General features: G+C 43.5%; 1 protein-coding gene across 1 annotated transcript; it reads left to right on the top strand.

The window, feature by feature from the left end:
• Window positions 1-50,040: 50,040 nt before the first annotated feature.
• LOC306699492 (vascular endothelial growth factor A-A-like) lies at window positions 50,041-63,345 on the top strand (the record flags this gene model as incomplete). Its single annotated transcript, XM_079164124.1, has 7 exons — window positions 50,041-50,187; window positions 50,752-50,794; window positions 58,007-58,203; window positions 58,743-58,819; window positions 58,903-58,935; window positions 61,015-61,146; window positions 62,686-63,345. The coding sequence occupies 7 exons, from the start codon at window positions 50,041-50,043 to the stop codon at window positions 62,705-62,707; spliced, it is 651 nt and encodes a 216-aa protein (XP_079020250.1). The 3' UTR covers window positions 62,708-63,345.
• Between the last annotated feature and the right edge of the window lie 8,744 nt (window positions 63,346-72,089).

Genomic DNA, 72,089 nt, shown 5'->3' with positions numbered 1-72,089 from the left:
ATGTGGTTTTGCCAGTTCTCCGAGTACACCACCACATCATCAACGTACACGTTACAGTGGGGGACATCCCCCAAAACCAGTTGCATCAGATGCTGGAAAGTTGCAGGTGCATTCCTCATGCCAAATGCCATACAGGAACTGCATAAAATGGTCTGGTGTTACAAATGCTGAGATGTCAGAGGCTCTAGAGTTTAAAGGAACTTGTCAGTATCTTTTAAGCAGGTCTAGCTTAGTGATAAACTAAGCAGGACCAATGCTGTCAATACAGTCCTCCATGCGAGGCAACGGGAATGACTCTGGCACCATCACTGCATTAACTTTGCGGAAATCTGTGCAGAAACGTGGGATACCATCAAATTTAGGAGCCAACAAACACTGAGTGCTCCATGGGCTATGACTAGGCTTTGCTAACCCATTTTCCTCATCTTCTCCCTCTTCTCCACAGGACAACGATACGCATGCTGCTTGATTGGGGTTGCAGTACCCACATCAATGTCATGCTGCAACACACCCGTACATGTTGGCAGATTAGGGAAGGAGCAGAACAGCTCAAGCACCTCCCCTTGCTGACTTTCAGTCAGGTACGACAAATGCAACTTTACACTGGACAAAAACTCAGAGTTGGCCAGCCTGCCACACTGCTGACCATCAGAGGGCAGTGCCAGACCATTGTCACTAGTAGCCAGTACCGGCTGCTACACCAACAGCTGAGGGGCTACCGCATGAACCAGCGAGGAAGGACACTATGGACGATGCAGATTCAGAAGAGCAGGCAGACAATAGTGAGCCTGCCACAGGGCTATTTGATGAGGAAGCGCCACCTGTGAGAAGGTCAACTCGAGCAATGAGACCTATAGAAATGCTCACCTATAACCAACTTGGACAACCTTCATTTCAGCCCTTGAAGTTAGGAGCAAATCTTATGTTTGCCTGTGTTCCTTATCCCATGCCATTTTACCCAGCTGTTCCTGAATCCTGTTACTACCCTGCACCAGTGTGGATGTGTTGAACCTGTGGCAACGTGCGTGGTGACAGAGGAGTCATTCAGTTTTGAGGATACAAGAGACTGTGCTTTGACTGTTGGACTTTGTGGACTCTTGACCTGGGCATTGCTTGTGATGGTTTGGTTTCAGATGTCCGGAGACATCTCTTGAAGCAGGGGAGAGTGTAGTAGGTTGGAAATGCTACAGGTTTAATTTGTATTAAAACAGCCCCCCCCCCCCCCCCACACACACACACACACACACACTTTTTGTTAATAATTGAACTATTCTAACTCTTCAGACTTTATATCAAGGTAATCACGATCACGTCAGTAGATGGCGCTTTGTTTCTGCTGTGGATCCATTAGAGACGAACATAGCTACAGGCTCCGCTCATGCGCAGCTCAGAATAAAACTAGCTCTCGCCTGAGCGTGATGCTAACATCGATCCCGTCTCTGTATTAATCCACATTGAGATCAGTTGGCTACACAGTGCTTCCTAGCCTGTGTAACCTTTGCTGCCGGTCCAGATTTCCCCTAGGTCTGGTGCCGGTAACAATTGGGGGCTCGTCCGGGATCATCTAGCGTCCTTGCCTGGTGAAGTGGGTGCTGAGATAACGTGAACAGGTGTTCCAAAGCTTCAGGGAAGGCTGCAATATAGTGCGTCATCCAGAGAGCGGAGTCCACCGTTGTAACGTTATAATGGCCACTGTCACCCCGCAGCGGACGTTGGTCTTCCAGATCCAGAAGAGACTGTCCGACTTGAGTGCAAGTCAACTCCTGAGAGTTGCGAGTTCAATTGATGATGGTGGTGCAACTAGCAACATTGATGATCTGAGTGAACCAGAAATGTATGACCTGATTGTTGACTACATCAGAAGTGAGAAATTGTTAGTCCTGGAGGATGGAGGTATGTCCCAACTTCTTCTCCTCGAAGACATGCTGAGTGACCTGCTGGCCACAGACACCGAAGGGGTTGGAGCTCACCAGGCTGCGCCTTCTGAGAGAGGAGATATAGCAGTCGACCAACCGGGATGCCACACTACTCCTCATCCTGAATACAACCATCCAGACAGACATCCAACTTCACCAATCACAGACATTCCCACACATCCATTGCACCTGGACAGAGATGCATGTCCCAACCCATCTACAGAGAACAGAGACTTCTATACACAGCCAGCCAGGAGCCTCACTACTCCAGTATCGACCAAGTTGCTCACAGCAGGTGTTGGGCGTGCTCCCCATGGTAGGGTGAGTCTATCTTTCAGTATGGGAGAACAGGTACTGAAGTTTAATGATGTGGCTGCCCTGCTCCCACGCAGAGAGTTTAAGCTACATGGTGGACAAATCTCTGATGTTGGTTCTGACATGTCATACAACAGTCTGTGTAAACAAATAGATGGAGGTTTGCAAGAAGGTTTTACTGAGTCAGAGGTAATTCGAACTGTGATTAAGATCATAAAAGCTGGTTCGTTCAGAGATATGCTAACTAACAAAGATGACTTAACTGTTAATGAGCTAAAACGTTTTCTCCGTGCACACATTAGGGATAAAAATAGTACTGAGCTTTTTCAAGAGTTAAGTAACGCTAAACAGCAAGACAAAGAGAGCCCACAGCAGTTTTTGTACAAAACCATGGGTTTAAAGCAGCGAGTGTTATTTGAGTCACAACAGCCTGGTGCAGAGTTTAGCTATGACAAAAGGCTAGTTCAAGGTACCTTCCTCCACACACTTTACCTAGGGTTAAATGAGAAAAACAACCACGTTCGACATGATCTAAAACCCTTCCTCAAAGACTTACAGGTTAGTGATGACTTTCTCTTAGATCAAATCACTAAGTCTATTAGTGAGGAGGAAGAAAGACTAAAACGACTTGGCACAGTAGCTAAAACCCGACCAGTGACTATAAGCACAGTTCAGCTTGACAGTAGTGACTCAATTAAGCAAGCTAAAGTTGACATTGAGTTACAGGCTAATCGTGCTGCTATTACAGAACTGACGGCACAAGTGTCCTCACTGACCAAACATCTGGCCCAGATGGGTAAACCTACTGACAGTGCGACATCAAGGGATCCCTGCCCACCAGCAGTCCGTCCTCAGGCACCAACAACGGAGACCAGGGGCAGATGCAGTGACTGTGTACAACAAGGCAAAATGAGCTGTCCTCACTGCTTTGTTTGTGGCCAAGCTGGACATCGCGCCATAGGCTGTCTAAAAAAAAGGATGACGGGAAACGGGCTGAGGTCACTGGAGCGGGGCAGCCAGTGACTGTGACAGCTGAAGAGGTCCCAACACCAGCCAGGTCTGTAAAAGCAAAAACACAGTGTCAACCACCACCAAGAAAGTGTCTAGCACAGCTCATAGGAAAGCGATGTATGGTTTCATGCGCCATCAACGGAGTCCCTCTCCAAATCCTGCTCGACTCAGGGGCTCAAGTGACTGTGGTAGGGAGTGCATGGATGGAAAAAACACTTCCCAACGTCCAAATCCAGCCACTCCAATCCCTCCTTTTCGACCGGCCCTTGGAGATTTCGGCAGTTAATGGTACAGATGTTCCCTTTGATGGATGGGCAGACGTTGAACTCCAGGTCTGTAGTGAAAATTATGGACATGTCACCATACAAGTGCCAGTATTGATCAGCAAGAATGTTCTTAACTCTCCTCTTTTAGGCAGTAAAGTTATAGCTGAGATGATCAAAACAAACAAAGAACAGAGAGGTGAGGCTGATATTTCTGCGTTACTTAAAGAAGCATTAAGTGTCAGTGACAGTGCAGTGGAAGCCCTAGTTTCTACTCTCCAGATTTTGACCCCTTTGGAGACTGCTCCTGAGACCGAGTACAGTGTGAGGACAGGAAAGAGAGGAGTAACTATTCCTGCAGAGCAGATTTGTGAGGTGAGGTGTAGAGTCAGAGAATGGCCAAAGGGCGGGACAATGCTGTTTCAACCCAATCTATTGAGTCACTGTCCTGAAGGGTTAGAGCTGTTTCTGGCTTTAGTGGATGTTCCAAGTGGGTACACAAAAATAGTTAAAATCCCTATTCAGAACCCCACTAAACACGATATCTATCTCACAAAGAGAACAGTTATAGGCACGTTGGAGGAAGTTATAGAAGTGAAACCAGTTAACTGTTTTCCAGGTGGTTCAGAGCCAATGTCCCATCCCACGGTAAACACCTACTCAGCTCAGTTAAACACAAACCAGCAGAGAGAAACAAGTGATGAACATGAGATGAAGGGCATGTCAAAACAGAGCTGGCATCCACCTGTTGACGTGTCACACCTGAGGGAGGAAGAACAAAAGATAGTCAGAGACATGTTGTATGAAGAGTCAGATGTATTTGCCAGGGACGATTCTGACATTGGTTGCATCCCAAACTTGCAGCTGCAAATCCACCTAAATGACAAAACACCAGTCCAAACGTCCTACAATTCAGTCCCCAAGCCCTTGTACAAAGAGGTAAAAGAATATGTCCAGAACCTGCTTGACCACGGTTGGATCAGAAAATCCATCTCACCCTACTTGTCTCCATTGGTCTGCGTCAGAAAAAAAGACAAGAGTTTACGTCTGTGTGTGGACTTTCGAGGCTTGAACCGCAAAACTGTCCCTGACCGCCACCCTCTTCCACGCATCCAAGACCTGCTGGATAATCTCAGGGGATACTCGTGGTTCTCAATACTCGATCAAGGCAGTGCATACCACCAGGGCTTTGTCGATGAGAGTTCCAGACACCTGACTGCCTTTAGCACGCCTTGGGGGCTGTATGAGTGGATTCGACTTCCATTTGACCTTACCAATGCTCCAGCAGCATTTCAAAGATGCATGGAGGGAGTCCTTGATGGTCTAAGGGATGAGTGCTGCTCTCCATATTTAGATGATGTGCTCTGCTTCTCCAAGACCTTTCATGACCATGTTGACGACCTGAGGCGGGTTCTTGGCCGCCTTCGAGAACACGGTATTAAGTTACGCCCAAACAAATGTGAGCTTTTTAAAAGTCAGGTCAGATATCTAGGGCGCTTAGTGACCAGGGAAGGCATCCAGATAGACCCTCAAGACCTTGAGGCCATTCAGCACCTGAAGGATAGAAAGCCAAAGAATGTGGGAGAGGTCAGAGCGCTCTTAGGGTTTCTAGGTTATTATAGAACCTTCATACAGGACTTTTCTAGGATAGCCAGGCCACTGTTTCAGCTAATAGAGAGTCCTAGAGACTCTAACCACAAAACCAACCCAGCTAAATCAAACAAGACCAAGGCGAGAGACGTAAATAGTGGTCAGCTTTCATCTAAAGTACCTGTTCATCTAAAGCACCACAACACAGTGCTGTGGTGTCGCACCTTGTTGACATGCTAAGCAGTCCACCCATCCTGGCCTACCCAGACATTTATTTGCCATTCGTCCTTCACACTGACGCATCGAATGAAGGTCTGGGGGCATTGCTCTATCAACAGCAGGGAAACGAACTCTGTGTCGTCGCTTATGGTTCCAGGACACTCTCACCAGCTGAGAAGAACTACCATCTCCATTCTGGCAAGCTGGAGTTCCTGGCCTTAAAGTGGGCAATCTACGATAAATTTAGAGATTACCTCTATTATGCACCCACTTTCAGCGTATACACGGATAATAACCCCCTTACTTATGTTTTGAGTACGGCCAAGTTGAATGCAGTTGGACATCGTTGGGTGGGTGAGTTAGCTGACTTCCATTTCACCATCAGATATCGCCCAGGCAAGTTAAATGCAGATGCTGACACCCTGTCACGATATCCAGTACCACTTCACACTCACCTAAAAGAGTACACAGAAACAATGCCCCCAGATGTTGTCTCTGCCATCTGGCAGGGGGACAAAGCTATGAGGGACAGTGACGTGCCATGGGTGGCTGCACTACAGCTGCATCATGATGCAGATGACACAGTTTGTGAAGGCATTCCGGTTATCACTCCAGAAAGTGTGAGAGCAGCTCAGAAGGAGGATGCTCCCATCTGTGAGGTGATAAACCTAAAAAAAGAGGATGGAATCCTAATGAAAAAGACAAGAGACAAATGGGACGAGAGACACGCAGAATCGTACATGAATGGAACAGACTCACACTTGACATGGGAATACTGTACAGGCAGAGAGGACAACGGAAACAGTTGGTCCTCCCCAGTAAACTGAAGTTGACTGTGCTGAAACACCTGCATGATGATATGGGGCATTTTGGCACAGACAAAGTCATCCACCTGGCGAGAGAGAGGTTTTATTGGCCCTTCATGCAACGTGAAATTGAAGACTACGTCATTCGTCAGTGCCAGTGTGTTAAACAAAAGCGGCCAATCATTCCAGAGAGAGCACCTATGGGTTCAATAACAACCAGTGCCCCCTTTGAGCTCATCTCCATTGACTATCTCCATCTTGAACGAAGTAAAGGTGGCTATGAGTACATTTTAGTCCTGATAGATCACTTCACTCGCTTTGCACAAGCCTACCCGACCAAGAATAAGTCAGGCAGAACAGCAGCTGAGAAAATCTTCTATGACTTTATTCCACGCTTCGGTTACCCTGAAAAGCTACATCATGATCAGGGCCGGGAGTTCGAGAATAGTCTTTTCCAGAGACTCCAGCAGCTTGCAGGAATCGCCCACTCTCGAACCACCCCTTATCACCCGCAGGGCAATCCCGTTGAGCGTCTGAACAGGACACTTCTACAGATGCTCCGCACTCTGCAAGAGGAGAAAAAGGCAGAGTGGAAGGATCACTTACCCCACATAGTACATGCGTACAACTGTACAAGACATGAGGGAACAAGCTATTCACCGTTCTTTCTCCTGTATGGAAGAGCCCCACGGTTGCCTGTTGATTTGCTCTTTGACCTGAAACCTCAACAAGAGCCAACGTCCAGACAAGAGTATGCGCAGAAATGGGCTTCTCGCATGCAGGAGGCATACAAGATTGCCTCAGATAACAGTGGGAAGTGCTCTGCTAAGGGGAAGAAATACTATGCTCGGCATGTTAAAGGCGTGGTATTGCAGCCTGGAGATCGGGTGCTTGTCAGAAACCTGCCAGAGAGGGGTGGCCCAGGCAAACTTCGTGCTTATTGGGAAAAGAGAATTCATCGTGTGATCAAAAAGATTGGAGATGGACCTGTGTACAGAGTTCAGTCAGAAACTGGAGATCAAACCTTCCGTGTCCTGCATCGTAACCTGCTGCTCCCTGTAAATGATTTGCCCTTGGAACATGATGAGCAGAGACAGTGTGCACCCAAGAAAAAACAAAAACAGAGAGACAATCAGATTAAGAACAGTGACACCGTGGAGCAGGAGTCTGAACATTCTGATGATGAGGAACAATACACATATTGCCTCAGGACCATACCTGTGTATGAAAGAAAGAGAGTCAGACCCCCAAGGCCTGAAGCTAAACCTCCGAGTGAACTCAGTGCTGTAGCCTCAGAGTTCCAGCCAATGAGACAAGCGACAGAGACAACTCGAATACAGCAGCCACCTCAACCTAAGCTAGTTGCGGAGCCAGATTCAGTGCAGAACAGACCCCTCCCCACACACACACTTTTTGTTAATAATTGAACTATTCTAACTCTTCAGACTTTATATCAAGGTAATACACGATCACGTCAGTAGATGGCACTTTGGTGCTGCTGTGGATCCATTAGAGACGAACGTAGCTACAGGCTCCGCTCATGCGCAGCTCAGAATAAAACTAGCTCTGGCCTGAGCGTGATGCTAACATCGATCCCGTCTCTGTATTAATCCACAGGTATGCTAAACTTGTTTCTGTCTGTAACTTGGGTTGTGATCGAATGTAAATACAGTTAAATGTTTTGTAATGTTGTAACCTGATTAGAGATGTGTGATAAATGTAGATAGCTATATTTTGTAGTTAATTGTTCTGACGAACGTTGTAATGCTACCTAGCTAGTTCCGTCCGTGAACTTCAGTGTTACACCGTGGTTGTTACATGTTAGTAGGACTGGAGGTGGAATATATTTGTATTTGTTCACACCATGTCGAAGTAAATGGAGCTCAGAATAAAACTAGCTCTGGCCTGAGCGTGATGCTAACATCGATCCCGTCTCTCTATTAATCCACAGTGAGATCAGTTGGCTACACAGTGCTTCCTAGCCTGTGTAACCTTTGCTGCCGGTCCAGATTTCCCCTAGGTCTGGTGCCGGTAACATCAGTCAATGCTTCCACACAAATCCAAAGAAACCCGCTCGGGGGCAGCAGTCCCCACCATTTTTTCCCGCTCCCCGAGGGCAACTTCTCTGTAAAGATAAGGTTTGAGCATGTTCACATGGCACAACCTTGTCTTTCTTCTGCGCTCAGGGCAGAGCCAGCCACTGGTAACAGCACTAGCACTCTATCACCAGGCTTAAACTGTCGCTCAACAGCCGTCTTATCAAACCTCTTCTTCATGTTGTCCTGGGAGGAAGAAAGGGCTTCCCTCGCCAACCCGGTCGCACGCCGCAAACGCTCTCTACACACGGAAACAAACTGTACCACATCAGTCTTGGGTTTAGACCCACACATTAACTTCTCCTTCAACAGTGTCAACGGCCCACGCACTTCGTGACCAAACACAAGTTCAGCAGGACTGAACCTGAGGGATTCCTGTTTCGCATCCCGCACGGCAAAGAGCACATAAGGTACACCCTCATCCCAGTCCTTCTCTGTGTCGTAACAGTGTTTTTGTAGCATGGACTTCAGAGACTGGTGCCATCGTTAAAGCGCACCCTGTGACTCTGGATGGTAAGCGCTAGACACAGAGTGGGAAACACCCAATGACTGCAAGGTCTCTCTAAAGGCTTTGGATAGAAAATGTGTTCCCTAATCAGTGTCCCAGGCCTCACCTGCTGCCTTACCTGCCTGTGCGACCCACCTCCGCATTAACACACCATTCTCTAGCAGGAAAGAATGCTTCATTCTGTACCCACTGGTGCCTTCCCCCACCACGGCGAAACACCTTGCCAAGGCTGGATCACTTCCTTGGGTGCTGATGAGTGCCTCCCGGGTCAGCATCAATGCCACCGCCGGCTCAGTCGTGGAATTTGCTACCTCTTTAGGGTCTTTTGAGGGTTTGTTTACGGACCAACTAACAGGGGGAGATCCATCCTTGGACAAAACAGTAGTAAACAGTGAATCAGATAAGTCCACCTCCTGACCCTGTTTTCGGGTGTTGAGGCTGGAACTTCACGAGAGGAGGAAGGCTGCAAACGTTCGCCGCTGCTGACTTCCAGCAACGGAGTCTAATCAAAAACGAACTGGATCCAATTAAAAGTCAACAATAGTAATTTAATAAAAAGATAGCAGATACAACTGCAACCACGAAGGTAAACAATGCAAACTGATGCAATCAATTGCGACCTAATGTTTTACAAATGCAATCTGAAATACACCATGCATGGTAATGTTCTCGAGAACAGAGTCCACGTGCAATTTCACTCACAGATCCGACCTGGTCAGTTAGCTGAAAAACGAATATTGCCGAGAACTGAAGCTTTCTCTCTCAAACATTCTTTTTATGTTCTTTGATGGTCGGAAAGCGTCCGAAACCTGTCGCAAAACATAAAGGCCGTCATCCGGGGTCAGTGATTGGTTTCCGATTGATCTGACCCCTCCTTCATCGATCCGCTGCTCATCTCAGTGGCTGGGCTCCTTGTGACATCACCTCTGACATCACCTCTGTCCTGCGGCCGCATGGTCTTACCCAGGAGTCCTCTCCTGTTGTCTTACGGCAGTCTGCTTCTCATCAGTTGTCTCAGCTTCTCCTCCCCTGTCTCTGAAAAGCCTCGCCTTGAATTCCCTAACTTTCCCTGATGGCTATTCTTTACAGTGTTTAAATCCTCCAGTGATTATGCTTTCATGATTTCAATACATTCAATGTGTCAATATACTGTAACATATAATGTCCTTCATGTAAACATATTACAAACATATTATTCATTCTTCAGTAAATATTTTGTGACTCTTACATATTTTACATTTTATTATTGAGACACCTCTATTCACCACTAAGGGTGCTATAAATTCTACTACTAATACTTCTTAATACTGTAATTCTCCACACGGGCCTGGGCTCTAGTCAGAACACTAACCTTAAACACGTCGGGATAACTGCGCCAGATCGTCACACGCCAAGTTAGGAATGGGAACATCCACAACTTCAGGTGCAGGGAAAACCTTACCTCCCGCTAGATCATTCCCCATGATGAACTCCACCCCATCCACAGGAAAACATGAGCGGACGGCCACTGGGAAGAAACCACTTATTAACTTGGTATGCACATGTACTCGATGGAGAGGTGCGGGAACGAAACCCATTTCAATCCCTCGTATCACGGTACTCGCATCACAGGCAGACTCGTCACTAAAAGGCAGTGCACTGGCAAGAATAAAGGACTGCGAACCACCAGTGTCGCGTATCACCGTCACCGGGCGCTGATCCTCTGCCTCTCCTGTGAGGGACACCAATCCTTTTAAGATAAAGGGTTTAAAACACTCATCAGGTCCTCTTGGAGCGGCAACCTGGCCAACGGGAGTCACCGTCTTCACTAACCCCACTCCCTTGGGCTGCTGTTTGGAAGCTGCCCTGTTGCTTCCATCCCCAGGCTGCACAGTCTACGACCAAGTGACCAGGGTCATGACAGAAAAAACGCTGCTTCTCAGCTTTAGGACCCGGCCGAGAAACTTTTCTGCGTGACACATATGAGCCACCATTTTCCTGCGAATACTCCCCCTGCTGAGCATCTCGCCTCGAAAACACATTCTTATGAGTTAGAGCGAATTCATCTGCCAGCGTAGCAGCCTGCTGTGGCCACTTTTTGTTCGTTTAATTAAATACACTACCGTACGCTCAGGAACACAATTTTTTAATTCCTCCAACATCAGGAACTCACACACCGAGGCTAGGTCGTCAGCTTTACTGGCCTTACACCATCAGTCAAACAGCATCTTTTTATCCCGCGCAAAGTCGGTGAAAGACTGGTTGTAAGCCTTCTTAAGGTTCCAGAACCTATAAGCCTCTGGCACTAACTCATATGCTCGCAAAATGGCACCTTTGATCTTCTCATATACCAGGCTGTCTTCCACCAACAGGGACGAGCAAGCTTCCTGAGCTTTTCCAACCAGCTTACACTACAGTATGGCCCACACGTCTTCTGGCCAATGCAATGCAGCAGCGATGCGCTCAAACGCACCAAAGTATGATTCCACCTCAGACCCACGAAATACAGGGACCAAAGAAATATTTTTACTGATATCGAATGCAGCAGTAGAACCAGACGTTCCCTGTATATCTGCAGAGGTGCGAACAGAACCAGAATGCAGCTCTAACTCACGCATTCTAACAGCTGTATCCGCCTCCAATTTACGCAACCTGAACTCATACTCTCGCTCCCGCTCTTACTTTTCCAACTGGAGACGAGCGAGGCGCACTTTTAACCGAGCCTCAACCCTCGAACCAGGAGTTGATCCCGAAAATAACGGATCAAACTGGGGCAATGTGTGTGGCTTCGCCTCCGCCCTACTGCTCTGCGCAGCCGGAGTGAAATGCTGCTCGGTCGCCTCCCACCCTGGAGCATCAGCGCTCCCGTCACCCTGACATAGCTCACAAGCTACAAACAGCTGACATGTACACACAAGTACACTCACAAGTGACCAACGTGATATATGTTGATACCGGATGCCACACACAACCGGTACACAGTTTTTACTGCAGTCTCTGCAATATAAACAAACTTCCTCAGATCCTGCCTAACCAGACCTTTACCTACCTATCTTCTGGAGCGTGCCGGGCTCGAGGCGACTTGAAAGGCAAACATCAGCGGCCAAAACCCTGAAACGCCTACCTCCGCCAGGGACTGATCCCCACCCAGGATTACTCCGACAATAAATAAGGCAAAATAATTACAGAGTGCCCGAAGGAAAGACCGTTAAGCCCAGCTGGACACTCACCTGTCTATCCTGAGGAAGCTGCGGAATATTATGCTTAAAACAATCTAACAGACAACACTTACCACGAGACACTCGGCACCTTAAAAACACACGCTTAACAATCACCCAATCAGCTCTTTCAGATCCCGGACGAGCCCCGAACTGTTACGTTCCCCTTTTGGTGTCTAACGGATGTGGGGAGTGATGATGTTAAATTCCCAGGGAAAGAGAATCATGAGCAACTGATGATGGTTTAACGAAAGACATTTATTCACAGACAGATTAAATGTTCACAAGAAACAAACTGAAAACTACTTTCTTAGATTAAGAAAGCGAAACTAATTGACAATCTACAAACAACAGCCCACACGGCTGGAACAAAGGTGCTCCAATGGTGATCCACAGCTCCACACCGACACACACGCAGCTTCACTACTATGCGGTGCCCAAGGGGCCGTCCGTGTGGCGCTCCTTTCCTTTTAACCACGGCCTATTTAGGATCGAACGCAGCCGCGTTCAATCACCTGGCAGCTGGCATCCAGGAACTGGGCGGCACCCGAGAGGATACTGAGGGTAAGCAGAGGAAGAGCACAACATGACACGGCACGTAACATAATAAATGTTTTGTTTTTAATGATTTATTTTATTTTGTCATCAATATTTTTATTTTTATGTAAGACTATAGCCCAAAGTTCTTTACTTTAAGTGTTCTTGAAGTTCTTTAATTAATAAATGCAAAGTTATATTTGTCTCCTCCCCTTTTCTTTGCTAATCCGAAAAATGATCCAAACCGTGATTCGAACCGTTAGTTTTGTGATCCGTTGCACCCCTAGTGAACGTGGTCCATTGTCTCAACCCACATTGTGCATAGGTCCACGTGGTCACGTACGAAACTACCTCCCTAGTTCTTTTACCTCCACCATCTTGTTTGTAGGCCCACGGTGCACGGCCCCGCTTTAGACTACATTCTGCCACTGTCTGAGTAGTTTGCTTCTCCCCGACACACACACACACACACATATACAGTACATACTTGCACATGCATACATATATATATACTCTCACCACAGATCGTTTACTTGACTTTAGGTATTAGACGTATAATTGTATGATAGTGTTTGTTGGCTTTTGATATTATTTGATTCGATCATTTATTATTTGGATTTAATAAACTTTGTTATATTTTAAAGAGCAGTCTTCTGTGATTATTTGTGCATGTGTATGATCATAGCTGGATATTGTGGCTTGTGCTCGAATTCAACCTTCACTGTTCCCTCTGAATGTAGAACAGTACTTTGACTGTGGACATTTTGAGTGAACACCAATTTATATTTTGGTTATTGGTCCCTGTTCTCAGGGTGGTGCCCAATTATTGTTAGTAATTGTTAGTAAGCTTATTCATGTTAATAACTCCATTGATGTTAATAGTTTAGTTTTCATATTTGCTGATAACCAAACACGCTCCTGATAGATCCCAACAATGTTCTCCGGGATCTGCTCAATGTTTGTGTTTTTGTATATCTGGATGACATTCTCATCTTCTCCAAGTCTCCACAGGATCATGGTTCATGTACACTAAGTCCTCCAAAGGCTTTTGGAGAACCACCTCTTCGTAAAGGCAGAAAAGTGCAAGTTCCATACCCTGGAGATATCCTTCTTGGGCTTCGTCATCTATGCTGGTAATATCTAGATGGGTTCTGTCAAGACATGAGCAGTTGCTGACTAGCCTGCTCCTTCCACACGCAAGAAGCTTCAACCTTTCTAGGTTTCACAAACTTCTATCGGCAGTTCATCCGTAACTACAGTTCCGTGGCTGCTCTCCTCACCGCTCTCACCTCCCATTATGTATCCTTCCAATGGTTCTCTACGGCGGCAGGGGCCTTTGGTGATAAAGTCACGTTTCACCTCTGCTCCCATTCTCATATTCCCAGATCCTGTCTATTGTAGGGGCGGTACTTTCTCAGCGGTCGGCTGAGGACCAAAAGGTTCACCCATGTGCCTTCTTCTCCAGGAAGTTGTCCCCCACGCAGAGGTATTATGACATTGAGCTGTTGGCAGTCAAACTTGCGTTGGAGGACTGGAGACATTGGCTGAAGGGAGCGGAGCAGCCGTTTGTGGTCTGGACAGATCACAAAAATCTAGAATACATCGGTTCGGCCAAGTGACTGAACTCTCGTCAAGCAAGGTTTTTTTAACTGTTTGGAGTTTTCGCTCTCATACAGACCAGGCTCCAAGAATGTCAAACCCGACGCCTTGTCTCGTCAGTTCCAGCCTGAGAGCTCTTCTTCCCATCCTGAAGGAATCCTCTCCCCTGCGTGCGTAATTGGGAGGTGGAGGACAAGGTAAAGCGCTCCCATGCTGAACACCCTGCCCCCAGTGCTTGTCCTGATGACCGTTTGTTTGTTCCTGCCAATCTCCCTCCTCAGGTTCTCCAGTGGGGCCACTCTTCCCACCTGGCTTGCCATCCTGGGATCCGACGCACTCTGGTGCTGCTAAAGCAACGCTTTTGGTGGTCTTCCATGGAGGAAGACACCAAGGGGTTCATCGGTGCTTGCCAGGTTTGCTAACTGCATAAAAGTACTCGCCAAGCTACTTCATCCTCTGTCCCTGGTCCCACATCTTTCTGGATTTTTTAACCAGTCTCCCCCCCCCCCCCCCCCCCCCCTCTGACGGTAACACAGTTAAAAAAAGTCTCCATTACTGGACAATCAGAGACTTAAGGAAAGTGTGTCTCTCACTGTTGAATTGGATGTGGCCTCAGAAGTCAGTTGTATTGCCTGAACTACTTTTATATTTTATTTATATTATGCTTTAGCGACAACTATATATTTTGTACTGTGTATAATCTTGTATGATTGAAGTCAGAATAAGAACTGTTTAATTGCCAAGAAAGTTGTTCAGACCAGCACCAGGTAGTCAATCTCCCACCTGTAGGCGGTCTCATCCCCACCAGAGATGAGTCCAATGAGGGTGGTGTCATCCGCAAACTTCAGGAGCTTGACGGACTGGAGGTGCAGCTGACATGTACAGGGAGAAGAGCAGAGGGGAAAGAACACAGCCTTGGGGGGAACCGGTGCTGATGGGTGATGTTGACTGCGTCGTCTACAGACCTGTTGGCTCTGTAGGCAAACTGCAGGGGGTCCAGGAGTGGGTCGGTGAGGGTTTTTAGGTGGGACAGGACAAGGTGCTCAAAATCTCAACTGGGATGGGTGATACAGAGGCATGAGCCCCTGCTGAGCTGGGGGAGGGGGACCCGTGGTCTGGAGCTGGTGGACAGTTGAACTCGTTCAGCTTGTCTGCCAGGTGTAGGTCATTCATGGAGTGGGAGGCTTTAGGTTTGTAGTTGGTGATCTGTCTGAGACCTCTCCAGACAGAAGCAGAGTCACTTGCTGATAGCTGGTGTTGCAGTTTCTCTGAGTGCTGTCGTCTAGCGTCTCTCACCGCCTTGCTAAACCTGTACTTTGCCTCCTTGAACAAGTCCTTGTCCCCACTCCTAAATGAATGTTCCTTGTGTAACCTTAGCTGTCTAAGTTCTGGTGTAAACCAGGGTTTGTCGTTGTTATAACTCACCCTGGTGCTGGTTGGAACACAGCTGTCTACACAGAAGCTGATGTATGACGTCACAGCCTCTGTGTACTCATCCAGATTGATGGTAGCAGTCCTGAAAACATCCCAGTCCGTACAGTCTCAACACGCCCGAAGATCCTCCATAGCTTCACTGGCCCACTGCTTAATTTTCCTCACCACAGGTTTACTGAGCTTTAATTTCTGCCTGTATTCAGAAATCAGATGGACCATGGTCAGAGTGTACCAGTACAGCACTAGGGACGGCGTGATAGTGGTCTAAAATGTTCTCCTTTATGGTTGAGCATTTAATAAACTGTCTGTATTTGGGGAGTTCATGGCTGAGGTTTCCTTTGTCACCAAGGACAATAACTAAAGAGTCCGGGTTAGTCCGCTCCACACACAGTATCTGGTCGACGAGCGCGCGCTGTGCCTCCTGCACGTTGGCCTGCGGTGGAACACCGATCAGTATGAATGAAACGAACTCACGGGGGGAGTAGAAGGGTTTGCAGTTTATGATGAAGATTCCAGATCAGGAGAACAGTGCTGCTGAATCAGCCACTGTTGTTATAGAAACAGATTCCTCCACCCTTTGATTTGCCAGAGAGCTCCGTGTTGCGATCCGCTCTGAACAGCTGGAGCGCAGAGTCCTGTATTGTTCCACAGAGCCAGGTCTCAGTGAAGCACAAAATGGAGGATGAAGAAAAGTCTCTGTCTCTCCCCAATAGTAGCTGAAGTTCATCCAGTTTGTTGTACAGTGAGCGCACGTTGGAGAGAAATATGCCCGGCAGCGGTGTATGACAACCACGTATGCAGAGATGCACAAGCACACCGGCACGTTTCCCTCTCCTACGATGTTTCACTGCATGGGTTAAGGTGAGAGCACCTTTGACGAGAACGTCCAGTAATTCCACAGAAGTTAAAAGAAAAGTTGTAAGTAAGTCCGTTGGAGTGGTTCCCCTTATGTTTATGAGCTCATCTCTGGTGAAAGAGCTTCGGGTATCACAGCAGAAAACTGAGTTTACAACAAAAACAAAACAAAACAATGCGCACCAACACACCGAGGCAGCCATTCAAGGTCAAACCTTAAACTAAAGCCTCTTTCAGACATGGACCTCCAGACCCAAATCCCCATTATGTAACTAACAACTAACAGCTGCACAGTTCCTTTTATTTCACATTGACATTACAGCAAATGGCCCAGTCCTGTAAGAGAATTCTCCCAGTTCTCTCAGTACCCCTATGCTTTAAAGAACTTTTTAGTGTCTCATGCCGCAAACACAGCCGAACAGCGGTGAAGTGCGACCTGCGGTGAGCTGCCATGCTATGTCTATGGAATGGCTGCACGGAGCTCAGAGAGCTGCAGCCGCTTGATTCTGTGGTGAAGTGAGGCCACTAAATTTAGCTGCAAGGTGCAGCCTGAGAGTACCTACATCTAATCAGTAACACTTAGTCCTGTGACTCCTGTGACATGTTACAAGGAACTTTTTCCCACACAATTATTGCACGGATCAACACTTAGCCGCAGTCTGGTGTATTTTCGTAGTTCAATCAGGAGAGACAAGTGAATGATTAGTAGTTAACATTTATTATGACAGATGCTGCGTTAATGAGTTACACAGAAATTATTTGGCACTTGAACTCAACGAGGAGATTTGTGATCGAGTTGTGATTGCAATGAGCGGCAACAATATAAATCCCCTCGTGGAGTCCAGACACTGGTGATGATGGTGGCTGATGAGGTTGATAGAATGATGAGTTGATGAAGCCGATGAATCTGTGAAGATTGGGCGGAGATGGGGAGGTGGAGGGTTGCGTAACAGCAGCTTGAACGAACTGAAGGTAGAGAGACAATCATATTTAAGAGACACAGCAGGAAGATGATAGGCTAATGATGTCATTGTGTCGTTGTGCTATTGGCTGGAGAGACCAGCTGATCTAGACAGCTGATATGATTGACAGCCCCAAACAATAACAGCAAGGAAATAATGAATGTGCCTGCATGAGGAGTGATGGCAGATGTATGGTAAATAAGCTATGGGCTTAGGCATGCGACAGTATAGTCTTCCTGTCTGAACTTACGCTAGAGCTTCATTTGTTGTTCATTGTTGTGGTTTTCATACCTGCAACTATTTTTAAGGGGTTCAGTCTTACAACTCATCATCAACCTGCTTTCCAACAGCAACAGGCAGCTGTTTTCAGACAACGCAGTTGGAAAAAAGAATTCTCACATTATTTGTAAGAATATAGCTACAGTTGATATTGACAGTGTAAGCAGTTAGAATAGACACAAGTTTAACATGTCATGTGACTGAATATGTCTGAGACCAGCTGTCGTTGAAACTCCAAGAATCAGAATGGGAAATGCTTTCACACCTGGGAATTTATGGAGCCTGCTGGGGAAGCAACAAGCAGCATTTTCACGTTTCTCTGTGTGTGTGTTTCAGCAGATGTGCGGGTACATATGTATGTACTTATCTCCATGTGCTCATGAGAGTATTTATTATAGGGGGAAGGGTGGAAAAACAGAGCTGGACAATGCCAAAAAGACAGGCAACACCATTTCACAAACTGAACAAAAGAAAAACATTTTAGTCGACGATTACATAAATTGTAATTTGATGAACAGCTCAAAAACACAAGCTAAGCCAATACAGATGTGAAGAAGCCTACATCCATGTGACTTTGATCTGTACTGGGAGAATGTCTGGGGAACACACATGAAACAGCATGTCCCTGTTTAAAATGCAAACTAAGATAGTTTGCATTTTTTTTGCAAAACCTGATTTGTTGGACTGGTACAAATTTAACTTACAGTACAGACAGGGGTTATACATTATTTTGACACTATGTGTCATAGTTAGCATTAGTATGACACATTGTCCCCAGGACAAGGAGGGGACAACATCTCCATCATGCTGAAGACCATTCGAGGGGGGGGCATTGGCAGAGGCGAATGCTTCTCCTGGTGCAAAAGTGCCTTCTTGGATGCCCCTATCGTACATGAAGTGCCCTCTACAGTAGCCCTTGTGCAAAAAACACTTGATGAGGTGCCCTTTTGGGTGCCTTTTCAGTGGAAAAGACAGTAAGCTGCCCTGAACACTAGAAAACACCAGATTTACTATTTGTGGATTTTGTTATGTTTAACCAAGGTAACTAACGTTACTAGCAGGGTTTCAAGTGCAGATCTTGATGATGCACACAGTGCTCAGCTGTAATCCTCGGCTAAATTGGTAGCAAACGTTATTGTGTTCTAATGGCTCTGCTAATCAGCTTTAGCCTCACAGCTACACACTGAGTAGAATATGACGATGATTGGATATCGTGAATAGAGTTGAAATGAGGAGGTGGGTTTGTGATTACAAGCTGTATTGTTATGGCCGCTATCCACTTTGGTTTGGCTAACTTTTTAGCTATTTTCATGACTGTTACCTCACTGTCTTTCTGCTGGTTCTGATCCACTGGTCTCCTTTCATAATACTGCAGACAATAGGTCAACTAGAAAATGAACTGACTGTATAGCTTGATAGATATTGACTGTTTTTATGAGCTGCTATTTTACACACTTTTTGTGATGTTACTCAAGGGTCACTTTGTCCCAGAGTTGTCAAAGATGTGGAGAAGCTGAGTCACCACTACCAGACATCATCACTGGAGGCCTTCCACAGCTTGATCCTGCGTTTCGCACCCAAGAACGTGGTTTTCACTTTCATGGAATGATGTGCAGGTAATAAATACACGTTATAACGAATTTTGTAACCTCTTATAACAATGTGACTGATTACTGAAGTAAAAAAAGTTAAAACAGACCCTACATACAGTAAGTTGTAAAATTATTTAAATTTGTTATAACAAACATAATACAATGAACGTAAAATGTGAATGACCTCTTAAATATATATAAGTAAGGAAGCTTAGTTTAAAACAAACAAATTACATATTAAATGCTATGATTTTACAGAGTATGTGGATGAACTGATGAGGCTTGTATTTGAGGAGGTGTTTGAGGACCCAACTCCATTTGTTGAGGAGTTGAAGACAATCCCCATCCCCAAGGACCTGTCATCGCAGTGTGAGAGACCCTCAAAGGAGGAAGTGTTGTCCGCCATGTGTCCTGCTTCAGTCAAGGAGCAGTCTGAAGCCTCATGTGCCGTCCTAAATAGCACCAGCTGACAATCACCTGTATATGGAGAGGATCACACATCATTACCATCACAGCTACAAACCTGTACAGTATTACAGTATTTACAAATGTTTATTTTTTGTTTTATTTTTTTAATATTTGAAAATAAAAATAAATCATTCTCATTTCTTCATTAGTTCTTATGATCTTGGGTTATGAAGAAACATTTGTGTTCATCTGTAGTTTACACAGATTTAATTGTATGTATTAACAACTTACTCTTCTATTCTACGCCTCAGACGTTCATTGTCTCTGTAAATGTTGTGGATGTTCTGCAGGGTTTATGGATTCAAACAGACAGCATTTTTTGAAGGAAGCCATAAGAACGGAAAGGGAGGGGATCGAGGACGGGGACATCCTAGAGGAGTTGAAGAGGTTCAGAAAACACTTTTTCTCATCATTTCTGTGTTGGAAGACCTGTGCTTACCGTCCATCTAAAACAATCCGTTTTAGTGCCTGGGTCTTTATGCTCCCCTCTTCTGAATCTGCCCTGTCGACGTCATTGCAACCAGTGAATATCACCACAGTAACCAATTCTAGACAAAGAACTTACATCTGCACGTGTTCAAGAATCTGCTCAGCACATATTGTTAGGTTAATATTTATGTATATACTCACTGAATCCTTAAATGAGAGACTTGGATACAGTCTGTATCGTGTGTGTGTGTGTGTGTCTGTGTACATGCATTCAGTGTTCAAAACCTTTAAATGCTTATCTAATTAACACAAAGTAAAACAACATTAAATTATCATATTCCAGTAAAAAGTCAGTAATTGGTTAATTTTTTTCACTTATTTTCGAAAAACATACATCCTTAAAAACAATATCACATGAATGTCTTGCAACGAGTCCTCAACAGGTAATACTGTGTGAAATACTCACTCCTTGATTAACACTTCAGACCCCCTGAATGAGAATATACATGTAAAAAACAACTGTACCACTCACTGAGCGAGAGGCTTAAAACTGCTCAACCTCAGCTCCATTGGTGTAAACAGAGGTCTTTGCCTCCATTTTTTCTGAAAGCAACAATCAGTTGTGTCAGTGTCAGTGATGACATCAGTTAGCTAGTTGACACATGTTCTTAGTACACAACCAGGATTATTATCAGGCCCAGCAGCCCCGCAGCCTTACTCATATTGACTCTCATTAAGGTTTTCCTCTGATTTGATTATTTTTGTGATCGCCACATCATCAACACATTTGCTGGTATATGATGTCACTGTCGATGTATATTCCTCCAGATTTATGTTCTTCTTCTGGGTTGGCGGCATTCCTAAACATGTTTCAGTATGTACATTCAAAACATGCTTGCAGAGCAGCTGTAGCTTTATCTGTCCATACTTTAACTGTTATTTCAGATTCTTTGGCCCATTTAATCAGTTTGGAGTAAGTAGGCAGCAGAGGCAAGGAAATATGGTGTAATTGTTGTGTTTTGGCTACACTGTGTTTTGGCTGGGTATCATTAGCTTGTGTGCAATGTATCCTTGTACATGTAGGCACTAAAATCAGCTTGGAGTCAATATAGCACACACAATGCAATATATTACTTCATTGGACTAGATTACCATCAATATTGATTGGACATCCACATAAATGGTGACACATTTTCCCTTTAACACTAAAAACATTGTCACTCAATAAACCCTCGAACAGTGGGACAGGCTTGGTCAGTCTGTGTCTTTGTGTATTTTGTTCATTTGCCCATGTCTTTTCTGAGTGTGTCTACACAACATTGAGTCCATCTTTCTGTGTGTTCTTCCTGTCTTGAAGAATGTGGTTACTATTGTGCTTCAAAAGTACTTGGCTTTCCAGATTCGTGCACTTAGGTTGTGATGTTCTGGCAGGAAGGAGGACACCTGCAGTCTCACACGCTGCAGATACTGGGAGATTTGTGTTGATTCTGGCTGACCACTTCTTTATTCGAGGAAAGGAATGCAAAAGATCCATATCTTCTGTGGTTGGATATGCAAGGTACTTCTGAAGCTCTCTGACCTCTTGAGTTTCTTGTCTTCATGGATGCAAAGATGTCATTCCCATCATTGTCAAGGGAACATTGTCATCCCTAATGATGGTGAAGTGACCTTCCATGTAGTCAGGCCCTTTTGAAAAATAAATGAATAAAGCAGTTTTACTGTTGACATCCTTCTGGAACAATACAGCCATGAAAGTTACCTATACATGGATTAGTAATCTAAAAGAGAGCTAAACAATCCCTTCTTAAATAAATAAATATAACAGGTGTTTAAGATCCTGTCTTCTGTGATCCAGCATGTCCTGAACTGGCAAGAGAAGAGCAGCAGCAATACGCACTGGGTCCTTCATGACATCCCCAAAACACATCTGGATGCCACATTGTAGGGCCCAAGGAGGGGTCCACAGACTTTGACGGTTGGCTGAAGCTTCCTCAACTTGCAGCGAGTAAAGAACTGGCTTTATTACTGCAGCATATTCTGCCAAATAAGTCCACTTTTTACAGTTAATATGAATGTCAGGGATATCAGTAAAATACAGCTAATATAATGTCTCTAATGTCACAAGACATGTCAAATAATTTTGTAGCAGGCAGGTACGTATTTGAGTTTTCTGCTTGATTAATCTTTAAAGCAATTTGTCAAGTTTGTCAATTAATGCATTTTATATTTACTTAACCACCATCTATGGTTCCCTTCTCAAATCAAATTTGGTTGTAAATTAAATAGTACTCAATTTACCATTAGAAGTGCTGTAGACATAATGTGTTCAAATTACATATCGGCACCAAATAAACAATTTAACATTAGGTTTATGTAACAAAACCTCAGTAACTTTTGCAGTTAGGATTAATAGTGCCTCAGTAGGTTGGTATCAGACAGCAATGAGCCACAACCTAGCGTTGATATTTGATGAACTGGGAGTGAAACGGGTTGTTTGAAATGCAAACAGAGTTTCGATGTTGGGCCAGGCATGTGCATCTTCTGAAGGAGATGGAGGCATTTCAACGTCTGCCATGATCTTGAACTGCAGTCAATTGAAGACGTGTCATTGAGGGGATAGGGACTATATCAGGATTAGGCTTATTTTATCCCTCGCTGACAAACAATGGCTGTTACCCTTCAGTTGAATATTCAAATTATTTGCAGCTAAATGTATCAGTAAAAACAGTGCCTAGTGTGTGCTAGTGTGTAGCCCAATGTAAGTGTTGAAGATCATATATTTTATCACAAATGTATTCAAGTAAGAGTAAAAAGTTTTCCACAAAACAACTACTCTTAGAAGTACAATTTATTTAGAAAAGATACCCAAGTTTATTAGGAAATGTTATGTTTCTACCCACCACCGCCCATATTTGATGATGCTACTGTGGGAAAGGCCCCGATTAATACCGTAAATCTGTCTGTCTCTGTGTGTGGTGTGGGCGTGGCTCCTACCTGGTCTCCTCCCGGCTCCCTCCTGATTATGGCTCATTCACCTCACCTCTTCAGTCTGCTCAGCTGCCTTCCATCTTCTCATCAACTCAGCAGTATATCTACCCCGGCTTTCCATCCACTCATGGCCAGATTGTTGTCGCAACCGCAGTGGTAGTTAGTCGTTCTTCGCGCAGCAAGTGTAATCTGAGTTCCTTCGTCATGTTATCTCTTCGGTTCCCCCGCCAGCTAATTTCTCAACAAACCACATTTACACACCACTCTGCTTGCCCTGACTTGCTCAGTCATCCACCATCGCCCTCTCACCCTCGGTCTCTGCTGCTCCATCTCAACCTCTTGCCATTCTCACCACCCATTATCCCTGCAATAAACCTTTCCCTTATTTTACTTTTCTTGTGTGTGTCTGCATTTGCGTCTAAACCTACACTCCGTCACAACACTATTCAACCTTTTCGAATGCAAAATTTAATTGAACAGAATTGTGGATATCCCCAAAAAACAGATCAAATAGTTGGTTATTTTCAAACAAATACAGGCCTGCAATCCTTACACAAATATTAACAATGCTGTATGAAAACTGGAACATTAATGCTGCTTTTTTTAATGGGAATTTTAATGGAGTTTAAATGTTGTTCAGATGCATTTCCTGTTGAAGAACACGATCAGAAATCTAACTAAGATAAACATTTAACAAAGTTAATTCAAAGTAACTTAAAATTGCATTTTGGTTAGATTTAGATACAATGCTGTAAAGGACCCTAACTGTGCTGGTTCTAGTAAGTTGAATACTTAAAAAAAATTGGGCTAAACTCTAGTCGGCCTCCCCGCCCCACAACAGGCTGACGTGGTTCTTTGACTAAAGTACCTTGACTGCTGACCCGAAAAAGTGGCTGTGACTCACCACTCTCAGAATTAAGGAGAGTGTGCAAGCGGGCCACACCGTCGAGTGACAAAACATCATCAACATCATGAGTATGTATGTAGTGAAGGAGAACATTTACTCTGAAATTACCTTGAACTACTAGTACTTAGCATTACTATTCTTAATGTCAGTTATATCATATGGATTGACTATGTTGCGATTTTATTATTTTGTTCATTCTGTAGACATGACATCGATCGCACTTTTGTCCATCCTGGGAGAGGGATCCCTCCTCTGTTGCTCTCCCAGATGTTTCTTCCTTTATTAGGGCCCGAGCACCTATTGTTATTTAATGTTTATTATAATCGCGCGTATTTCGTCGCAAAAAGGAGGTGCTTGGGAAAACTTTTTCAATTTTGCACGCAAGCCAGAATTTGCAAAAATTGCAGTCTGATTGGGGTGTCCAGTCCCATTGCGGTATGAAATATTGGTTCGAAAGTGCCCCCTATTGAGTAGCCCCAACATTGGGTTTCACCTAGCTGTATGACATTTGGTAGGTATGTGGATGGCACGTACAAAAAACCCTCTTGGAGTTTTTCACTAAACCAAGCAGGAAGTCGGCCATTTACAATTTTATGACGTTTTTGGACCATTTCAAGGCGTCATACTTTAACAAACTCCTCGAGAACTAGAGATTTAACCCGATCGACTTCAGATTTGGTCAGTATGCTCTTGAGACCTTGGCAGTTCAAAAATACGCAAAGATAAAAAAGTTATCGAACTATGTATCCGTGGCATGGCGTCAAAAAAAGTTATAGGTTGTGTACTTTTACATCCTGCTCCTCACAGATTATTCAGATCCCTCTAAAATGCTGTCAGAAAAGCCTTAAGACCTTGATAATGCTTCATTGTGAAGATTATAAGAAGTTGTTGAAGGGCGGCGACGTAGTGGATCGGCGAATTTCAATCCCTCGCCATGAACAAATAAACTGGTTTAACTCGACTCCACATCATCAGATCTTTACCAGATTTCACATGTTTGAGACTCCAGTCCTGAAGACATCTGCAGGCCAATTCTGAATCATATTCATAGCGCCATCTACTGGTAACAGGAAGTTAAAGTCTTTATACTTTGGTTTGTTTCTCTTAGTAGGTAAATCAGATCAACATCAAATTAGTTCCACACAAATGTAAGAAGTTCATAATGCCAGTTCATGAAGCTTTTGATGTTTCGTCGAACGCCGTTGCCAAGGCGAAGCAGTCTTCGGCGTGAAAAACAAAGGTAATTTTGAGAGGCTAAAAATACTCGAAACATAAGCAAACTTGGCACACAGATTACAAGCCCAAAATGTTGTTATATAATATGATTTTATTCGTTCAGAGTGGCAAATCGGCTCAATGTAGTCTGATGTGATTTGAATGCTTCAGAGTAAAAAGTCAGCTCGATAGCGTCCCCTACAATATTTCGACAACGCAGCCCTCGCAGTACGTTTCACCTACATGCATAACATTTGGTAAGCAGATATATCACATGTAGACTTAAAAAAAAGTCTTAGGGGTCCATCCTCTAAACCCAACCGGAAGTTGAATTTTGTATGAATTTCTCGTGTTTTTTTCCATTTCCAGGTGCTGTACTACGAACTCCTCGTTTTTTTCCCCGTTTTCAGGCTTTGTAATTTCACAAACTCCTCCTACAGTATTTATGCGATTGGCTTCATACTCGGTCAACACGATCTTAAGACTTTTATAATGAAAAGTTATCAAAATCATGAGTTTTCATGCAACAATGTTTTTGTGTAATTTTTCATGAAAATTGAAGTTGTTGTAATTCCAAGGTACATTCTCAAATCTACCCAAACATTTTTATGCAGGATGCTAGTCCAGGCCTGAAAACATTCACATGCCTCAATTGTCACATAGTCATAGCGCCATCTACTGGCAACAGGAAGACAGCGTTATGTGACAAACGGCATCCGATTTACATGACATTTACATGATGTGGTCTGCACTTGATGTAGAGCAACATTATGCATGTTTGCACGTGTTCTCTAGCGCCACATAGGATACAGTAAGTGGTGTAATATTTGCACTACATAATTTCCAGCGTCACACAGTCCACGCTGGAAAAATACGTTGAACTCCGGGACGCGTTGTCCGATGGTCAAAGACATTCACGCCCGCGTCTGCCGGCATCCCGCCAGTACCCCCGAGACGCGGGAAGGTGCGAGGGCCCGTACATCGCTGCTTGCAGCTCTAATTGCAGTTACGTTTCACTCCAGTTTGTGTCTTTTTCTTACTCTTTTTTTGGATTGAGATTTGGTAGATCAGTTTTGAATATGATATGAATGAACTTGCTTCTGGAAGAGGTCCAGCTAACCTGAACATATGGTTTGGTGAACCATAAACCTGCTATGTATCCAATACATGATCGAGGCAAGAAACACTTTTAGGATGACATTCTTGCCATAGTAAGTAAAAGAAACAATTTCCATCAGTCGCTAATGCATGCTGAAGCTCCAATCCACAACAACCCAGCAACAAATGTGACAAGACCCAAATCACAATATAACTTAGCCACAAGGGGTTTTCCTGTCTCTAAAAATACTATTTGGGAAAACAAAAACATACCTCTTTTGTCAAGATAACTTTAAAGAATTCCTTAGAGACCAGAAATACACTCAAGGATGAAATATTATGAAGAAAGTTTCCAAAGCACAAGACAAAGAAAAAATCTGACACTGGTGAAATTCAAACTGAAAATGCTATATAATTTACGATGCTTTATACAACCAGGAAAATATTTGCATAAAGGCAAATATAAATTTCATATCAGTCCGGAAACACATTTGCTCCACCCAGACTGAGCACACAAACACCCCGAACAAGTCAGGACTTCAGATCTGTTAACAACCCAGTTACTAACTAAAGCTGCAAGCAGCGATGGATACGCGGACAAATGGAATTTGGGGCAGATCAGAGCATGTGAAGTCAAGTTACAACATCTGTGTCATGGCGAAACTTGTAAATTTCCCGCCTTGCCACAGCAATGCTGTTTCTGGAAAACTTGTGCTCGCACAATTTAGCATATTGAACGTCTTGAAATTATTCAGACCAAATTTGAGATGAATCTGTTTCACACCTGTAAAGTGAACTAAAAGTGCCTGGAGTATTGTCACATGACCTATGAGATCATTGTATATTGTACAGTGCAACTATTACTTAGCAGTTTAGCATTATAATAGTCGGCGGGTTATACCGACCACATTTGAAACAAATCTGATAACCAATGTGTGCACCAAATTTGGTGAATATCAAAGCACCCATGTCCCAACTAAGGTCCTTCATACATTAGTAGGTGCTATGGAGCCCGCTAAACACTCATGAACCCACTCACTGTATATTCGCTCAATATTAATAGGCTTTGTAGTGTGTGCTAATTTCTTTAAGTTTTCGGGTATACCGAGGGTGTCACAAATGCATTTGACAGTTTAAAGTGATTGGGTGGGCGCTCAAGAGCCGATAATTCACACTCAAGCTCAATGACGACATCAAATCAAAATGAATACTAGTTTGAACATCGGTGCAAAGTTTCATGAATTTTGTGCATCCTAAAGTCCTCAAACAAGTTTTTGTAAAATGAAAATTAACTGACAAAATCCAAAGTGTCCGACTTCCTGTTAGAAAAATAAATTTAAAAAAACATCATACCAGAACAACATACCACTCCGCTCACCCCTCCCTCTCCTAGTGTGTCAGAAAACTACAGTGGCCTTCAGGTAGGGGTAGGTATCTTGAGGATTTTATTACTACCAGGCAGAGATGGGCAAAAATACATCAAAATGTATTTTGATACAAAATACAAAATACCCCCAAATAAATGTATTACAACAAAATACAAAATACTGGTGCCAGAAAATGTAACAAAATACATGTATTTTGTATTTAAAATATAGGAAATACTTTTTTCTGGATTTTCTGTTTACTCACAATTTGGTATAGCAGAGCATTCAGGTTTGGGCTATAATGTACACAAAGCTCTAGTGAACCCCACAAACAGGAAGAACAGTCAAAGAATGTCAGTGTAACTAAGCAAAGCTATTGAAAGACAACAACTTGATTATGTATATATATATATTTTTATTAATGGGACTTAACAGCCCATACATTTTGGTTTGTATCAACAAGAAAATATTCATCACATATGACATACAAGCTCCCAATCTCCCTCTTCCTATAGCTAGCTACTCGACTGATAAGCTAACTTGCTAAACACTGGCTATGCACTAGCCTAGACAGCATGCTAGCGTCATTAGCATGTTAGCATCGATCGCTAGCTTGATATTATAACCATCACCATGTATATACAATAGGCTATGTAGCCAGACCCAGACATAAGTTATACATCAAGCTAGTTGACATCTGTCACACTCAGATACAATATTTAACTTGACAGATAATCCGTTGAACTTGAAGATCTGAAGACTGAACTCGTGAACTATTTTTTGATTCTGGAGAAAGTATTTTGAGTATTTTAAATACAAAATTACTCCACTCTAAAGTATTTTGTTACAAATTACGTTAGCTTTTTAATCGGCCCTATCAAATACAAATTACAAAATACTCAAAAGTAATTGAAATACGTATTTCAAATACAAGTAATAGAAATACTGCCCATCTCTGCTACCAGGAGCTACCCTTATTGATCAGTTGACTAGGTTCTTCATTACTAAATAATGTTTTTTCTACAAGAAAGGAACATGTATGTAGAGATAGATCGGATAGCCTGTGTGACACAGATAACTTGGCCACTTTATTTAGTTAGACTGCACATTTTTGTGTCTCTTGTTTCCTTTAATTTCTTCCCAAATGTAATTCAAAATATTATAGCTGAAAAAACCTACATAGCTGCACAACACCACACAGATGAAACCAGAGCTTCTTGAAAGCACCAGTCTGTCTGTCAGAATTTCACAGTGTGATGATGCAGGCACTAAGACGCTTCCCGTGACAAAGCTGGACAGGAATCAGAATCAGCTTTATTGGCCGAAGCAGTCATAGCAGAGATCCAAAAACACACTGAACCTAATGTCAACAGCAAACAAACTCTACTCTCTTGTCTCTGCTCTATTGTTCAGTCCTGTGCAGAGGTTGGACAGCTGCTGGAATTAGACTCCCAAGAGACTGGATGTGAGACTGAGGGGTGTTAGGAAATGTGGTCAATCATGTTTATGTGCTCACTCTCTTGCATGTTTATTCTTTCATTTTTTAAATTTTCCTTCTTCCCTTCATGGTCGGCTATATAGGTCACAGTCACAACAGGTTTCCTTTGAAGAGCGGCTAAAAGCCAGTTTTCTCTTGTTTAATAAGACATTATGCTAATGTGTAACATATGTCAGACCTTTCTGTTCATTCAAAGCTGCATGTTTTAAAGGCAGAAACATCTTGTATGCAAATGCGATCATACCGCTTCTCTGCATACAAACAAATGCTTCAGTTTACTACTACTGTACGGCTGCCATGAAGTTAATCACTGAGTGTTACGTAAGAATATCAGTGTTGTGTGCCACTGGGGACTAGGCGTGGTGAGAGTGTGACCACTTCCTCTAGGTGACTCAGACTTCCATTAGCAGTGCATTATCTCTGGTGTGTTTATCACTGAGAGCCACACTGAGCCACACATACCGTACACAACCCCAACATCACGTTTCATCTGGGAAAAACAACGTCAACACAAGCAGGGGAGTTAAAAGGATTTGCTGTGTTTAAGCTTTATTCAATACCTTTAAAGATACGCTCCCTGTTTTAGTTCTAGATAGATATATAGATAAATTAGTTATGCACCAGCAGTTTCCTGGTTAAAAAAACGTTTGTTTGTTTGACCCACTTCACTCTGTTTGGGATTTTTGAAATACTTTGTCATCACACTCTTGGAACATTTTCTCTGAGTGTCTAATAATGACGCACATGGGTTTATATTGAAGTTACTTGGAAGCCCGGTGCATCTCATACAGATACTAAAGGATGTCTTGTGCATCATTGTCAGACGCAGAGGGGCGTGACAAATCGTCGGTATTTGATGCCCTGGAAATGAGAACATGCGACTTCATCTGAAAGTGTAAGTAAAAAGTAGACAGAGGAAGGTGAACAGTGCATACATAAAACCAGTGACCCTCAAACTTAAAATGTCATAGTAAAAGCAGGAGGACATTGCAGGACACTGTTGAGCACTATCACATAAAACTAAGGAATGTATATTAAGTGAGACTATGTCAGTTTGAAAAAATATATAACACATTCTCCCTCTCCCTTCCCGCTCTTCCACTGAGCCACAGTCACCCCTAACATACCTTTTGTTTTGTTTGATTTTTCCCAGCAGAGCTTAATGCAATCAGCATGATGCAAGAGTTACAGTAGAACTAACTTTGGAATGTCAGAGAGGAAGTTCACTTTCATGCCAGACAATGCGTTTATTTTCCATTGTAACGTGAGTAAAACTTAAAATTACTGGTTGTGAATTTACAAATGGCGTGTGTTGACATGAGCAGAATAATGATCCCACCCTTTTGTAGGAAATGTCTGTCTCACGTGGCCTGAGGTGAAAACAGAATCACAAAAAAAAAAACCTTTTAAAAGGTGTAGGTGTGGGAACTATAATTAACTCGATGACTCAGCTGTCATTGTCTCTGTAATTAGAGTTTATTTTTTTCACCTTCCTGTTTTTGGCAGGCGGCACCACTGTGAGCAGTAGACTTTTTACACACTAGCATAGTGGTGGTGAAGAAAATAACACCCATGTTGCCACACTTCTGTAAAAAAACATTTCTCATTTTCTTTCTACAGTAACTAACCCTAACCCTTAAAAAAAAATAACTCAATGTCTAAAGGAACACAGTCACATTGCAGAAGAACATGCATTCATTGAATTTCAGTTATTGGTACAGTTTGCTGAGGATAGTGATGACAAAGGCCACCAAGTACTGGAGCATGTTTTTGTACAGATAGGAAATCTTTACCTGATGGGAGCAGAGTGAAGCATGAATTCAGAGCGAGGCTGGGGTTGTGTGCTATGGTGTGTGCTTTGCGTGTGATGGCAACCAATGATGGTTGGGAGGTTGGCGGAAGGGTGACCAATGATTTTAGAGGTATTGTGATAGTATTGTGTTAGTTTCTGTTATTGACAGGGAGCATGGTATAGTAGCATTTGGAGCAGTAGAGGGTGGGGTGCGACTGAGAGTGCCTTGAGTTTCCGGATGGTGGTGATTTGCTGTTGGCAAATCAACCTGTCAGATTTCAAATTGTAAAAGTTTTTTTGAAAAGCTCTATGACTGAAGAATCCTACAGCGCTTGTGTTAGATGAGTCTACTTTCAAAGCTACCTTCTGTGCAGCTCCTAAATTCAATCTCTTCTTCATATTTTTATTCACACTCCTTTTACAAATGTTATGGTGTGGGGTGTTCACGGACCCAAACGCAGATGCAGGGTAGCAGAGTTCTTTCTCAAACCAGGATTTATTCAGAGGCAGGGAAAAACAGGAAACAACAAAGTCCAAGTTCAGAAATTGCCAGGCACCCACCGGTGCATAAAGTCGCTTCCTTCTCTCTCTCTCTCCTCCGAATCCAGGAGAGAGCTCCGCTATCCCTCGAAGCGGCAGACGAAACCGGCAGCCAAACAGTCACGTCAAAGCAGAGACGCGTCCGCGGCTGGCAGGCAGGCTGATCCAGACTGTGTGACACCCGAGGTGTGATACCCGAGGATCTCCGAGGAACGAACTTCGGGCTTCTTCGCACAGGAGAGATGAGGGAGATGAAGCACAGCTGTGTCTACGGAGAGAGGCGCGGCAGTGGGCGGGACTCGGAGGACAACACTACTGAGGGAAACACACCAGGGTTAGACATCAACTTCTAGGGTCGGCTCCGCTCACTTGGAATTTCGACAGAGATAATACCAAAATATTGTAACGAACTGAGAGATGTTATAAGTGTTTCTGTGTTATCAATAAGTTGGTGATGGTATTTACGGAAGTCAGTGAAGGCCTCATGAGGATGTTGTTGTGTTGGTGCTGCGAGCCGGGGAGAGAACCGGAAGCTGATGGTTAAGTTGGGAGAACGTTTAACGGACGGACTGTTGTTTTGGCATAGGCTACGGCCCACAGTAGCCTGTGTACTGTCCGATAATAAAACACCACAAATAAGAGCACGTTTCGTAGCTTTCTTGACCAAGGGTCGCTACATTTGGTGTCAGAAGTAAAACTTTCGCATTCATCTACAGCGCCACGCCGGCTAGCAGCGGAGAAGCTATGTGGCTAACGTTCATTATCGGGGAGAAACATGTGGTCGGGGAGCCGTCTCGAGCTTAAGCGGGAAGAAGAAAGTGACGGACAAGGACGGGACGGCACAGCCGAGGCCTGGCGGACGATGAAACACAGAGAGCGGGTCAAGGAAATGACCGAAGATGGCTGCCGAGGCTGGTTTGGGCCGCTCGGACCGCGCCGGTGGCGGATATAGCGGCCGTATAAGAATGACGGCGGCCGAAGAAATGGACATGAACAAACACCCTGAACCACACGGAGAAGCTGTTCCGGTCACAATAAAGACCCCCAGATACGACGGTAAATCTAACTGGGAAGCTTTTCATGCACAATTTGAACTGTTAGCCCAGGCCAGTAAATGGCCCACTTCAGTAAAAGCTCTCTAGCTAGCGATGTGCCTCACGGGTGATGCTTTATCAAGTCTACTGCTGCTAAATCCTGATGATAGGAGAGATTATGATGCACTAATTGGGGCTCTAACGCGACGATTTGGACAGTGCTCTGCCACTAGCCTGCTCCGCTCTGAACTGTGCAGCAGACAGCGAAGGCCAGAGGAGCCGCTGAGGGAGCTGGCTAATGTCATCGAGGGGCTTGTACACCGCACCTACGCCCACATGCCCCCTCCCATCCAGAGCGAGCTAGCTAGGGACCATTTCCTCCAGGCCCTGCTTCCAGCTGATCTGCGCATCCAGACACTACTGGCTCAGCCCGGGTCGCTCCAGGAGGCTTTGGAGTCAGCTACGGAGAGAAAGATGCTATGTGCTGGCACCTTGGGTAAAGGGGTTGAACAATCACCAAAGGTGAGAACTGCTTGTGAGGCTGACATGGACTTGGTGCAGCCTGCCTGGATGGGGGAGCTAACCCAGCTGGTGAGGGCTGCTACTCTGAGAGAAGAGAGGCAGGACAAGCCACGACCAAGAGTCTGCTGGGGGTGTGGGCAGCCTGGTCACCTGGTCCGACACTGCCCTCGTACCACCGCGAACAAGGGAAACGATCCGGGGACCGCATAATCGGGATGATGCGGACCCCTGACACTCTGTCCCGACCCCCTTTAAATAACGAAGCTACGCAACTCTCTGACCAAGTAGGAGCACCCCGACCACTGGAGGATTTTGATGGTCAGCCGGAGCGACTAGTGGTGCTGGGTCGAACCTGGATAGGAGACTGTTGGTATGCACCACTGACTATTGGAGGGACATGCTGCTCTGCACTGGTAGACACGGGTTCGTCAGCAACCCTGGTGAGGCCCGATGTGGTGAAAAATGGAACTGTTATTTTCCCCACGATAGTGAAACTGCAGTCAGTCACCGGAGAGCGAGCCCCTATGGTTGGGGAAGCAATAGTGACTCTGGGGCTGGGAAGAAAATCTGTCCGCTGCCCGGTGTGGGTTGCTAACCTGGAGGACTGCATACTGGGACTGGATATTCTCGGGGCTTTGGACTGTGTCATAAACACGAAGAGAGGAACTCTCACTTTTCCTGATGGCCATGTCATCCAGATGTGGCGACAGCCACCCCGGCCTGGCTGTGTCACGACCCACACCATTGCCACACTAACGGCTGTGACAAACACCTCTTCACCTGACGACAGTGAAAGGGTCTTGGCAGTGAAGGAGGTCTGGCAGAAAAACTGTGATGGTCTGACTCCTAGTGAGCAAAGTCTGCTGTGGCAGCTTCTACTTGAGTTCAAGGACTGTTTTTCACTGTCAGAGGACGATGTGGGCCGTACAGACCTCGTCCAGCATAACATCGAAACAGGAGATGCACAGCCGATCAGGATGAGACCTCGACCCCTCCCATTGGCCAGGTAGGCTGCGGCAGACAAAGCCCTGCAAGGGATGCGGCGAGCTGGAATCAATGAGCCCTCCACCAGCCCCTGGGCCTCCCCGGTCGTCATGATCCCCAAAAAGTAGAAGGAGAAGTGGTGTTTCTGTGTGGACTACAGACCCCTCAACAAAGTGACCAAAAAGGACTCCTATCCCCTTCCACGCATCGATGAGGCCCTCGAAACAGTGGCAGGGTCATCCTGGTACTCCTCTTTGGACCTGCGGAGCGGGTATTGGCAGGTCCCCCTCGGCCCTGAAGCTCGGGCCAAAACGGCCTTCATCACTAATGGGGGCTTGTGGCAGTTTAAAGTCCTTCCGTTTGGCCTCTGCAATGCCCCTGCCATGTTTGAGAGACTAATGGACAGGGTACTCGCTGGTATCCCTCGGCAGGAGTGTGTGGTGTACCTGGACGACATACTGGTGCATGGTGAGTCATTCCAGGCATCTCTCAAAGCCCTGAGGCGGGTGCTGGAGAGGGTGGCAGCAGCAGGTCTAAAACTGCACCCACAGAAATGCTCCTTCATGCAACGAGAGGTCATATTTCTGGGGCACAAGCTTGGGGGCGGTGGTGTCAGCACCATGGACGAGAAGGTGCAGACTGTGAAGGATTGGCCTACCCCCAGCACTGTGCAGGACCTGAAAAGCTTCCTGGGCCTGGCCTCCTACTACAGGAAGTTTGTGAGAGGGTTTTCCTGCATAGCCGCACCTCTGTTCCGCCTGTTTCAAAAAGGGGTGGTGTTTGATTGGACAGAGGAGTGCCAGGCAGCTTTCACTGCACTGCAGAGAGCTCTTGTGGAGGCCCCAATCCTCTCACCACCTGACCCCACCCTGCCTTTTGTCCTCGACACAGACGCCAGTAATGCAGGCGCAGGTGCTGTGCTGGCCCAAGTGACTCCGGAAGGAGAGAGAGTGGTGGCTTATCACAGCAGACAGTTCAACAAGGCTGAACGTCGCTGCTGTGTCACAAGGCGGGAACTGCTTGCTGTGGTCAGTGCCATCCAACATTTCAAATATTACCTTGGGGGCATCCACTTCACAGTCAGGACCAACCACTCTGCCTTACAGTGGCTCATGTCTTTCAGAGAGCCAGAAGGCCAGCTGGCACGCTGGAGTGAGGAGCTGCAGGCATATGATTTCACTGTGGTCCACAGGGCACGCCATGGAAAGGCAGACGCACTTTCACGCCGCCCCTGCAGCGCTGATGGCTGCAGCTACTGTGAGAAAAGAGAGGCGCAGGAAGAAGAGCGGCTGCAACCTGATGTGAAATGTGCTGCTGTAGGACCGGAGGGAACGCCAGCAGGCCACGGACTGACAGCTGTGGACGCAACAGAGTGAGGGTGCAGACAGGAAGAGGATGTCGACATAAGGCCAGTGCTCACTTGGGTGGGAGCCCGGCAGCGACCAGCTTGGGGAGAGGTTGCCTTGTGTTCTCGAGCCACAAAGGGACTCTGGTCAATTTTTCAAGCCCTGCACCTGTGGGATGGTCTGCTGCAGAGGGGGTGGAAAGGGCCAGCGACGGGAGAGACACAGTGGCAGGTGGTGGTGCCCAGGGCTCTGAGAGAGACAGTGCTCCAGGCAATGCACGGAGCTCCAGGATCTGGTCACTTCGAGGTTACTAAGACCCTCCGCCGCCTCCGCCAGGGGTTCTACTGGGGCCAACATAGGCGGGATGTGGAGGACTACTGCCGCCGCTGCGACAGCTGCACTGCACAGAAAGGCCCTGCGGACAGATCTCATGCCCAGCTCCAACAGTTCCCAGCGGAGTGTCCCATGGAGAGGGTGGGGATTGATGTTCTCGGACCTTTTCCCCACTCAGAGAGAGGTAACCGTTACATCCTCACTGCCATGGACTATTTTACGAAGTGGCCTGACCAGGAGGCGGTGACTATAGTTGATGCTCTGGTGGGGGAGATGTTCAGCGGATTTGGGGCCCCTGAAGTCATCCACACAGACCAGGGCAGGAACTTTGAGTCCCGTGTCTTCGCTGCCATGTGTGACAAACTGGGCTCCCACAAGACCCGCACAACACCCCTCCATCCACAGAGCGATGGACTGGTCGAGAGATTTAACTGCACACTGGCGCAGCAGCTGGCCATAGTGACAGCTAAACACCAACGTGACTGGGACGACCATGTACCTCTTGTGCTGATGGCTTACAGGTCTGCTGTACAGGACTCCACTTCCTGCTCTCCTGCCCTTCTCATGCTAGGCAGGGAAATTCGGACGCCAGCTGAGATGATGGTGGGGAAACCTCCTGATGCCCCTGCAGGCCCCCCGGGGCTCGACTATGCTAGGATACTCCAGGACCGCTTGGAGTCTGCCCATGAGTTCGCCAGGAACCAGCTGCGCAGTGCAGGCGCAAGGCAAAAGAGGAACTACGACGTGCACGTCAGAGGACGACATTTCGAAGCAGAGGGGCTGGTCTGGGTGTATAGCCCGCAAAGGAAGAAGGGCAGGTGCCCAAAGCTGGATAGTGAGTGGGTGGGACCCTGCCGAGTCCTGGAGAGACTTGGAGAGGTAGTGTACAGGGACCAGCTGCCACCACGAGGAAGGACAGTCGCCCTGCACAGAGACAGGCTGGCACCCTACCGGGGCACAGCCATCCCACCAGGACAAGAGCTTGGGGCACGGGGAACCCTGGACGCTGCTCGGACTACCCTCCAAACCCTTCCCAATGACCCCAGTGTCTTGCCCGGGCCTTCACAGACTGGACTTGGTGTCCCTAGCCCAGCCCATCCCTCCCCATCCCGTGCCCTTGGCCCCAGCATCCCCTCGACCCCTTTTCCTTCTCCCCAAGGCCGACAGCAGCCTCAGAGGAACCCAGTGGCGGGCCGTGGATTTTATACCTGGGCCTTCAGTGCTGTTCTCCACTTCTAATAACCTCATTATGACGTCACAGCTACGGGTTATTATTTGTTTCGTGTAAAAGCCGCATATTCACATAACACTGCAACATTTGACAAATGAAATAAAATGTGCAGATACATGAATACGAGCATGACGGGACGCTGCGTCATTAACGGACAATATAGTCCAAATCATTGTAACACAATGACAAACTCACAAGAGCAGTCGCATATATTCATATGACAACAAAGCAACAAATCAATCCAGCAGACCTGCAGCGGATCCACGCATTCCACCACAAGAGCATGAGCCATTCAAATACTATTCATAAAAACGCCACGATAGACAAATGAACAGTAGAGGTAAACAAACGATCGTTCACTTACCAAATGCTGTCTATGCTGACAAAGAGTTTAATCCCAGTACATCAGTTCCAGTAAGAAGTCCAACCGGATCCGCCGCTGGTCGGTTGTCCGTGGTCCGCCGCTGTTCGGTTGTCGTCTTTGACCGACTTTCGGTTGTCTTCCGCTGCCGCTTGTCCGTCTTCCGCGGCCGGTCGGTGGTCCGTTTTCCGCCACAGTTCGGTGGTCGTCTTCGGCCGTGGACCAGCGAAGGGCGGGCCGCGGTTGTGAGTTGTAGATCCACTCGAGTCTCTCCAAAAGTACCGACGCTCAGTTAAAATGAAACACATTCCCAGCCATAACATGTGCAACGCTTCTGACACTGCATAAAAATCATTTTCCTGGCTGGTCAGGGCTGCTAGCTGTGGGGTCGTTTCTTACTGTCCAGTTTGTTCAGAAATGTCCTTCTTGAGAAAAGCGTTCCCAGTAACTCCGCCACTAAATCCGTTTCTCCTCCTTCCGCCATTTCATATTAAAAAAACAAAGCTAGGTAAAATGTCTTTCAAATATTTCCACTTGAACTCTGTCTGCTACAAAGCTCTGCTAGCAATCATGTTTCGCGGGCACATAGTCACGTGCCCGCCCACTGACCAATCACAGCACACTCTGCACCTTGCTGGCAGAGAGGCATCTGGACTCTGAGCTGACGTAACTTGGCCTGCAAACTGCTCTGGTGGGGCCATGAATCCCAAACTAAAGATCTGATTGGTCGAATCAATAATATCGTCCCCATTCAATTTAAACTGCACATGGCAGCACTGGGTGAGTCTGCAGGCTGGGGCCTCTCTTCTTACCTAGAGACACAGAGGTGAAATCTGATTGGATAAAAGCTCTACTTAAAACAAGCTGCACTGGAAGCAGAGCAACTGAGGAGCACAGTAGCTGTGCAATGAGAAAATAAGATAATGGGAAAAATATTTTTATAAATTATAATACATATAAGAAAAAATTAAATGTATTTAAGAAAAAATATTAAATTATAAAATAGCTATAACTTTGTGATTCTGTTTAGGCCAGCAGAGAAGGCTTTGCAGGCCCTGACGGCCCGCCACTGGAGGAACCGAAGGCCCCCTGACGTCTAGAGCCATTTTAGATCACTGTGGCTGTTTCTGTTTGTACTATTCCGCTCTGCAATATTTTAAACTGATCTGCTGAGCAATGCCACCAAGCAGAACCACAGCTTGGTACAGCTATCTCCTGCTGTGAATCTGTAGTGGAAACTTATGTAATCCGTAACAAGATATGTACGAGGCAACACAGAAAAGGAGACAACCAGGCAGAGAGGAACAGTTCAGCGCTTTTAATGATACGATTATTTCAGAGGGAAGAAACAAAGAGACAGGTGGCCCGGACACTGGAGTTCATCAGAGCAGGAAAGCTCGGGTAAATAAGACCTCAGGTGGGGAACTAGGGCTGGAATGGTCAGGTGAAAGGACTGAGTACTGGAGATCAGCAGCGCAGGGATTTCAGATGGGTACCTGCGGATCTGGAGAGAAAGATGAGGCGGCTTGAGTTGTTTTTATATGCCAGTTAGGCCTTAGGAAATGGAATAGTGAGCCCAGCTTATCTATTCAATTAAATTCAATTTATTTGTCTAGCCCGAAATCTAAAAATTGCCTCAGGGGGCTTTACAATATGTACAGCATACAACATCCTCTGTCTTTGGATCCTCACAACTTCTCCCCAAAAAAGCTTGAACAGGAAAAAAAGGAAGAAACCTCCAAGAGAGCAACAGAGGAGGGATCACTCTCCTAGGATGGGTTGAAGTGCAATAGTTGTCCTGTGTACAGAATGAACATAATTGAATTACAACACAGAATAGCAGTGGTAGCACTTATAATAGCAGAATAATAATAGAAAAATTATGACTAATAATAAACAGACAGAAGTATGTATAATAGAATAATAATGATAAAATCAGTAATAGTATCACTAATAGTAATAGACATGTGACTAATAATATTAATAATAGTAGCAGTGGGTATCAGGTAGGGCCACAGCAGGAGGCATGACCAAGGTCCAGGTATACATGATCCATGGAAACCTGCGAGGCAAGATAGCACAGAGACTTCAGGGAAGAATTATTTATTATAAATTAGTGGCATGCATAATGGGATATGAGGGGATACAAATAGAGAGGTAGAGGATTAGAGAGAGGAGCTCAGTGTTTCCTAGAAGGTCCCCCAGCAGTCTGGGCCTATAGCAGCATATCTAGGGGCTGGTCCAAGGCAAACCTGAGCCAGCCCTAACTATGAGCGTTATCAAAGAGGAAAGTCTGCCCCTCGAAGTGAAACAGGGAAGCAGGTTCCACAGGAGAGGAGCTTAAAGATGTTGTTACCTACTTTTGGAGACTCTAGGAACCACAAGTAACCCTGCATTCTAGGAGCGCAGCTCTCTAGTGGGGTAATAGGATACTATCGGCTCTTAATGATAGGAAGGTGCCTGACAATTTAAGGCTTGTAGGTGAGGAGGATTTTAAATTATATTCTGGATTTTACAAGAAGCCAGTGCAGAGAAGCTAATATCATTTTTCTTAGTTTGTGCTGCTGCATTCTAGATCACGTGGAGAGTCTTAAGAGACTTAGAGCAGCCTGATAATAAAGTCTAGAAGTAATAAATGCATTAACTTATTTTTCAGCATTGTTTTGAGACAGGATGTGCCTGATTTTTGCAATGTTACGTCGGTGAAAAAAGGCATTCCTGGAAATTTGTTTTATCTAAGAGTTAAAAGAAAAATCCTGATCAAAGATAACTCAGATTCTTTATGGTGATGCTGGATGCCAGTGCAATGCCATCTAGAGTAATTATATCATAAGATCATTTTTATCGAAAGCATTCAGGGCCAAGTACAATAACTTTTTCTGAGTTTAACATCAGGAAGTTGCAGGTCATCCAGGTGTTGATGTTCTTAAGACATGCTTGGAGTTTAGGTAACTGGTAGATTTCATCTGGCTTGATCGATAGATTCAATTGGGTATAATTTGCATAACAATGAAGGTTTATGGATTATTTTCTGATAATGTTGCTTAAAGGAAGCATGTATAAGGTGAATAAATATGGTCCAAGCACAGAACCTTGTGGAACTCCGTGACTAACTTTGGTGTGCATGGAGGATTTATCGTTTACATACACAAACTGGGATTGATCTGATAAATAGGACTTAAACCAGCGTAGTGTGCTTCCTGACAATTTAAGGTTCAAATCTCTTTATTAGGATTTGATGGTCAATGGTGTTGAATGTAGCACTTCTTGTCTAACAAGACAAGTACAGATTGATTGAGAGTGTTTTTTTTTATGAAGATGTTTAATAATTTAAAGGACTGTGGTAGATGGCCTGTTAGTAAAGACAGATTGATCATATCTAGTAAAGAGGTGCTAACTAACATTAACTTCTCAGCCTAGTCGTGATAGGGTCTAAGAGACAGGTAGAAGGTTTAGATGTAGAAATGTTGAAGTCTTGAAGAATTGGTCAAGGTTGACGGGAGAAAAGCAGTCTAGATATATATCAGGTTTAGATAGATGGATACTTTATTCATCCCACAAGGGGACATTTGTTTGTTACAGCAGTAAAAAATATACTAAAGCAATTAAAGTAACAGAGTAAAAAGTAAAAATATTAAGTATAAAATATAAAGTATAGAAATGCACAATATATACACTAAAAATAACAGATTACAAATATTAATTATAACAAAATGCACAGTATATACAATGAAATAGTATGGTATTATTAACTGAGCTAAAATAAACAGTAGTGCAAAGATTGACCAAACTAACCACAGTACAAACAGTGAAGCAGTGTTATTGACCAGAGGTGATTTATTATAAAGCCTTATTGCACTGGGCAGGAATGTTCTCCTGTATCTGTCCTTGTGACAGCGGAGCTGGATGAGTCTGTTGGAGAAGTGCTCCGCTGTCCCTGTAGTAGGTGGTGGAGAGGGTGGTCTGGGTTATCCAATGGATAATAATTTCTTCAGTGTCCTCCTCTCCACCACTTTTTCTAGACTGTCCAGTTTGCAGCAAATGATGGAGCCGGTCTTCTTAGCCAGTTTGTTAAGTCTGTTGATGTCTCCGGCTCCAATGCTGCTCCCCCAGCAGACCAAGGCGAAGTACAGTGCACTGGCCACAACAGACTAGTAAAAAATCTCCAACATCTTGCTGCACACGTTGAAGGATCGTTTCCTCAAGAAAAAGAGTTTACTCATCCCCTTCTTGTACACGGGGAGAACTTCTCCAGATGACATGACTGAGTTGTACTGGAAGTCAGTGGTGTACAAGGTGAACAGGAAGGCAGACAGAACAGTTCCCTGTGGGGCTCCAGTATCACTGACCACCATATCAGACAGCACACGGCCCAGTCGGAGTCTGGTACAGGAACCAGGGATGACGTCTTCCACAGCACAGGGACTTCCCCTCTTGCTTCAGGCTCAGGTTGAAGAGGTGTTGCAGGACATCAGAAAGCTGGATGGCGCAGGTCTTCCGGGGCCTGGGGCTGATGCCATCAGGTCCAGCAGCCTTACCTTGGTGAAGTTTCTCCAGCTGTCTCCTAACCTGGCCAGTCATCACAGAGAGAGGGGGGGGGGGGGGGTCATGGCACAAGTGGTGGAAGAGCCCTTTGATGTTGAGAGCTCTGTGTCCATGCAGCTCACTCACCAGGGGGGAGAGGGGGGGAGGCAGCAGAGGTGTTTGTGAGGTGAGTGGAGGAGACAAATGAGGGCTGTGAACTAAACATTTACAGCTGTTTCTAAGGTTACTGTATTTATAGATAAATCTGTTCTGGTTGAGGGTAGGAGGTGATTAATCTTGTCTCCAATAGTTAAAATGTTATCATTACAGATGTCACTGGAGTTCAGGATCAGGACCCAACAGCAACCACAGGACACAGAATCCAGTACAAACTGATTTTATTTCTACCGGATAGATGATAGGAATGGCTGTGTGGAACCTGTGGTCCGACACAGGATTGCAGGCCGGATCGACGGTGTGATTCCCGTAGGGCAGGCACTCTACTCCCGTAGCAGAGAGGAGAGAGATTAGCACAGGAATTGTCAACGGGAATTTATGGACGGCGGTAGCGGAATACTGAGGCAGAAGACGATACGGACTGACAACCCAGGCCTGCAGGACCAGGGTTGATATACTGCCAGGCGGTGATCAGTGGGATCAGGATCCAGTGTGTCCAACTGCCACTGCCGGTGGTAACGAGCCGTATTGTCCGCAGCTGTGCACCAATCAGGGGTGTGGCCATGGGAGGTGTCTGGAGGCAGGCCGAGAAAACAAACACAGAGCACATGGCATACAATAACAAACAGGGGAATGACAGACACATGAGGAGAGGAGATCGGGGGGGGGGGGGGGGGGGGGGGGGAAACAGTGGTTAACACACAACGGGTCAGACAGGGATCCTGACAACAGAAGTTTATGAAGTGACTACTACTGAGCGCTATAGGAATACAGGGCTCAATAGAGCGGTGACTCGTTGGGTCAATAAAGTGAAATATCTTACCTCAACCTTGGAAATTACAAGATCCCACAACGGACAGAAGATACTACATAAAGAGTTAAAAAACATCCTGGCGTTTCACCATAATTGGCTTCTGCAGAAGATGAAGACCATTTAAAAAGTTAGGAAGTGTTATAGATTTTCAAACAAGACTTGAAGAGGGTTGGGCCTCTGGCTTTGGGTTCCCTAATTGGCTTCCTGGGGTAAGTCACCAGGGTATGGATGTGGTTGTAGTTAGGACTACACAGCTGGATCCCACTGAGCTGATTGGATTAGAGCATATTACCAAACAGGATGCTTAATATTCACAGAGACAAATTGGCTGAAGCATGGATTTATTACAAACTTGTACACTGACACGTTGCAATGAGCACAAAGGTTTATTTGTTCAAGACCTTGCCGTGTTGTCCAGTCCTTACAATCTTTCCACAAAAAAAGATAAAATGTGAAAAAGAAAATGTGATGTTTGAAATGTGACCAATCACATTGAAACAAAATGTATCTTTTGTCTTGTAGTTCTGAAATGTTTTTATTATGATTCAAGCAGGTAAAGCATTTAAAAACAATATTGTTTTCGAAAAGTGTATATGTATAAAGTTCCTTCAAAAACTCATCTTCCTGGCTCTGTATCTTTTCAGAGCAGAGGCTATTGATTATTACAGGAAGGCTCAGAAACCAATCACTACCAAAGTATATTTTGCCTATTCTGCCAATTGGAGAAAAGCAGTTGGAGACAGCAGCAGTGCCCTCTAATATCTTGGAGACTAGCTCAACAGGTACCAAGAGCTGGCTAATAGCTACCTAGCCGTTGCACAGCAGCGTTAGGAGATGGGTTTCATGTGAACCTGCTGAGGGAATCGGTGGACCAGTCAAAGGCATCAACACAGTTGTGGGCTCATGCTGTGATCAATAAGGAAGAGCTGTAGGAGCAGTATTTTCCCTCCCTGGCTGAGGCCCCTAATGTTGCCAGACTTGACTCACCTTACACCCATCATCGAACCATCTCTTGATGAGTGGTGTAGCCAAGTGCTACTTGTCCCCAAGACCCAAAACGGAAGTTTTGTACTAACCTTTTGTGACTGAATGCAGTGTCAGTTTTTGAACCTTATTTAATGCCACGGGTTGATGAGCTGATTGATCAATTGGGGAATGCAATCTAAGACGCCTCCAAGAACTTCACTACTTTGCGTAGTGCCAAGTGGACTGTATAGAGTCCGGACGACCTTCCAGAGCTTGGTGAATGATGTACTGAGAGGAGCAGAGGACTTTGCTTGACTTGTCAATGAATGAATCTGTGCATGATCTAAATATATCTTCATGTGATTACATTATCCAATTAAATATAATGAATTACATAACGTCTAACCCAGGGGTCGGCAACCCGTGGCTCCGGAGCCGTATGCGGCTCTTCGGCCCGTCTGCTGCGGCTCCCTGAGGCTACATCCACACTAATACGTTTAATACGAGTTTTAACAAACAAAAACTATCTGCGTCCACACGGCGTTTCAGCATTGTTTTCGAGATCCAGACTAAAACGCCTGAAAATGAATATCACGTGACTATTCACGTACACTGGGAATGCAGTGGGTGCCGGTGTTACGTCCTACTGGTTTTCAAACCTGGTTTCCCTTCCGTGCGTGTGTTGTGTTCGCGTAACAGCAGCAGCTGTTTTCTGCCTCTGTTGCCAGATTCGTCAAACATTCACAAACATATTGCTGGAGATCTAAAAGCCACATCTCATATATATTGCGGGTATTACGATTGTATAAGTGAGCCCTACATCACAGCCACGTATGAAGAAATACATTGAAGAAAATATATTTATGGAAAGATCGCATCAACCTGGATTCGAACCCTGTCGAGCAAAATGGTAATATATTCAAAAACAGCCACGCTACGTGATCCACCACTTGCATCTTATGACGTAATGCACCTTTCCTTGTAGTTAGCTGATCATGATTTGCAGACCTCCGCCCTCGGTAAACTATCAATGGATGAATCCAAAAGAAGAAAAGTCACGGAGGAAAATGGAGAGTTTAATTCTGCATGGACGTATTAATTTGCTTTCACTGCCAACGATGCTGGCTTACCTGTATGCTTGATATGTGGCGAGAAATTTGACATCAAATAGCTTTTGCGGCTCCAGACGAATTTTATTTGGTGGAAAATAGGGCAAAATGGCTCTTTGGATAGTAAAGGTTGCCGACCCCTGGTCTAACCAGTGGTGGGCCATCAGGGCCAGCAAGGCCTTCTCTGCTGGCCTAAACAGAATCACAAAGTTATAGCTATTTTATAATTTTATATATATTTCTTAAATACACTACATGTATTATAATTTATAAAAATATTTTTCCGATTATCTTATTTTGTCATTGCACAGCTACCGTCTTCCTCAGTTGCGCTGTGGCGCGATAGCCTATCAGCGTTGAGATGTTTCTCCTGTCATGGCTGACGTCCTGCCGTTGTTGAATCAGGAAATTAATACTGTAGCCGTCTGTGTTCACCCAGAGCTCTACGATCCCTCATATTAGTAGAGACCGGACCAAACTATGTGTATACATGTGTGTGTGTAAACCATATGGTACAAACAATGAAATAGACGCTGCCGTAATTACGTCTCGATGACGTTATTGTGAGCGTTGATTGAGCTGCTACAATGTTAGCATAGCCTAGCACCGATCGATCCGAGCTCCATTGAGAAAAAAAGTACAAATGTGCATCATTACGTAGTTATTTCGGAGTCCCTTTTTGTCGGTTTATTGCTGTTATATCACAGCCAAATAATTTTATTTTGTGTTCATACAGCTGTAGTAAACAGCCGACGTGTGGCTTGCTAGACATAGTGAGCTCACAAATCACACACTCTGGTATTCACAGATGAGCTCTGTGAGACCAGACACACTTTGGTTGAACAGGTATATCTGGCTGCCTTAATCGTGACAAGTATTCCCTTTACACAGTAGCAGTTAAAATACAGTTATGATTCTGATAATAGATATTCAGCCGGTGTTTACAACTTTATTTGTGTGTAAGAGATGCAATTTGAAATATACACCTTGAAAACTGCAAACCTATCTACGTCATGTTTTTTTATTTTATTTGTTATGTTTGTTAAATTCTCAGGAGCGATAACTAAATGATATGCTTATTATACATATTCCAAACAAAAACACTCTAAAAACTCTAAAGAAATAATTGAAATGAATCATTTCTTTTTTGTTTTTTTGGTATTTTGGTCAGACACATATGCAACGCTGAGTACCGTGTAATATGTGTGGTATTTGTTATAAATGTACGTTGGTACATAGAGGGTGATAAGAAGCTGTGCATGGAGAGACTTAGGACCCAGGGAAATGTAGGTGAAGGAAAGAGATGGAAGAGACGCCACACAGCTGTTCACCGCTAGCTGCCAGCTGGTCGGCAGGCCAGTTCTTGTGTTAAAAATGTCCGCTTAATAATAAAAAAAAAACTTTGTTAACGCGCGATAAAATAATTGTCGCCGTTAATTAATGAATGCGTTAACGCGATAATAACGCGTTAACTTGCCCAGCACTAAAATATATATATATATCTATATATATATGGCACTAAATAGCGCAAGTTAGATATTATTGTAATGTTCCGGACCTTTGCCCGAGGAGATTTTCTCCATCTGGACCTTTTGGAATTTTAATTGAATACCCCTGCAATAGAGTTTCTCTACAAGAAAAGAACACAACCTGAGTCAAATGTTTTAATATTTTGTCAACTAAAATGTGCTACACATCCTATTACACCTTTCAAATGCCTTTCCCTGCAGTTGACTAATCATGATTTGCAGACCTCTGCCCTCGGTAAACTGTCAATGGATAAATCCAAAAAAATAAAAGTCACGGAGGAAAATAGAGAGTTTAATTCCACATGGACGTATTAATTTGCTTTCACTGCCAACAATGCTGGCTTACCTGTATGCTTGATATGTGCAAAAAATGTAATGTGGAAAGACACTTCCAGAACAAGCACACAGCATTAACTGAAAAGTATCAAGCTGGAGATGAACGAAAAAGAGCGATATCTCAACTGCTGCAGCAAACTGAGCAAGTTTTTTTCTCCTCTTCATAAGAGTTTGATATTATTATAACAGGTAAAATAGCAATAAAATGTCAAGAATTGTAAAGAACTTCTCGTTCTATATTTTTCAGAAATACAACAAACTATAGTTTTTGTATAAATAATATAACTATATATAAAACTTTATAAGCTGTGATATCAAATAGCTTTCGCGGCTCCAGACAAATTTTATTTGGTGGAAAATAGGGCAAAATGGTTCTTTGGATAGTAAAGGTTGCCGACCCCTGGGATAGATCAATACCCCAGAATTTTAATTTACTTGGTTATACTGTGATAATTAGGTGTTCCCTTCATTTTTTTTGAGCGGTGTTATAAATGTAGCGCTTTATTCACTTTTGGTGTGTACAACTGACACTATGAATACCTTCAAGGAAACACTGTGATGGCAGGATTTTGCAGTACATCCATTCAGCATAAAACACACATGCAAAAAAAGAAGAAAGAAACCCAAGAGGCAATATAAAGGGACAGTTCACTCCCGAATCAAGATTACATATTTTTGTATATATCAGATACGTATATCACTGATGACTCTAACGACTTACATAATTGACGACACATTCACGTGTCTAAAAACACCTGCAACTATCATGTCTAACAACACTTACGACTCAAGTGACTAAAAGCACTTGCAACTCATGTGACTAATGACACTAACGACTCACGTGACTAATGCAATAACGACTCAAGTAACTAACACTAACAACTCACATAACTAACAACACTTGTAACTTGTAACTCAAGATAATAGTGACACTAACGACTCATGTGACTGATGACTAACAACTTACGTAACCAACACGTGACTAACAACACCTGCAACTCTCACGACACTAACGACTCACATTACTAAAAGCACTTGCAACTCATGTGACTAATGACACGTATGACTGACGTGACTAACGACTTACGTGACTAACGACACTAACGACTCACCTGACTAACGACACTAACGACTCACGTGACTAACAACACTTGCAACTCAAGATACTAAGAAAGTCCTATATTTATTTGAGTGGTTCTGAGCAGTTAGTGTACCAAAAAACCAAAGCGAGCTGAAAGAGCTCTGCAGTGCTGATGAGAACTAGGGTTGGTAATAATTATCTGTGGGTTTGTAAAAAATTATGAATTATACAGTATGTGATATATTTTTTCATTCATTTATATGTTTTAATTTTAAGTAATACATCATGAGTAACTTGTACAAATATACATGATAAAAAGAAAAAAGATATATATTCCAAATCACAATAGAAGATGGATGTGTTAACTATTCATTATTGTAATACCGTATGATAGGCCATTCACCTGAAGTAAGCAAATGAGAGAATAGAATGCTGTACATGCTCCACACAAAACTATATATTTGTAGCCTACAGTCACTGCTCTAGTAAATGATTGTAGAGGGGAAAATAAATTAGCAGGGTTCTTTTGTCTTTGTACCTTGTAATGATGATCTTCAATGCTTCAAAATAGTATTTTTGTATTTAGATATCATTATTATAATTAAGTTTTTTTTGTATAATTGACAGTAGTAAACATCGCAGTTTAGTTTACCTCTCCTGTGTCTGTGTTTTGTGTGTGTGTGTGTGTGTGTGCGAGAGAGAGTGAACAGCAGATCCAGATCAACGCCCGCCCCCCTCTCTTCCATTGGTTCCCCATAGCCGCCCCGCCTCCAGATACAAGACTGGTGGCCTCTGATACCCGACCAGTTTAATAACGCATGAACTGTAGCAGCAGCCGCCAAGAGGAGACAGAACGTAAGAGACTGGTGCCGCTACGGAGTCCGGGGACAAGCTGCTGTCGATGCTCCCCAAAGATCTTTAGAGAGAAGAGAAGCCGCGGCACAGACAGGGGTGGACCGTCAATAAGAACCTCTAGAAGGGAGATGACTTTATACCGGCAGACAGTGGCACACAGACACACCTTAATGTTGTGGGATTAATAAGTGTGAAGAAGGACAGCCCCCCTCTTTCCGCTTCCACACTAAACATTGTTACAGTGATTGTTGGAGGATCGCTGTGTTCCTGAGCTCCTGGCTTCAGAACCTCTCAGAGTGTCTTTGTCTGTGGACGAGCGCGGCTTGTTGGATGGTAAGGTTTCCAGCGGACGTGCCATGCCTGTGGAAAATATGGATTTGACTTTGCTATAGCCGCGTTATTTTTAAAATAGATATTTTTCATTTTTGACTTTGTGCGTGTTGTTTTGTTGATACTGTTAAATGTTGAACGACCGCATACATTTTAACACTCATCGCGCGGAGTAACAACCATGAACTTTGCTGTCAGTTTGGTACACATCCTTTTGGTCGCGGTTCTTCACCTATCCACTGTAAAGGTGAGTCTTGGACTTTATTTTCTTATCGTCTAATTATTCATATTTATTATTAATTATCAGATAGGGACACCTGTTCTCGTCACAAGTGCCTTTAAAGCTCAACAGCTTTCTCTATCCTCAATTATTTGAGATTTAGTTACTGCTGTGTTCCAATTATAATTACTGTAATGTAGTATTACTAAATATATTTTGTGTCGGCCAAAAAGCTAGTCTTAGGCCTATGTCCAGCTTGCCTGCTTTGGTAAACTAGCATTATCTTTCTGTTTGTATCTCACTTTGTAGTTTTTGATGAAAACCTTAATACATGCCCTTCTTTGCCTTTGTTTTTGCACTTAAAATTCATTCAAAGCGGATCGGCTTAAGAGCCAAAGTGTAAAGAGACACGCTTGACAACTACCTGTAATGACTGTCTCTAGATTTTTGAAGACAGTCCTTTCATTTCGGCATGTCTTTTGTTCACCACAAAGTAGGCTACTTAGTAGAATGGAACTAAAGCCCCCGTCACTACAGCGGTGTGATGACGGTGGGAATACGTCATAAGAGTTGTTAAATGAATGCTGCTACATGGATAACATACATGCCGAAATGGAATAGTAACTGACACTATGTGCATTAAAGCGGGACATTTCTTAATGGATTTCTGCCTGTAGTTTGAACTCTGTCTGTACAGTAAGTCCTCTAAGCATTCAGCCGCAGGGTTTAGTCCCAGATCCATGATCCGGAGTGTGTGGGAGCTGAGACCCGGTTCCTCCTGTCCTCCTGCCCTGGCACCCTGCAAGGATGCCCATCTCGTTCCCACACAGGCCGATCCGCTTTCTCACGCAATATCTCCGCCGCTTACAGCAGCCACATAAGGTGAACGGAGGTCTGCCAGAGATGCCGGTTATTCACGTCATCTTTTTACAATCAAAACAAAGGCAGGTTCCTGTTACTCCTTTCAAAATATAACTCAGTCAAGCAATTTTAAGAGCTGGAGTGACGCATTTCACTATATATAGCCCACTCTCTTTTTACCCGGTGATGGAATATTGTGCAGACTCTTTGCTTTCATTTTCAAATATTTGAATGCATGGACGCATGAATTTAAAACCAGTAGAAGGCAGACCAGATGTTTTCAAATTTCAAATGATCCTTTGGTCAACATACTTTACATTAAAACGTGACAGGCTGCTGCGCTTTTATTTTGAAGGTAAATTAGCCTGGCTCCTCAGCTACGTGTTTGTAGCTTGACAGGGCTGATGCCTCTGACTGCACATGTTAATAGGCAGAGACAGAATGGAGAGTAAGAACTTTACAACAATTCTGATATCAGTCTCTATAAGTATAAATTATTGCTGCATCAAACTGGTGATCTGGCTTCTTTTGATGTGGCTCAGATAAAAACCTTTACATACTTTCATGTACTGCGATGTATACGTTAACAAGACAGACATTTTTATAGATGAGAAATATTTAATATTTATGACTTGGTCTGATGTGCATCTCTTCCAGACTGCCAGCATTAACAAGGGAGTGGAGAAGAGTAAAAATGAGGGTAAGTTTTCTGTCTGTTAAAGACTTCTTCCTTTCCTGTGTGTAGACCAGATGTCCATAGGGCCACCTACTGGACATGTGATGGACATTTGTAACTACTCTGCCTCAGACTGACTTTGTTTCTGTAAAGGTTTGACATAAGTAGTGGGGATTGTGTAGTGCAAGCTGAGGATTGTTTTTCTGTACACAGCAGACAGGAATAAAAGTTCCCAGTGGTGAAAAGTCGGACTCTGGACTTTGGAGTCGTCATAAAAGTAGGGCAAATTTTAAAACAAGAGTTAATGTGGGAGAAAATCCACAAATCAGTCAATACTTTCACAATAATTCGCAGTGTTACGTTTGTTGTGTTTCTTTTGTGGTTGGAAGAACGCAGACAGTCAGCCTTGGTTCAATGCCATAATCCTATTTGTTTGAGACATGTGCTAAGGCCAAGGTTGGACCTGTTGGCTGGCTCCAAACAGCATCAGTTGTGTGATTGTTGTTAGTGTTTGTAAAGGTGCAGGAAGTCTGCCATCTGCATGCTGCAGACCTTCACACAGACACCCTGTCGGAAATGCTCGGTAATAAAACTGGAGCACTCCGAGTCATTGTTCACATGACTTGTTAAATTCACCTCTGCTGAGATGGAGATTCAGATTTTTTTCAACAACAGCACCCACACACACACCCCCACACCCTATAGTGTGTCTATAGTCTCACCACGGTCTGACATTTCTACCCTGAAGATGTAAATCTTTAAAAAAACAACTCACGAATACAAAGCCTTTTTTCAAAGGCCATTTATTCTGTCATTGTAGTTTTTAATAAACAATACTGAAACAGGGGTAAATCTTTGAATCCCTGAATAGCTGCTCATGTCTTTTGTTATAGCTGCTCATGTCTGCTGTTATAGCTGCTCATTTCTGTGATAGCTGCTCATGTCTGCTGTTATAGCTGCTCATGTCTGCTATTATAGCTGCTCATGTCTGCTGTTATAGCTGCTCATGTCTGCTATTATAGCTGCTCATGTCTGCTGTTATAGCTGCTCATGTCTGCTATAGCTGCTCATGTCTGCTGTTATAGCTGCTCATGTCTGTTATAGCTGCTCATGTCTGTTATAGCTGTTCATGTCTGTTGTAGCTGCTCATGTCTGCTGTTATAGCTGTTCATGTCTGTTGTAGCTGCTCATGTCTGTTATAGCTGTTCATGTCTGTTGTAGATGTTCATGTCTGCTGTTATAGCTGCTCATGTCTGTTATAGCTGCTCATGTCTGCTGTTATAGCTGTTCATGTCTGTTGTAGCTGCTCATGTCTGTTATAGCTGTTCATGTCTGTTGTAGCTGCTCATGTCTGCTGTTATAGCTGCTCATGTCTGCTATTATAGCTGCTCATGTCTGTTATAGCTGCTCATGTCTGCTGTTATAGCTGTTCATGTCTGTTGTAGCTGCTCATGTCTGTTATAGCTGTTCATGTCTGTTGTAGCTGCTCATGTCTGCTGTTATAGCTGCTCATGTCTGCTATTATAGCTGCTCATGTCTGTTATAGCTGCTCATGTCTGCTGTTATAGCTGCTCATGTCTGTTATAGCTGATCATGTCTGCTGTTATAGCTGTTCATGTCTGTTGTAGATGTTCATGTCTGTTGTAGCTGCTCATGTCTGTTGTAGCTGTTCATGTCTGCTGTTATAGCTGCTCATGTCTGTTGTAGCTGTTCATGTCTGCTGTTATAGCTGCTCATGTCTGTTATAGCTGCTCATGTCTGCTGTTATAGCTGCTCATGTCTGTTATAGCTGCTCATGTCTGCTGTTATAGATGTTCATGTCTGTTGTAGCTGCTCATGTCTGTTGTAGCTGCTCATGTCTGTTGTAGCTGCTCATGTCTGCTGTTATAGCTGCTCATGTCTGTTATAGCTGCTCATGTCTGCTGTTATAGATGTTCATGTCTGTTGTAGCTGCTCATGTCTGTTGTAGCTGCTCATGTCTGTTGTAGCTGTTCATGTCTGTTATAGCTGCTCATGTCTGTTGTAGCTGCTCATGTCTGTTATAGCTGTTCATGTCTGCTGTTATTGCTGTTCATGTCTGTTGTAGATGTTCATGTCTCTTGTAGCTGTTCATGTCTGTTGTAGCTGTTCATGTCTGTTGTAGCTGCTCATGTCTGTTGTAGCTGTTCATGTCTGCTGTTATAGCTGCTCATGTCTGTTGTAGCTGTTCATGTCTGTTGTAGATGTTCATGTCTGTTGTAGCTGCTCATGTCTGTTATAGCTGTTCATGTCTGCTGTTATAGCTGCTCATGTCTGTTGTAGCTGTTCATGTCTGTTGTAGCTGTTCATGTCTGCTGTTATAGCTGTTCATGTCTGTTGTAGCTGTTCATGTCTGTTGTAGATGTTCATGTCTGTTGTAGCTGCTCATGTCTGTTGTAGCTGTTCATGTCTGTTGTAACTGTTCATGTCTGCTGTTATAGCTGCTCATGTCTGTTGTAGCTGTTCATGTCTGTTGTAACTGTTCATGTCTGCTGTTATAGCTGGTCATGTCTGTTGTAGCTGTTCATGTCTGTTGTAGCTGTTCATGTCTGTTGTAGCTGTTCGTGTCTGCTGTTATAGCTGTTCATGTCTGTTGTAGCTGTTCGTGTCTGCTGTTATAGCTGTTCATGTCTGTTGTAGCTGTTCATGTCTGTTGTAGATGTTCATGTCTGTTGTAGCTGCTCATGTCTGTTATAGCTGTTCATGTCTGCTGTTATAGCTGCTCATGTCTGTTGTAGCTGCTCATGTCTGTTATAGCTGTTCATGTCTGCTGTTATAGCTGCTCATGTCTGTTGTAGCTGTTCATGTCTGTTGTAGCTGTTCATGTCTGCTGTTATAGCTGTTCATGTCTGTTGTAGCTGCTCATGTCTGTTGTAGCTGTTCATGTCTGTTGTAGCTGTTCATGTCTGCTGTTATAGCTGCTCATGTCTGTTGTAGCTGTTCATGTCTGTTGTAGCTGTTCATGTCTGCTGTTATAGCTGCTCATGTCTGTTATAGCTGTTCATGTCTGTTGTAGCTGTTCATGTCTGCTGTTATAGCTGCTCATGTCTGTTGTAGCTGTTCATGTCTGTTGTAGCTGTTCATGTCTGCTGTTATAGCTGCTCATGTCTGTTATAGCTGTTCATGTCTGTTGTAGCTGTTCATGTCTGCTGTTATCGCTGTTCATGTCTGTTGTAGCTGATCATGTCTGTTGTGGCTGCTCATGTCTGTTGTAGCTGTTCATGTCTGTTGTAGCTGTTCATGTCTGCTGTTATAGCTGTTCATGTCTGCTGTTATAGCTGTTCATGTCTGTTGTAGATGTTCATGTCTGTTGTAGCTGTTCATGTCTGTTGTAGCTTTTCATGTCTGTTGTAGCTGCTCATGTCTGTTGTAGCTGCTCATGTCTGTTGTAGCTGCTCATGTCTGTTTTATTTGTTCATGTCTGTTGTCAGCATCGTTGGCAGTGAAAGCAAATGAATACGTCTACGCAGAATTAAACTCTATTTTTCTTCGTGACTTCTTTTTTTGGATTTATCCATTGATAGTTTACTGAGAGCGGGGGTCTGCAAATCATGATTAGCCACCTGTAGGGAAAGGCTCTTGACCACGACATAATAGGATGTGACGCACATTTTAGTTGACAAAATATTAAAACATTTTTATTTTCAGTGACACAGTATCACCTCAAACTCCAAGATAAGAAGTGTTCCCTTTGAAAGATTGTCCACTGTGCAAAAAATAAAATAAAAATAACCATTATTTATTTCCATGTTATTTTTTGTCAAAGGCTGAGGACATGTCCACAATACTACGTTTCCATTTGAAAACGCATATGTTCTGCTTACGGTTACACTACGCTGGAGTGTTCAAGCATCTAAAAGTGAGGAGTTTTAAAACTCCAGGGTTTTCTCTTCGTGTGGACGCTTTTAAACGCACAAGTTTAGAAATGATGACATAGACACCCATGTTCACTACTTGATTGGTTCTTAGCAGCCACAACGTTCCTTCCCTGATTCATCATGTCCCTACCACGTGACCCTTTCCCGGAAGATCACAAACAACAACTGCCTTGATTACCAGGTTAATTCAACATGGACAACTGATTACAGGTGTTACTGACTGTGTTGTCTCTACTAGCAGCTGTTGTCCAGTTAAAGTCTGCATTATTACAGAGGAAGCAGCTGTTATTGGAGCGATTAGTGAGCGGCGTGTCCAGCGGCGTTATCAGCGCTACGGAGCGGACGTCTGAAGTCACGGTTAGCGGCTTTGAGGACGGACACAAAACTTTCCTTATTAATGCTTATTTTGTTCTGCACAACTATTGTGAAGTTTGCACACATAAACTATAAAGGAACAAAACATGAATTGCTCTCCAGTAGGACAGAGACTTCAGCAACCAGCAGCTACGAGTGAGAACAGAAACAATGAAACCGAGGAAAGGAGTGAGAGACGTGTTGACCACATTTATGGACCATAATCTAGTAAACCTTTATGTGTAAGTGTTGATTTCAAAGTATATTTGATGTGTGAGAGAGATAGAGCAAGACCTGCAGCGCTGTAACTAAGCCTGAAAAATAAAACTTCTAAAACTTTCTACGAAATGTGTCTGTTTGAGTTTATAGAGAAAGATTTTAAGTCATTGTTAAAGACTACTTTATTACTCTATTTTTTTAACTAAGCAACCAAACTACTTCCTGTTTACACCGGCACCCAACCGCAAGCCCAGTGTACATGAATAGTCATGTGATATTCGCTTTCAGGCGTTTTAGTCTGGAGGGAGATCATTTCGAAAACGATGCTGAAACCCTGTGTGGACGGAGATCGTTTTTGTTTGTTAAAACGTATTAGTGTGGATGTAGCCTCAGGGAGCCGCAACAGAGGGGCTGAAGAGCCGCATGCGGCTCTGGTGCCGTGGGTTGCCGACCCCTGGTCTAGAGGCAGTGCTTGCACAGGGGTGGGCTTCCTAGGGTCTCATGTCAGAGGTGGACCCTGGCGCCACAGTGCCTGAGATCACGGCTGCTCTGACAGACCAGGGGTCAGGAGTTATCGAGGGTCGCTGGGAGCGAGTGTGATGGACTGTGGGATGGATTATTCTGGGCTGCAGAGGGAATGGAAATACAGAGGGTTGGCAGGTCACTCAGTTGGTGTAGGGCTCTATCTGACACTGGTATGACATTTCCTGTTCTTCATCTCCAGATATTAAATAATGCTTGTGTGTCATGTTACATTTTGCATAGGGAAGTCAAAATGAATAATGCTCATATATATCCACAATCCACCTGCAGTTGATATCATTTCATTCCAAGGTCAAACATTCATATAACATGTAGCGTCTCCATACCAACTCAGTGAAGGTGGCATCTTTCTGTGCAGCTGCTTTATTGTGATCAGAGCCACTGAAATAATCACTAATGTCTGTTGTGTTACCCGTCTGTCACATGACCATACAGCCCAAGTCGTCTATTCCTAGTATCTTGGAATCTAATCTTTTCTACTTTTATTACTGGGAGTTTAATAGAGCATCATCTAACATGTAATTTCCATTTTCACCAAATGGTTGGTAGGCTGCCAGTTTGGCACAGACTCATTTACTTTCTCCAGGAATACTGTACACATTGTCAGCAGCAAAAACAGGTGTCATTGATATGGGGTCAGATCAGTCTCAATAATTGCAAATGCACACAGAAAGACTCACAAATGCAAACAGAAAGATTCACAAATGCGCACAGAACAATTCACAAATATATTCGATTTACAAATGCACGCAGAACAATTCACAAATACATTCCAATGCACAAATAAATAAATTACGATTTATATAAATGTAAAAAAAAATCACAAATATATTTCTGCATTTGTATGTATTTGTTTGTGGATTTGTATGTATTTGTTTGTGGAATTGTATGTATTTATTTGTGGATCGCACTGCATTTATTTGTAAATCGCTTCACATTTATTTGTGGGTTTTTGAGACTGTCCTGACGCCGCTGGATTCACAAATGCGTTTTTTTCAACATAACCTGTCTGTAGCCAATCAGATGTCCGCCTCATTTTCAACCAATCACATGAGCGCAGCTCCCCCCTCCCCTCCCCACGAGACTGTCCGCTTTGTTGAATCAGGAAATAAATATTGTAGCCGTCTGTGTTCACCCAGAGCTCTACAATACCTCATATCAGTAGAGACCGGACCAAAATATGTGTGTGTAAACCATATGGTACAAACAATGAGGTCACGAGGCTGCCAGCGTAATGCTGCGTTCACACTAAACGTGATTCGCGCCGCATTAATCGCGTTATTCGCGCCGCCTGTCTCCCCGGGGGACTATTTGTGTTCGATCGCGTGAATCGGTGAATCGCGCTGGACGCGCCGGAGTTGATTTCATCGAGCTGTATTCACTGTGTCTAGCAAGCCACACGTCGGCTGTTTACCACAGCTGTATGACAACATAAAGTGATTTAACGGCAATAAACCAACAAAAAGGAACTCCGAAATAACATTTATACACATAGTTTGGTCCGGTCTCTACTGATATGAGGTATCGTAGAGCTCTGGGTGAACACAGACGGCTACAATATTTATTTCCTGATTCAACAAAGCGGACAGTCTCGTGGGGAGGGGAGGGGGGAGCTGCGCTCATGTGATTGGTTGAAAATGAGGCTGACATCTGATTGGCTACAGACAGGTTATGTTGAAAAAAACGCATTTGTGAATCCAGCGACGTGAGATGAGTCTCAAAAACCCACAAATAAATGTGAAGCGATTTACAAATAAATGCAGTGCGATCCACAAACAAATACATACAAATCCACAAACAAATACATACAAATCCACAAACAAATACATACAAATGCAGAAATATATTTGTGATTTTTTTTTACATTTATATAAATCGTAATTTATTTATTTGTGCATTGGAATGTATTTGTGAATTGTTCTGCGTGCATTTGTAAATCGAATATATTTGTGAATTGTTCTGTGTGCATTTGTGAATCTTTCTGTTTGTATTTGTGAGTCTTTCTGTGTGCATTTGTGAGTCTTTCTGTGTGCATTTGAAATTATTGAGACTGATCTGACCCCATACATTGATGCTGCTCAGGTCACAGATCTGTGATTTTGATTTGATAAGGATTACTTATTACATAAAGCTTTTCTATTCCGTTTTGCCCTGGCTGTAAAGTAAAGATCATGACAGTCATCATGATGATGATGAAAAAATAATCAATCTTTTTTTTTTTTAGTCATTCTTCTCCCAGATGTCATCATCAAGAGTATGTGTCAGCCCAGAGAGGTGCTGGTGGACATCTTCCAGGAGTATCCGGAGGACACAGAACACACCTATGTTCCTTCCTGTGTCGTCCTCAACCGCTGTGGAGGCTGCTGCAACGACGAAGCCATGGAGTGTGTTCCCACGGAAACTCACAATGTCACGTTGCAGGTGAGCCCAGGGGATGACTGCGTCCTCCTGAACTTAACTGATGAACAAAATGGACACCTTAATAGACAACTCTGGGACTTCATGCAAGCACTTAGGCACACGATATAACTCCACCAATACTGTTACTCTTTATTTTCTCTTTATTCTAGCTCACTTACCAAATAATTCAAGTTATTTCTACTTCTTGACCATAGAAGTAGTAGTTTGACAAAGTAATCTCAACACAAGGTTTACTTTCAACTGCATCGCATGCATCGCATCTTCATCAGCCGATGGACTTTGCCTGCTTGTTATGGAGAAGGCTCTGTTGTCATCACGTGATCCAAGTATGGAGTTCCATAGCTAGGTCACATTGTAAGAACTGAGCTAACTCCACCCACTGATGGAGAGCATGAAGGAGACACGTCAGACATGTTGTCTCCATGGACACAGAGGGACGTAGAGTGGGACAGACAGGTCAGAGCTGAGGGGTTGAGACTGTAGCCTGATTTTGTTTTAATCTCAACATTGCCTTGTTATGTTCTCTGTTTCTCCTCAAGGTGATGCGGTTTAGACCAATGGTAATGCAGCACACTATTCACTTAAGTTTCACAGAGCATCAAAAGTGTGATTGCAGGTAAGAGACTGTAGCCCTCACACACAATGGCAGAGGTGCAATCATAGCAATAAACTAAATCATCTTCCTCTTTGTCATTTCAGACTAAAGCCAGATGTTCAAGCAAAGAAACAATAGTAAGTAGGTGTTGTCTTTTGTCTCTGTTGGTCAATGGGGCTGTGGCTCAGGAGGTCCCACCACTAATCAGAGTGGTGGGACGACTATAAAAGCGCTATGTGAAAGTTTGATGGCTTGTTGTTCTGGAGCAGAGCGGGATGTTGAGATGCACTTAGCTTCAGCTCTACATAATGAAGAGTGTTGAGACATCCATGACAGGATGCTTTTCCTACCAAAACAATACTCAAAAATGCTTTTGTTTTTTTATTGCAAAACTCCAAAGGACTGAAATGACATGAAGTCTAAACATGTGGGAGAACTCAAACAACCCCCTTCGAGTCTAATGGCAAATCTGGTTAAAGAATAAGAAAGACACTTTGAGCAGACTGGATTCCAGTGCTCAGTGCTACGGACACGTTGTGGTCGCTACCAAATTAAAAAGAGTTTGTGGCCCGTTAAATTTAGTTCAACAGAGTGAGCATGCTCGGTGCTGCCACAGTGGAGGAAGTCCTGTTTGCTGTAGATGGTGGAGGTAGAGCGTCGGGCCTTCAGGTCCTATCTTTACACTTTGAGCGTGCTCTTTTTATGGCACCGGGTTTAGTACTTTATGGTGCGGCCATAACAGCGTAAGTGACCACCCACTGCTGTCTGCGCTCTGACTCCAGTTGCACAAACCTGACCCTCAGCTACTTCCCCAGTCTAATTATAGCAACAGGTGACATGCAGTTAACCTTTTTTATTTTTAGTGGTGTAAATAGAGGATGAGCTCGGAGACGAGCCGCGGTGTCTTCCTTGACTAAGGGAACTCGCTCACTGTCACAGTTGACATAGCGCTGTGTGTGTTTGACATGTGCATGCATTTGGTTAGTGTGTGTCTCCTCAGCAGTAGGTCACAGCTGGTCTAACTTAAAAGGGTGCGGGTTAAATCCTGACGGCTTGGTGGAAGAGAGATGGGACCATGTGAGCTAATGATGCTGAGCTAAATTGAGCTTGTTGATGTCTACCTGTCTTTGCGCACATAGCTCACTCTGTGGCAAAGTGGAGTGGGAAACATACACTCTGATACAGTCGGGCAGACCAGATGTTGTTGGTTGACTACTTCCTGTTTGGCTTAATCAGCGTTTGATTGAACCCTGCATCTGCTCAGGTGTCTCCTCTCTTTCTCCTGCCTCCTCCTCTGTTTGCTGTGACAGCAGCATTGTTATTGATGCCTGGCCCAATGCGGCAGTATGTGGTGTCAGCATGGTATGTTCAAAATGAACCTTTTGTTCCATGTGTTGCCTGTGTCCTTTTTTATATCTGCAACAACATTCCACTCCACGTGAAATGAATTTGCCCTTTTCTTTATGAGACGTGGTCTTTTTTTCTTTAAGGCTGTCTTTTGGCCTGATAGCTGCTTGCTGCTTCTTTTTTCTGTCTGTTGCCATGTTTCATTTTGTTTCAGAGGATAGATGGCAACAACAGTTAAGTCCAGAATTAAAGCACAGTGTGTAGCCTTGACAGCTTCACAGATAACTTCTGTTTTTATACAGGAGCTCTAAAATTGGATACGGAATCGATCCTACGGTTTGGGTGTGTTGTGCAAAGCAAGATCAGTTCTATAAAGCAAAGTTACTTTTTTCCCCATAGCAACTAGTGGTATATATCTAGTTCTCTCCTGTCTCTGGTGTGACCTTCAATCTCATAAGCTGAGCACTGTGACAGATACTGCAACAACTATAATGTCTACCTCAACGTCAAAACATTTTCATTTTTCATCTCCTCATCATCGCCTGCCATGTAGGGCCTGATAAATTGTTGGCTTTGGCTCCATTAATGCCTTTCAACATAAAATCCCTTCATTTTTTACAGCACATAAATGACCCTTTCACTTTCAATATGATGTCATTTGTGTTCTTGTTAAAATAGAGTTCCAGAACTACACTTTCAGTAGAAAGTCATGGGCCTTCTACACATAATGTGTGTGGGGCCCATCAAAACATCAAATGTGTGTGTGTGTGTGTGGTGGGGGGGGCTGTGTCTGCCCTTTCTGTAGAATTCGCTCTATAGCTTAGATCTCTCTCTCTCTCTCTCTCTCTCCCTTTTTGCTTCCCTTGCAGCCACTGTGTGCCTTGCTCAGAGAGAAGGAAGCGCTTGTTTGTGCAGGACCCTTTCACCTGTAAATGTTCCTGCAAATTCACACAATTAGTCTGCAAGTCCAGGCAACTTGAGTTAAACGAAAGAACTTGCAGGTTTGTTTACCATACATACACCATAAACAAGGTTTTTCCTCCCTTCCCATCTCTGTGCTTCCAGCAAAAATCATTTCCTGCTGAGAAATGCACGCTTCTCCCTGCTTTTTGGTGTTGTGTTGGTGTTCATACATTACATACGTTTCGGTGCTTCTCTGTGTTCTCACTGTCTCTTACAGGATGCAAAGGTAACATCAGATTTAAATGTTAAATGTCCACCCTGAATATTTAAGATGTTGGTATGAAATGATGTTACTTCAGACATCTGTAATGATGTTATGGTTCAAAACTCCCGGACCCAAATACCCCATTTCAGTCAGTCTGGATGAAGCAACCGGCAGCCTTTATTCAGAACTGGAAATTATTTTTCCATTTGTTGATTGTTTTCATCATTACTTGTTGTTGAGTGAAAAACTCAATGATGTTTTTGGTGAAGTAAGAAAAATGTTCTTAGTTCAAGAAGTGACTTGTTTTAGCTGGATGACAAAAGAAAGGGGATTTTAAGAGGAGGAACATGTAAACGTTTAAAGGGTTGCTTCGCACATATTTTTTTACTCCGACAGTTTTAATTGTCCACGATTCAAGTCATCCATTTACTGCCACAGCTGAATACAGTTTCCTTTGTGGTTCTCAAAACATTGAAAAATGATGGCAACATCTTTATGCAGAAATTGTTTCACCATTACTCTTAACAATCCACAGACTTCACTGTGAGCACTTTTTATTGGCATTCTTCCCTCAGTAGAAGGCTGAATATGAATGCTTGAGGTGCATATAACTCAACACTTGAACACTCAGGCCAGGGACCTTTGTCTCACCCCCATAGCGCCCCCTGTGTTTCGTGTCATGTCATTGACCTGTATTGTACTGAGGTGAAGGCAGAAATTTCAGAGATGGGTATCTGTATGCATACAACTACAACGCAAGCGTGAACATTCTCTCTTGGACAGAAAATATAATTTTTCACATCCCAGTGATAATATATGGATCTACCTGTGAGGGAGGAGAGTTTCATCCTGCTTTGTTACAGACCTGCTGGTCATTTTGAGCCGATGGTGTTCGGATGAAAGGAGTTAAAGTGGTCTGCCGACTGTGTGCAACACATAGCTAGTTAACAAGGTGGAGACCCCACCTGACCCCGAGGGACCTCTCACACTGCTCGGGATTCAGAGAGCCACACACTTCAGGAGGAAGAGTGGAGGGGACCTAAGGGTTCACCCCCACTGCTCGCCTCCACCCCACCCCCAGTTCCAGATAGAACCCCTCCTCCTGAACCCTGAGACAACATTGAGACATGAGAACTTGATGTGCAGATTAAATCAAGTGTTTGTTTTACTAAATATCAGAGTACATTTTGTATGCAGCAGAGAAAGTACGAGGAGGTTAAAACTGATCGGATCATCTATCTTGCCCCTGTTTCTGAATAGTCCCTTTATCTGCATGGGTGTGATCATATTCATCATATTCTGGGAGATGAGGCTTAAAAAAAACCAATTTGCTGCTTGTCACTTAACCAGATTCTCACCTTGTCTTCCACAGATGTGATAAACCGAGGAGATGAGACCGGCAACACTGTTATGAAGGAATTCTTTCTTGGCACAGCACTTTGAAACCTGAGGATGCATTCCCTGAAAGGACACAAAATGACAAAGCAAGACAGGACATTCTTGACGCAGATCTTGCCACAGACTGTTTTCGCGTTAAAATATTAATATATATATATATATATATATATATATGTACATATAGTAAAAGTACATCAACAATGTGTATTGCTGCTACATATAAAGACACTATTTAAAGCGAAACGAATGCGCCACTGGCGTGTGAACGGGAAATGTTTCGGTAGCCTTCTGCTCATGGGAAGTTATTTTTTGTAACACTTCACTGGATGCTAGTCTGCTGTGGATATGCAAGATCTTAAATATATATTAGTAACAAAAACTGGTGAGCACGACTTCAACGGTGCAGCAGCAGCCCAACTCACCTCCGAACTCTGACAGAAGAGACTAGTGGAGACAGAGGGAGGACGAGGAGGCGGAGGTGAAGGAACTGTTGTGCTTGATCCGAACGGCAGGTCCAAATACTGTTTCCGCTGTGACATGAAGTTTTTTTCCCCATTGTATGGACTGATCGGTGTAATAATACACCTAAAAAGTTTCCTGAAGTGACTATGGATGCAGGTTATATGCCAAGGTGACGGATAATGTGAAGATGATCTTCTTCTCTCGTGGAAGGGTTATGTGATGATGGCAAGAACTGAACTAGAACTTACCTAATGGTGACATTTTAGCAAGTTAAACGATTTTAGTGAATGTTAAAATTAGATTAGGGTTCGGCCTACGTGTGGGCAAGTGACCAAAATTAATATTGGTCTTAAGGTTGAAGTTTCCATCAGCATTAGGGGTAAGAAACCAAGACCTGTTCCTGGTCCTGCCACCCTCATGTAACCCCTCCCTCATGGGAAAACAGACTTATCTCTTTTTGTGCACAGACTTTATTTTTACATTTTGAGCTATTGTGTTCCTTTAACAAAATCTCTTGAGGCCAGGCTGTCTAACGGGTTATTACTGTAGGTATATGCGGAGACAAGAAGTGACTAGAAATGCTGATCATAGATCAGATCAGTACCTCAGTGTAGAAATCCACAACCTTCCAGTTCCCTTATTTAATATCTTTGTGTGTGTTCCAAAGATATAGTCAGGCATCCACAACAGCTTAGTTGATCATAAATGATCTGTTTATACTTACTAGATATCCCTCTGTCTAGTACTCTACATATCATTTATAGAATATGCTCAGTATTCCGATATTTATATACAGTGGTACGGTCATTTTTTAAACTGTTTCAATCTGTCTGGAGATTCAATGGAGAACACGTATGACTGTAAACTCCTTTTTTTGTGGGAAAAAGGACTGCAAGTCGATGCTTTGACATTCCTGATTTAAACTGAAGCTGTGTTTCTCACAAGCTAGAGGGGGATTATGGTGGGCCGGTTGACCGATAGAAACCCCAACGGCCAACATGTGCATGAATGATGCGCCAACACAGGTGTTTTTCATTTTGGACTGGGGCGAGGGACATATGGTTTTGCACTTGTTGGCCCTAAGGCATGTCATATGGAGGACTGGAGTCTCGTTGCTGCTGCTCAGCTCGGACCTAATTTAGCGAAGACTGTCCAATCAGACTGAGGCCTCTAGTCTGACAGTGGTGAAATGGCAAAGTTTTCTCTCTGACTCAAACATTACCTCCTCATTCCCAAGTATTACACTTGTGTGGTTCAGTAGGATACAGCCACTTACCACAAATCAAACATTTCCTTTGATGCTAAACTGTTACCATATGAGAAAAATACCTTACTCATTGATGAGCCATTATAGAGACAAAATAGGATGTAAAGTTCAGTAAAATTGCAAGGGATATATTTTTTGAAATTAATAGGTATGTGCTACTGAATATGATGTATATTATTTCAAATATGAGCTATGTGTTCACATCAGCTGATCATGTGATACAGTTTGTCTGCAGGCTGCTAAATCTCAACAATTTGGACCATGAGAAAAAATAATTCAGTTCTGACATTTATCTCACGGAGCCTGGCAGGTGTTGAGGTACTCTGTTGCAATAATTAGTCATGTATGCCCTTGAAATAATAACTCAAATTAGTGATTTTAAGTTCAAAGCGACCGTTTTACCATTGCAAGCTAAAACCGTAAACACATATATACATGTACTTCAGAAATCAATCCTTTCATTGTCCACTGTTTATTTCAGCTGTGCTGAAACACCTAATGTAAACTGTTTTTCACAAGGAATGTTGACGGATGAAGATACATGGAATGATCTTTTTTTTTAAGTAAAACATGACTAATTTGTTCACACATTATTATAGTATTAAAGGTATGAATTCCTAAATATACTACCTGTGAGACTCTGTACAATATTGTCAGGAATGGTCAGAAGACGGGTCCAGACTCAAAGTCAGTGATTCTGACTTTTTCAACAGTATAGTGACACATTTTGTTTCATGAATCCAACCTGTGTTTCTAGAAGTGCCAGCTATACCACTGCTGTTCATGTGAACTGACCTTCTGTGCTGCCACCCTCAAACTTGAGGCGAGAGTGTGTTCACTGAAACTGGCTGCTGGCTCTGTGCCCACGCCTCTCCAGTCCTCTGATGATGACAACATTGTAATTGTATTGAAATGACACACTTTTTCTTGAGTTTGTACAGCATTGTTAGTATATATTCACATTAATATATTTATTGGTGCTGTAAAATATTTTACAATATTAATACACTTTTTGTTGTTTTTAGTCTATGTATTAAAACATATTTATTTTGAAAATACCTTGTTTTTTTTATTGAATGTCAATGAGTTTGAAAGCTTATCTTTTCAGTGTAAAAATGATGGTGTCAGATTCAGCAGACTTAGATGTAACATGATCATGCAAAAAGAAATATATATATGAACATGAAATGTAAATTCTGCCTTTAACCCATCTCTAGATTATTGGGAGCAGTGGGCTGCTGAGAAGAACCCGGGGAACAGTTAGGGTTTCAGTGTCTTGCATGACACAGGACTCGTAGCAGCTAAGGATCGAACCTTCGACCTTGCGGGTGCTGGACGACACTCTCTACCCATTGAGCCATGGCTGCCACGATGAGCTTATTTGGTGTAGTCATCGACTTCATCATGCATTATTACTGTATTATTAATAACTCTCCATCAAAGCCAGAATAATTACATATATCTAGGCTTAGCATCTGTCAGGAAATAAATGAAGAGGTTTCTCAGAGAACTGACAGCAGCTGTTCTGTTATTGTGGTCAGGAAAACGATTAAAGACTTCCTCCTAAGACTCCCTTCTGTATGAAGTCATGTCCCATTAATGCACATTACATACACAACTTAGCTTCTTCCCCGGAATCTTTGTGCTTTCTCTCCTCACAGGTTTCCATAGATCATGGTTATATCTGGACCGTGGTCCTGCTGACACCCACTGCTACTATTAATAATATTGTTACAAACATTTATTTTACTGTTACCATTGCTGATTTTGTTATCAATATTCTTCTATAGTATCCACTGCTGTTGATATTATTATTAATAATCATGTTTCTATTATAATATATGCTATTATTAATGCTACTACAGCTATTACTAATGTCATATCATTTATGTCATGTGAATTGACGTCATTTTATTATGTTGTTTATTCTATACACATCCCTCCTCTGTTGCTCTTCTTCAGGTTTGTTTCTTTTTTTTTACCCTTACATTGTCCTTTTCCGATGTAAGGGTCATGGGACAGAGGATATTGTATGCTGTACAGATTGTAAAACCCTATTGGCTGAGTTGTGATTTTGGGCTATACAAATAATTGAATTGAACTAAGTGCAGTGTGTATGATACTGTATCTTCTGATCTCTTCAGCCTCATACAGCAGGGGCATTTTAGAGTTACTTTATATTTTAATCTTTTAATGTTGAGGTTGATACTGGAATGGCTGCTTAACAAGTCTTTTATTTCTACTGTAGTTTAAAATGTCTTTACCTGAATTACTGTATATTGTTTGTGTTCTCTTTTATGTACAATACATAAACAAAATATGTTTTATCTGACAGTTAATTTGAATGACAACTTTTCTGGCTTCATTTACTGAACTCAAGGTTTAAGAACTTGTGAACTTTGTTGCTGCTGCTGAATGACAGCTGACTGAAAAGCGTGAGTGTTCCTGTGACATGCGCTCCTGAGTCAGGAGCCATAAAGACAACGTGGGAGCGCTTTGCCAGCTCAGGGGTGGCACAACAAAATATGAGCATTAATGTCACACACAAGTGTTGAAGCCCTTCAGAATATCAGATTTCAGGCATAAATGAGGTCCAGTAAAAGTGCTGGGTCCTGGTGCTGCTAAATACTCAGAAGACTGCTGCAAATCATTTGATCTGTGATTAAACAGGATTTTTTCTTAATCAGGCCAACTTTGTTGTCATATTATCTAGAGTGTGGCTGGACATTCAACTGCCACAGACAAATGGGAACCAAGGAGCAAGATATCTGCAACATCCTTCATTTGATTCAGAGAAATGTCTACTTAGCAATGTACATGTACAATCTAGCAAACAGCTAGCGTGAAGATAAATCACAAGCATTATTCTTACTGTAACTGTTCCTTTTTGTTGTGCACTCATACCTGTCTTAATTTTATTTTCAGTTGGTAAATGGTAAATGGACTGTATATGTATACCACTTTTCTAGTCTTCCGACCACTCAAAGCACTTTAACACTACATGTCATCATTCACCAATTCACACCCATTCATACACTGATGACTGGAGCTACCATGCAAGGTGCCACCTGCCCATCAGGACTATCTAATAATTCATACCAAACCATAAACAATTTGGGGTTAAGTGTCCCACAAGAACACATCGACATGGACTTCCAGAGCAGGGGATCGAACCGCCGATCCTCTGATTGAAGGACGAGAAGAAAACAAACAAGTCTACCGGTGACTTGTTTCAACATGGATAACAGATTACAGGCATTGCTGAACTTGTCAATATTAGCATCTGTTGTGCAGTTTAATTCTGCATTTTATAATTCTACTACCGACAACATGCGGAGGAAGCAGCTATCATTGGGGCGATTAGCGAGCGGCGTGTCCAGCGGCGTTATCAGCCCTATGGAGCGAATGTCTGAAGTCCCGGTTTGTGGCTTTGAGGAGGGTGATGGACACAGAACGGAGGAATTTCCTTTTCTTAATAATGCTTATTTTGTTCTGCACAACTATTGTGAAGTCCACAAAGAATCTGTACACTAACAAAAGCATAAGTGCGCCAGGGACTTCAGCCACTAGCAGAGATATGAGTGAGAGAACAGACAACAGACAAAACCGGAAAAACGAGCGACAGACGTGTGTTGACCAAATTTATTGACCCATAATCTAGTAAACTTTGATTTGTATGTGTTCATTTTATAGTGCATTTGATGTGTGTGAGATAGAGATAGAGCAAGACATGCAGCCTTGTAACTAAGTGTGAAAAATAAATCTTCTAAAACCTTCCACAAAATGTGTCTGTTTGAGTAAACAGCAAGCCTGGGCATTGTACGCCCCCGGGCCACACCCGGCCCTTTGGCTTCGCCGACCAGCCCGCATTTTATTAGGAGTAAAATGTAAATAAATGTACATCATGCACGGAATCCAGCTGCATTGCTTTTATTTTGAAGGCAACTGTTGTTTATTTCTAAATTTTCATATGTTAATGAATGTGTGCGAGCAGCAGCGTCACTGCAATGTGTTGGTGAACTGAGCTTACTGGAGATGTGAGTTAGCTTTTAACACCTTAAAAAATGTCTGATGCAGAGCAGCACGGACATCTGAGGCTTTGCTAACTGCAAAAGCAACATGCTCAGAAATGTTGGTTTTCTTTGTATCTTCCTACATCTGTGAACAAACATTCTCCGTGATGAAGTTTAACAAATCCAGATCCTCTCTCACTGACGATCACCTGTCAGCTGTCCTTCACATCTCACCTCAGACATTCAACCTGCCTTCAGTGCACTCATTCAAACCCAACACACACTAGATTTCTCGCACTGAACTGAAAAACAGAAATTGAGGTAATTGGAATACAAACAATAGTGATAAAAGTACTTATTTTGAAGAAACACGATCCCTGTCAAGTGTTCTATTATTATATATGGATAATACATATATATATATATTTGGTTGGATCATTATTCCTGCTGCAGATGTTTATGGTGGAGCTCATTTTAACTCCTTTATACTCTGTTGTTCAGTTTGGGTAGTTAGAAAGGGTTTGACAAATTATAATGTGCAAAGTAACTAGTAACTAAAGCTGTCAGCAGTGGTGGGCCGTCAGAAAAACCTTCTCTGCTGGCCTAAACATAATCACAAAGTTATAGCTATTTTATAATTTAACATTTTTTCTTAAATACACTACATGTATTATAATTTATTAAAAAAATGTTCCCATTATCTTGTTTTGTCATTGCACAGCTACTGTCTTCCTCAATTGCTCTGCTTCCAGTGCAGCTTGTTTTAAGTAAGAGCTTTTATCCAATCAGATTTCACCTCTGTGTCTCTAGGTAAGAAGAGAGGCCCCAGGCCTGCAGACTCACAAGTGAATCCCTTTGCAGTTTAAGTGAATGGGGACGATATTGTTGACTGTCATAGTCTTCAACCAATCAGATCTTTAGCTTGACATGTTGGGTGTATTCTTTGACGTGCCAGAGCCTGCTAGCTGGCCTACAAGTAAATCAGCATTAACGTGCAGCTGGCTCAGCATTAACATGCGCCATGATTGGTCAGTGGGCTAGTGTGACTGTTTTGAAGCTGAAGCAGCTTGCAGAAGTTAGTATTAGTAGTAACAGTTCAAGTTGAAAGATATGTAAGAAGTTATGACATTGACATGACATTTTTTGCATTTTGCTTGGTGTAGATTCTATTTTTTTTTTACCTAGCTTTGTTTTTTTAACACTCAATGGCTGAAGGAGGAGAAACGGAATTCTGGAGAAGGACATTTCAGGAAAAGCTCGACAGGGTCGGTCAACCCCACAGCTAGCAGCCCTGAACCAGCATGGAAAAGGATTTGTACGAACGGTATTTCAGCATCGGAGAAGCGTTGCACATTTTATGGCTGGGAATGCGTTTTATTTGCAACTGAGAGTCTTGGTGTTTGGAGCCGTTTGGAGCTACGCTACGCTAACCAAGGCAGCTACACGACACCACGACAGGACACAAACTACGGCGCTTTTGAAAACTTATGGAGAGACCCAAGTGGATTTACAACTCAACAAACACGTTCACAGGAGGACCTCTGACTGGAACTGAACTGAACCAATGTTCTGAACAACCGCGTCATTACACTCTTTGTTAACAAAGAAAGGAGGATGGACTTTGTCTTTAAGTGAACAGCATCTGTGGTAAGTGAAGTGCTTTTGTGTTTTTACCTCTGCAGTAGGTCCGGGGTCGGAGTGTCGGAGTGTCAGACAGCTGTCTGTTACGTCATGTGGGTTGCCAGTTTGAGCAATGAAAAAAATATATTTCCCACAATTTAAGCTTCTGCATTTTCTAAATGCACTAGTATTATTCAAACGTATAGTTCGGTTTGTAAGCCTCGTACCAAACGGTTTAATATGAATACGTGTATTATTACACCCCTAGAAACAAATAATAACCGTAGCTGTGGCGTAATGAGATTATTAGGAGGTGGTTCAACTGTAGTCGGACAGCACTGAAGGCCCAGGTATAAAATGCACGGCGCGCCACTGGCTGCCAGACAAATGTAGTGGAGTAAAAAGTACAATATTTCCCTTCGAGATGTTGTGGAGTGGAAGTACAAAGTTGAATAAAATGGAAACACTCAAGTAAAGCACCTTGAATTTGTACTCGAGTAAAGTACTGAAGCAAATATACTTAGTGATATTCCACCACTGATCATAATATTTACTCTTACCACTCACAGCTTATCAAAACCATACAATTTACTGCTTTTTATAAAGAGGTGGAATAATATTGAGCAGGATTGAGTTCAGTCTATTAGTCCGGCCCCAGTGCTTGTTTCTCATGTGGCCCCTTGGGAAAAATATTTGCCCACCCCTGATATAGAGGAAGATCTTAAGTATCAAGCACTAGCTTTTATTATTAAAGAGTACTATAATACTCATATTTTCTGTAACTAAGCAAACAATCTAGTTCCTGTTTACACCGGCACCCGCATGCCCATTGTACGTGAATAGTCATGTGATATTTATTTACAGGCTTGCTAGTATGGACGGAAATCATTTTGCTAACGATGCTGTAATGCCGGTGTGGACGGAGATCATTTTTGTTTTTAAAATCCCGGTTTTAAGCAAAAACGTATTAGTGTGGATGAAGCCTGAAGGCAATCAATAAATCAAATGTGCCAACAAAAAAAGGAAAAAATATCTGGTGGCTGTCTCAGGACTGTAAAAAGCCCCTCCAATCAAAGCTTTTGGCCCAAATGCATTGAATGACAGGCTACCTGCCTGTCTACCTCATGGATGTATAAAGAGAGGTCTACCTACCTGCCTGTCTACCTGCCTAATATGTGCCTGTCTTACCACCTGCCTATCTAGCTAACTAACTACCTACCAAACTACCCACCTAGCTCCTCAGCTCTATAACTCTTACTAGCTCCTTTCAGCTTGTTTTAGTTTTACGGCCCACAACTTAACAGTGCTGGTTCAGTCTCAGAGCTCTAATCAACCTGGCTTCCAGCAGCAGCAGCTAGGTGTTTTAATCAAAACACTCTGATAAACCCACTGTACACTATCTGCTCTGCACCAAACAACAGACAGACACAGTTAGAAATTAGCTGGTAAACATAGTGGAGCATTTAACAGCTAAAGCTAATATTACATTTTTTCAGGAGTTGGTGGAGAACAAAACAGAGTTAAAAGGAAATAAATATAGGACCTCATCAGGTGGACACAAAGACAACTCAAAATGAATGTTAATGTTGGTATGTGTGTGTTTACAGATTGTTTTGTGTGGTCAATTGGCCAAAACATTGATCAATGCAGCTTTAACTTAGATTAGACTGTTTGCACAATTTAAAGTGTCAGGTCACCCAAACTGCAAAAGAAAGAAACGCATTATGTATCGTTCCTCTAGTGGTGTCTCTATCTCTCCATTCTGATAGTTTTAGTATGAACTGACCCCCAAAACTAACCTGAATAGTGTTGACTTTGATTTCCAGTTTGCTCATTCCACCCCCTGACAAGCAGGAAGTCAGGTTAAAACATCCACCCGCATCACTGTTTACACAGTGACTCAACAGGAACAAGACATTTTCTTTACGCGAAAGCAGATGAATCAGAGTTCATGAATGAACTGGATGATAGAATGAGGAACACCGTCAGTGTTCTGACTTTGACTTTAAAAGTTGC

Source organism: Pholis gunnellus (genome assembly GCF_910591455.1).
Source record: "Pholis gunnellus genome assembly, chromosome: 8".
NCBI classification, from domain to species: Eukaryota; Metazoa; Chordata; class Actinopteri; order Perciformes; family Pholidae; genus Pholis; species Pholis gunnellus.
This window is presented reverse-complemented; position numbering and strand designations above follow the sequence as displayed.